This window comes from Tasmannia lanceolata, unplaced genomic scaffold (assembly GCF_043159265.1).
Source record: "Tasmannia lanceolata isolate RefF3 unplaced genomic scaffold, GAP_Taslan_0.1 ptg000037l, whole genome shotgun sequence".
Lineage (NCBI taxonomy): Eukaryota > Viridiplantae > Streptophyta > Magnoliopsida > Canellales > Winteraceae > Tasmannia > Tasmannia lanceolata.
The window spans coordinates 49,302,033-49,374,121 of record NW_027518714.1 but is presented as its reverse complement, the minus strand read 5'-3'; the positions used below and the strand labels follow the sequence as shown (position 1 = coordinate 49,374,121).

Sequence of the window (72,089 nt, the reverse complement as noted above, 5' to 3'; positions counted from 1 at the left end):
TGATCATGGATGAAAAATTCAGTGTTACTTATCGTATCCTTCTCCTATGATTGATTCTGATCTGATTATGTTCCACTCGTTTGACTGAGAGTTTGTCTTGCTGACATTTATTCAAGTGCATATTCTTGTGGAGAGCCTAGCTTTATCTTACCCTTTTCTCCCTGCATAGCTGTTATGCTGCCGAATTTTCTCCAAATACCTTGGGTTTGGTCGGTATCTTTTTAGACTTGTTGACAAACTCCATGTGCTTATCTTACCACATCTCCTTGCATAGATGTTATGTTGCCGGATTTTATCCATGGGAGGATATATTCGTATCATCTTTTGTCTCAGCTTACATATGGGATTTTCATTTGATTACCCTATATATTGAACTTTAGTGTTCGTCCATTCCATGGCAGGAGTCTGACCTTGTTGACTTCACTCATTTTCAGTACCTATCTCTATTCTACCTACACCTGGACCCATGGCGGAGAATGGAAATAATACCTTTGACACCAATGAGGTGATGAAGGCTATTCTGGCACAGTTGGGCACCATCAATGAAGAAATTGCCCGTCTAAAAACTGATAGAAGTTCTACTTCTAGAGAGCATGCACCTCAGCATCCTTCAATCATACCTCCCCCACCTCCTATGATGAACAGACCAGCAATGTTCACTGTTGAGGATGACATCGAGGATGAGCAGTATGCAGAAGATAATTGTCTCCCTCATCTGGAGAGAGCTGATAAGGGAAAAGTGATAACAGATAGGCTGGATAAGCTGGCTCATGTACGGCTATAGACACCCCATTTTGACCGTGCCCTAAACTTTTTAATTTCGAGCAAAACCCCATCAAATGAATGAATTGGAACCCCAAATTCTACCATAAGCTTGCTTAGGGTCCCAGCTAGGTCCCTGGAAAGTTTCATCGACATCCGAGCGCGTTTGCCTAGCGAACGGGCCAAGGTAAGGACCGTAGTGTAAACTAGAAAGGAGGGGTGAATTTATCCGGTTAGGGGGCGAATTTATTCTCGAACGGACGTGCATTGGCCGAATAGGACACGATCTGTCCGCTCGCTTCATCAAAATTTCCGCAATCGCGCGCCTATCATTTTGGAGCGCCAATATCAGCAGCTCGTATTTACCTATATAAAAAAAAGCAAAAAAAGAAAGGAGATCGCAGAGAGGGAGAAGGGGGTTTTGGTAGCTTTCTTCTCCGATCGATCTATGTTTTCCGGCAAGCCTTCGGCCCCCAAGCTTCGGACGGTCTCTAATCTTCTCGGAGTGTTTGTTTTTCCTTTATTAACCATTGGATCTCCTCATTTTCATCCCTAGATCGAGAAGAGATATCGTGTATTTGATCTCAAATTTCCACAAATTTGAAAGAGAAGAAGAGGAATTGCAAGAGGAAAACAGAGGAGGAAGAGAGAAATCTAGGTTTTTCTAAATTAGAGAGAGAGGGAAAAAGAAATGCCAAGTTGAAACCCTAACCCTTCTGCAATTTTTCTTCTCCGGCGAGGAGCAACTTTCCGATCATCTTCCTCGAAATCTCCGGCCAAATTCCGATTCTGCCTGCAGATTTTATGTGAATTCCAGAATAAAGTCAAAATTTTGAAGAAAGGAAAATCATTGAAAAGGTAAGAACTCATTTCTCAACTGATTTTAGTTGTTGACTTGTATGAATTATATGCTTAGCACTGTTTTAGAATTTTGTGAAATTCATGAGATATGGAATGATTTGTGAATATATGCTTGTTAGAAAAATTGTACTTAAAGATTGTGTGAAATTTTATATTTTGTTCTGGATGAAATTTTTCTTTATGAAAAATGATAAAGTAGGAGTTTAATGATCTAAATTTATGGCTGTTTGACTTTTGATTCCTTGATGTGATAAAACTGAAATAAAAGAGGTCATTGTATTATTTAGCTTATTTTTTGTATGTTACGAGAGTTTGAGAATGGAAGATTTCTTGATGTCATGATAAAAAAAAAAGGGAAAAATTGTGTTAAAAGGCAAAAACAGTAAAGGAGCTGAACCTTTAAAAGTGTTGTTTAAAATTTTGCATAAGATTCAATTCATTTTTTTTTATATTACAGGCGCGATATTTTGGTAATGGACTCTAATTTATGTTAATTTTATAACCGGGTTTTAGAAATATTTGTCAATTCTCATAGCAGTCCTTTGTTAACTTACTAGTAGTCCATCATATACTTATGTCATTTTGATTGTCTGTACTTGCATGTTTGGGTAACTACAAAGACTACCCCCTATTCTTGCATCCATTTCCATCTCTTCATAATTCACTCTGTACATTTGATAACCAAAAGGAGGTGATAGAAAGAGTGTATGTTGTCATCATTATAATATAGTAGCACATCGTGCTAATATATAAGGGCCAAATGCTTGCCATTTTATTTTTACATTTAAGAGGTTATGAAAAGTGGGCTGTCACAATGTTCATGCATATTGTCTGAAAATTGTCACTGTGTCTGTACGTGTCCCATATGTGTTTTGACTTTGTGACTATTCTCATAAAAAGCTTAAATAATGTGATTATACTATTAGGGTATGCATGAGGATGGTTTATTCTTTTCCTTAAATAATGCTTATGAAGAATAATTTTACATGATTAATGAATTCGTTACAATTTTCAAAAAGTAATGAATTTTTTTTTACATTAGCATAGGTATTGCATGAATTATGCTCTTAGTTTTGTGTATTGTTAGGTTCTCAATTTTTTTTTTTAGACAACTTAGATTTTTGAATCATATTGTAGTAATCAAATTTGGAATTCTAGTCTTCTCTAGTTCAGTTTCAATATTTTGTAATCACAAATGTTTTATGCATATTAATTGATTTTAATTCTTAAGGCTATGGAATTATAGATTGATTGGGTAATGATTGGTGCTCTGCAAGTTAATTTGAAAATAGTTTCTATTTCTAAAGCAGCGTCAATTTCATGTATTTCGTAGTAATGAATTAATTTAGTTATATTATGTGCTTGCAAAGTTAATGTTAGTCTAAATTCTTGAAGGTTTCTCTGATCTCTATGCTTGTCATTTGCTCTATGTCATCATTTTAGGGTTGTGGACCCCGATCCGAGGACGGTGCCGAGGGACGCGAGATCCCTCCTGCAATCCTCAAAAATCTCCACAATGGATGAGAGCTCTACCAAGGAACTCTCGAAACTGTTGCCACCCTCACAGCATAGCATGAGTGGCGATATATAAAAAGAAAGAGATACATCCTGATCCGGAGCCAGGGCTCGAAACCAAGATATAACTAAAATAACTCAGAGTCGCCATCCATGGATGCGCCATGGAACCAAAACAAATGCTCTGTTTGCAATGGATAACCAGAGATACAAAAGGTCTGTGCCTGATGACGAATGGAGAAGGTCCGAAGAGCGCCCCCAATTCGCCCTAGTGCGAACACTTGGTCTCTTATGCCATTTATTATTAAGCTCGAAGAGTTTTGGGCAAAAATCATGTGAAATGGGAACAATCCTCAGGAGTCGTCTACCTAAGCATGCATTTCCTGAGGATAAAGATAATAACCACCCATAAAATAAAACAAAAGATGTGTTGCCTAAGCATAGCTAGGTTATGAGTGACATGCCTAAAGGGTGTCTAAGTTCTGATGTGCAAACACATGCAAGCTATAGCTAAAGGTATAGGATCAGTACAAGAAAGTAAGAAAACATATCAAAAGAAATACAATAATTACACAACAAATCCTAAGACTCTAAATGATTAGCCCGAGTCCTCGGATGGTCTGATGTTCATCCAAAGAAGCCTACGTATCCCCGCCTCCACGAGAATCAAGGCAACGTAGTTCTTCGCACCTATTCTAAACTATGATGCCTAAGACACCTAGACCTCTATCTTAGACTCGATCTAAAAGACCGGACTAGTTCTTAAAGCTTATTGTACGATTATTTAAATTCCAGTGAATTATGAATTTTAGGACACCCTATATGCCCTAGCTAAATGCAGGTTAGCCCTAAGCTAATGCAGGTGGTTCCTACAACCTATGTGTAACTAGGCTGTATTTCCTAAGGAAAACAATGGGATCACTAGCATATCCAAGACCTAGTCATCAGTCGGCGATGTGGATCGCCAACTGACCGGACGGAGGCGCTCCTATAACTCTAGGACAAACCCCTAACTCTAAAACAAACACAAACAAGCACACAACAAGTCAAAGACAAACTCCTAACTCTAAAAGAAACTCTCTATCTATGAGAAACTCCTAACTCTAAAGGAAGAGCTTTTTGAAAACACGGTTTTAAAGAAAAATGGTTAAAGTAGATTTATTTACAAAGTTTGGCTGGACCTGAGATAAGAATCTCAAGCTGCACTACGTACCCCGTGGAAGAGGATCAAGCCAACGTAGTTCGAAAGCAAACTTTCTTAACTACGCACAAAATATTTTAAATTTTCAAATGTTGTTAATGCTTTCAGATTTTAAAATGAGTTAACACCCTTTCAGCTAGAGGGGATCCGATAGAAGAGCCTCTATACTCACCATATCGCGGTAGAGTATTACAGAGGGAAACGGATCCCTAAAGCCTAAGGGGGGAAGAAATCAAAACGGGGGAACTAAAGTCCCAAGGAAAAGAACAATCTCAAAGAGACGAAAACAAAACTAAAGAACCCTAATCAATCTCCAAAGGAGACGATATCTGACCCGCGAGGGAAAACCCTAAACAAACGAGAGATGAAAAAGCTCCTAACCTAAGGGTAAACTTCTAAACAAAAGGGACAGACAAAAACCCTATAAGAAGAATTACTAAACAATCAGTCATTGAGGAATGGTTCTAACTAGCTAAACACTCTAAGAGGAGAGAATCCCTTAACCTGCGAAAACTCTAAGGCAGGAAGGGAAGAGGCTGGCTCAAGAAACATTCCATCGTCGCCAGAACCCAAGAGGAGAATTCGTAAAAATTGATGGAAATGCCAAAAACTTGCGAAAACTTAAGCTCTAATGGAAAATCAAGATGACAAGGGTTTGCTCAAGAAATCCCAAATAAACCCGAATATCGATACCAAAACCCACAGGGGTAAAGATAAAAAGAAAAAGGAGGGGCTCCGAGTAGCCTCATCATAGCCCAATACAAGCATTAGAATCAATATAGGCTCAAAACAATCTAAAAAAAAAACATTTGGAATTAGTTCAAAGCCTTGAGAAATTCATGCAAGTCCCCATGAACAAGCTAAATCATACAGTAACTTATAGAGAAACCCCTCTTCAAACAAAGACGCTGGGACCTTTAAAACTTTATGACGATTTTTGAGGTAAACAGAAATCATCCTATTATACCATGCTCACACAGTCAACAAAATCTCTAAATATGTAAAAGAAGTTAATCTCTGAGTACTCTAAACCATTTAATGAAAACAACTTTTTGTCCTTGAGAAATCAAATTGGGTCAAGTGATCAATTCTTTATAAAAAGGCTTCTCAAATAATATTCCACAATGGAAAGAAAAGAGGGATGAATTGAAGAGCACTTACAAGGAAAGTAAATGAGAGCGATCGGCGTGCTTATTCCACAAATACTCTTCCCAGAACAGACCTTTGATTTTGCGATGGATCCCTGCAAGCGAATCCCTGGATTTTGACAATGGTTGCCGGAATGAATGAAATCTTACCGGAATAGGCATAATTATTAGAGTTGTAGAAACCCTGCGAAATTGTCGGATTCCGTGGAATCTCGTCGGAGATAGCAAAGATCGTCGGATTTAATGGCAGATGGCTAAAATAGGTGATGGCTAGGGTGGTGATGTGGTGGCAATTGGAGGTGAGGGTGAAGATGGAGGTCGAAAATGAATGGGATTAGTGGTGACTGATGTGGGTTTGAAAAATGATAAAATGGATGAGGGTGGAGATATAAGGGTGGAGGCTCGAGCAGAGAAGAGGGTTTGAAGAGGGGGTGGTAAAGAGGGTTCTCGGTCGGATTGGGTTTGAAAGATGGGAGTAGTGGCTGTTGGAGGAGATGTAGTGGTGGCTAACAGTTTGGAAGTAGAGGGTGGTTGAAATGGGTTTCAACAGGGGTTAGAGAAGACAAGGGTAGTGGCGGTGGTGGCCGGAGATGGTGGTGGTAGCTAGAGGTGGAGGTGGTGCGGCTGAGATGGAGCCGGATTCCGGTGATGAACCTACCGGAGAAGATCGGTTTAATGGGGTACGGTGGTAAAAATAGAAGAAGAAGAAGAGGTGGAGATTAAGGTGGTGGATGGTGGCTGCGAATCCCCTCCTTCTACTCTCTCTTGCCGCTGGAAAATGAGGTCCCCCTCTGTGAAAACCCTAACTCGATTTTATCAACGACATGGGTTTGGGTTTTGCAGGTGAAGTGGGTTTCAATGGTAAAGAAGATGAAGATGAAGGTAGTGATAGAAGGAGGTGGGGATGGTGTCGGCGGGAGATGGTGGTGGGGATTACAATGTTCATCATTATTAGATACATGTTCAAGAATCGTGCATGAATGTCTATATACAATGTTCATCATTATTAGATACATGTTCAAGATTTAATAGAAGATTTGTAAAGACCACTTTTTGACACTTTCTCTCAATTCCTTAAATTTTGAATTTTAGACCGTTAGATCGTATATCGAGGATCGAGATCATCGATCCACTTTAGACCAACCCTTGATCCCAAAACGGGCCAGATTTAACACTGCTTTTGTGTGTTATTGTTGGTCCCAAAATGGACCAAATTAAGCGTTGTTTTGTATGTTATTCCCGGTCCCAAAATGGGACAGCAACTTAATGTCTTCGCGTATGTATTTTCCGTCCCAAAACGAGACAGCAACTTAATATTTTCGCGTATATATTTCCCGTCCCAAAACGGGACAGCAACTTAATGTTTTCTCGTATGTGTTTTTCGTCCCAAAACGGGACAGCAACTTAATGTTTTCTCGTATGTGTTTTTCGTCCCAAAACGGGACAGCAACTTAATGTTTTCGAGTATGTATTTTCCGTCCCAAAACGGGACAGCAACTTAATGTTTTTGCGTATGTATTCTCCGTCCCAAAACGGCACAGCAACTTAATATTTTCGCGTATGTATTTTCCGTCCCAAAATGGGACAGCAACTTAATGTTTTCGCGTATGTATTTTCCGTCCCAAAACGGGACAGCAACTTAATGTTTTCGCATATGTATTTTCCGTCCCAAAACGGGACAGCAACTTAATGTTTTCTCGTATGTGTTTTCCGTCCCAAAACGGGACAGCAACTTAATGTTTTCGCGTATGTATTTTCCGTCCTAAAACGGGACAGGAACTTAATATTTTCGCGTATGTATTTTCCGTCCCAAAACGGGACATGAACTTAATGTTTTCACATATGTACTTTCCGTCCCAAAACGGGACAGCAGTATAGTGTTTCAGTATGGGTGTTTTTACGCCCAAAACTGGGCAGCAATATGATGTTTTGATGTACGAGTTTTATGCCTTTAAACAAGGCAGCTATTAGTGTTTTTTAGTGTGACGGTTTGCTCGAACAAGGCAACAATATGATGTAATTAAGAGTATGCGTGAGTCCCACTACGGGAGAGGATCAAGATTAATTAGTGTACAAATTTTTAGCAACTTGAACCTAGTCTAAACTGTCATTCTCTGCACTCAACTATGTGACTTCAGGATCGTTGCACTCTACTCTCTAATAGGAGCCATCTCATCCTACTACGTTTGTAAGATTAAGGCAGGTGATAGCTAACTTTGCTCGTATGGTTTTCAATTCATGCAACAAGAATGGTGAAGTATCTAAATTTTTATGGTTTTCTAAACTATGCTATGATAAATGAAATTTTGTCTCTTGTATTACATGTTGGAATTGGAATCTGGTTTCCAATAAGAAATTATCAGTTTAATTGTTTTTATCATATGAAATAACTTGGAAGTCGGATGGAAACATAAGAAATATCCAAAGAGGAAATGGAAAAAGGGTGATGGAAAACCATTGAGTTATCCCTGTAAATAAAAGTTATACAACTTGGGAGAACCGTGCAACTCCCAGTTGATGTTGGAATCCTACGGAGACCAAGAGTCCATTGGCGGTATGATCTACCGTAATAAGTCCACGCGGAGTCGACCGTGTCGGCAAGGGCAACAAGCTAGTGGGAGCTGGAGTGCCCTGGGTTTAAATGAAATTGTTATGATAAGAATGTGGTAGATTTATAATTGTTCCTAATGTTATTGAATTATGCTCTTTCAGTTATTAGTATATTTGATCATCTTAAATGATTTTTCTATTCAGTTGCAGAAGATTTTGGTAAACCATTATGTTGAAAAATTTCAATTGTCTTATCTATAATATGGATCTTGATGTGTTGTTTTAAATTGAATTCTTATACTGGTTCAGTTTCTATCATTCTGCTGATCTTATTTTCTCCCCAGGATTAGAGAATTCTAATGAGGGTGCATTTGCGCACGAGGACGTCTAGGAGCGTAGGATGATGGGAGCAAATAATTAAGGAAGACGATACCCTTCGTCAACCCCTTTGAATTTATTTTAAATTGGCTAGTTCAAGACTTTACTTAATTGAGTAAATTAGTTTTAAGTTAAAGTTATTGTAAGGAGACATTTTGGAAATGGAATAAGAGCGATGACTATTTAATTTTCATGGTTTGTTAAACAAACAAAAATTATGGGTATTTTGGCAGGTTTCGCTTGTAGCGATCCGGTCATGGAAATCGGGTCGTTACAAGATTTGAAACTCATTTATTGGAACAAAATCCAACAAAACCTTGGCGTGTGTGCATCAACATGGGGAACACTAAACCTAAGGGTGCCACTGCAAAAACCATTTGCAAAGACACCCCACCCCATTGGATTCCGTCATCAAAGTGCATTAACTATTCTATTACTTTTACATTTTTCAGTGCTAATCTTCTGGTTTGCTTTAATTCTACAATTCTGTTTCTTTTGGAGGGGATCAGATTAAACTTTGCCCGACCAATTTCTCAACAAGAGGAATGCTAAATTGAAGGCCGCCCTTGCCAAAACCAGCCGCAAGGCAACCCATTGGATCCACGTCATCAAAGTGCATGCATTTATAATAGAACTAGAAAATGTAAAAAATAATAGAATAATTAATGTACTTTGATGATGTGGATCGGACCTTTGGGGTTGATTTTTGCAAGGGCGCCCTTCATTTTAGCTTTCCTCTTAATATGGACCGTTCCTGTTCAATATTAGGCAACTTAAGGTGTTGGAGAAGGCGTTATTTAATCTTCTATACTTTTAACACTCCCCGTCACGTGTGGCCCCTCTTTCTTTGGGTTGGCCTACACATTGCACATGTGGCCCCACTTTTGGATTTTTGACATCAAGGAGATTTGAACTCAGGACATTTGCTCTGATACCATGTTAAACTACTAGTTACTCCAAAAGTTTAAGCAGTCGGAGAAGGCGTTATTTAATATTCTATACTTTAACACATGCCTTGTAAAATTGGGAAGATTGATTTCAAATGTGTGGAAACGACAATATTAGAATAGAAAAGAGTTTCTAGACACTAGTGTAGATAAGTTATCTACGCACTAGCTTAAAATACAGTGGGGGCCACATTGCTTGGGTGATCCAAAGATTCATTTCATTGGCCCTCACATAGATAGGGTGTGCCCAAAAAATCAGCTCCATATATGATCATCCCAACCCCACAATTTGTGGAGGTAAAATGGACGTGTATAAACCATCACAAATCTGTCCATTTTTTCCTCCACGGTTCGAAGGGTTAGGATGATCCTACGAAGCTGATTTTTTGGGCACACCCTATCTATGTGAGGGCCCATCATATGAATGTTTTGGATCACCCAAGCAATGTGGCCCCCACTGTATTTTAAACTAGTGCGTAGATAACTTATCTACACTAGTGTCTAGAAACTCTTTTCTCATATTAGAAAGTCACCTCATGCAATATTGGAAAGCTATCTCATGTGCAATATGCATTTACAATTTTAGTTCACATGGTATGAGAGCTCCTTCCTCATGGCTGAGTCCTAGGTTCAAAACCCAACATCTCCTTGATATTAAAAATCCACTCCAAAAGAAGGGTCACATGTGCGACCTATATGGCCAACCCTAAAAAAAATAAAAAAGATGGTAACACATGATAGGAGTGTTGGAAGTATAAATGATTAAATAACACCACTCTAACAATTTTAGCTTTTGCGTCCCAATTGGATGTTTTCACAATAATACCCCATATAGACGGTGTATGTAATTATGCATGTATTCTTGTATGTATTATGCATGTAAATCATGGAAAGCAAATCTAACGAAAGAAAATAAAGAAAAAAAGTCGTCCCTCCGAAGTAGGGGTGGCAATGTTTTGGTTTCAGTTCAGTTCGACCGAAACAAACCGAAATTTGAATCGGTTTGGTTTTACCAAACCGAAACCGAACCAAAACCGAATTTTCGGTTCGGTTCCGCCAATTTTGCCACCCCTTACTCATAATCATTGGAAATATTCGGTTTCGGTTCGGTTTGATCCCCAAATCGAACCACACCAAAATTTAAATCGGTTTGGTTTAACCAAACCGAAACTGAATTTTTGGTTCGGTTTCGGCTCGGTTCCGGTTCGGCCAATTTTGCCACCTCAACTCCGAAGGGGTGCGAGAGAAGTCCACCTGAGATTAGTCATCAAACTCTCTCTCTCTCTCTCTCTCTCTCTCTCTCTCCAACCACATAAACAAGTGAGCCTGATCACATCTCTCTCTCTCTCTCTCCATCCACATAAAGTTCTTTGGTTTCAATAATGGAAAAGAAGTTGTTCCTTTATGGAACTATAAGAAGAATCATCCTTATCCTAAACCACCAGCAGCATGCAACAAGTTAATGTATACAGAAGTGGTAATTAGAAACTGAAAACAATTGCTTTTCCATTTAAAACGCCCAAATTCATTGGTGGCTTATGTTGTTTATACTCAAAGAGCTTTGCTATAGTCTATAGAAACCATCCGCTACTAATTAAAGAAGACCTTGTCCACCCTTCAAATACTATCTTCGGTACGAACAACAAAAGTAAAAAAAATAGCAAAATATTTGTTTAGAATGAGAATGAGTACTTAAAACTGTTTTAAGGTTAGAAAATAAAAGTTTTTCTTTTGATTTTATTGATGGAAATTATTGAGAAAAAGATGTTTTGGGGAAATAAATGACTAAAAAAAGCTTTCTATTGCATTTTCATTAATCTAAGCTTATATAAACATCTCAGATGAATTGTATAAATTTTTCAAGGCTTAAAATGAAAAAAGTATAGATAATGAATGTGACAATCTAGGCAATTTTTTTCACTTGTCATGATCACTTCTTTTGAAGAAAGAGGTTATCATACTGCTTTTCTCAAGTCAAATGGAAAGAAATGATTTGAGAAAGATACTCTTCATTAATGGGCCACATGCATTCATTAAGTTGTTTGGTTTTTCGTTAAATCCAATGAAAATCTTCTGTAAATGACAACCCAATCACTTCATGTTGCTCACCGAGTTAAGATCAGTATATAATTTTGTATCAGTTTTTTTACCACTCAAAAGGGAACAAATTAAAACCCTTAAATATGAACTGGTTTTTCCTAGAACTCGCCTAGTTAACCCGGATTCTAATTGATAGAAATTGCACCCATAATCCAATTAGATTGTTTATGCAAATTAGCAATTTGAAGCGTGTGGTACTAGTCGTGTCAATAACAACACATGATCAAACCTGACCCGCCTTCAAATCCATTGAATGAGGAAGGAATTTATGCAATGATAAATAGTACTAGTGTATGTCCCCAAGAGAATTAAGAGTAGAGTAGAGTAGAGTGCAAGTGAAAGGTCTGGTTTTTGTTATACAAATGGGTCCATATCCATTTATCTAAACCGTACTTCAACAAGCTGAGAGAGAGAGAGAGAGAGAGAGAGAGAGAGAGAGCGCTATAGAGCATCACTGTTTTAAGATTTCCAAATGATCACCCTTGGGCCCATGTGTACCATGTGCAACTGATCGGGTCTGTTGATCTAAACTTCTAAGACTAGTCCAACCGAATGCCAATAAGGGGCTGAGCCAGGAATTTACACTTGGGGGCCGTGTTAGATGGGTTGTATAACCCCTGGGCAAAATTGCTATGCGTAGTGGAATAAAATCGCATAGTATAGCAATTATACTTCAATTTTGCCCTTAGCGCAGGATTTTTAGGAACTAGATTATATTTTGATGATAAAATAAATAGATAAAATCATACATTTGAAGAAGTTACCACGAAGAAGATCGTCTGCTTGATCTACTCCTCGATTCGCCATGAACGAACTTTTCGCCGCGGACACCGCAAGTTGATCCGATGGGATCATTTCGATCTTCATAGAAAGAATAGAATAATATTTATTCTATATCAAGAACTAATCTAAATCAGCCCTTCTTTTGAATTGAGAATCTAAGATATTGATGGAGCTCTTGATCTCAAGTTATATCTTTCAATGGAAATAGTTTTTAAACTTGAGAAGTAATAGGAGAGAGAGAGAGAGAGAGAGAGAGAGAGAGAGAGAGAGAGAGAGATATGGACGTTTCTCTATTGCCAAGAAAGATAGAGAGAGTATTTTTAAAACATCCCCTTATTCTTGTATATATAGAAAAGCTTTCTTTTTTACAAAAGGCTTCTAATTTATCTCTCTTGATTGGCTTGGAAAAATTAGAATATTATTTTGATAATGGAAACCAACTTAAACTATGAGAACCTTGGACTTTCCCAAAAAAAATTGACGTGCTCCCAATCTTAGAAAACGAGAGTTCCTTTTTGGGTCAAAAGCAATTCCTATTTTGTCTCCAAAAATATCTCTAATAATCTCTTCTTTGTTCTCTTATCCTTTATTCTTTTAATTACCTCCCTATTTTTTTTTCAAAAAAAATATTTCAAATTAGATATTATGATTAAAATAATATCTCCCCAAATCTGAGTTGGATAAAAATTACATCAATTTTGGGCACTAACACTAACAATCTCCCACTTGCCCGCAACATGAAATTTTGTCCAATACGGTAAAATCCATATGTAAATCTTTTAAATAATTCCCATCCAATGGGAGTGAAGCTTCATCCTATAATATCCTTTTCGGTTAACAGTTAACAAATTTGGTATTCCAAATATGTCACATAGTATGCATACACTATGATATCTTTTTCCTTTTGTATTAAAACAAGTTTATCTGTGCAATCAAATAAATGCGGGACCATATCTAATAGATACGTGGTCACTTGAGTTGTGAGTTGGATCGTTGCAGGGATTCAACGGTCGATCCTGCAGAACCCAATAAAAGGGTCCCACTGCGATCCTTTTCCGTAGTTCAAAAATCACAACCGCATTAAGTCAGTGGCTTCCATCGAGACGTAACCCTGAAGATGACCGTCAAATCATCTTACCCCTAATCACATCCAATATGTGCAAGTCCTTTCTCCGCTCTCCATCTACTGAGTTGAGTCCTACGGGGGGTGGACATACACTATCCCCTGGGCCCACTCTGGGTATACCTTTCAGTCAAGCAGCTTAGGCCCGCAAATGCATTTGCTAAAACCATTCAAAATATTTTCGTAAAACATTTGATAAAACATTTATCAAATCCACCTAGCCAGGTATTTTATAGGCCTATTACTCTGACCAAAACTGTAAATGGTACCCTCAAGTATATGAGGCGAAGAATTCCTTGTCGGGTATCACTATTAGTCTCATAGGTTTGTCAACGATTCCAGTTCCACCCTCAAATGATTCCTAAGAGAACCATTGTTAGATGGACCAAGATAACGGGACGGGCCGACAGACCAATAAGATCTCTAAGGTCAAAGGACATGTAAAGGGTCCTGTATGGTGGAATAGCCTTATTATCTCATGTCCACAGGCCACTCCAATGAGATCCAGTTTAGAGAGCGATCTCTATCGTCGCTCCCAATCTTCTTGATTAGGGTCCACTACCCAAGTGACTGAGATTCGGCCATTTGCTGAAGGAATTTGAGGGGAAAATGGGTTCTTAGAGATTTTGGGGAAAAAATACAAATGGAAAGAAGAGCTCGTTTTAGGGCTCAATGGCATGCATTTGTAAATATGGAGGTATTCAAGGGTATTCTCATACTTAAATGAGGCAGATGTTGTAAATATGAAGGAAATAAGAGCATTCTTTATTTGACTTGTCAGATGAGTTCAAACGTTAAAAAAAAAAAAGGGCATGCTTACACTCATTTTCTCTTTTGAAAATAAAAAACGTTAAAAAATCCAAAAACCCGCGGGTGCCTGTGGGTTGACCCGACTCGACCGATGTTTTTGCTAGTTGGGTCACCCGCGGATCGGTTTTGACGGGTCACTAAAAACCCTACCCGTACCCCCAAATTTGCGGGTTGGTTGGGTCGACCCGTGGGCATAGGTCGCATTTGCCAGGTCTACCAAATGTCAACGCAAAAAGGGCTGCAAATGTGAGAATTCCAAATCAAAATCTTCTCAGCATCCAAACGGACCTCCAAGGAATTTCACCCAAAAATCTCAATTTTGTTCATTATTTAATATTTTCCAAAAACTTCGGCCCAAACGCATTCTGAAACCGAAATTTGAAACCATGACTAAGACATGTTGGTGGGATCTTCTGCCACCGTTTGAAATTTCCTTTGTCAAAACATTCAAGTTTGACGAAGTCTTGAGTCATTTAACGAACCGAAAACAATACCATTGAAGCAAGAAAATTTTGTCTTAAGATTGTTGGTGGGAATTTCTAAAAGATAGAAATTTGTAGAGTTTGTAAATGTGTCCGGTTAGTCAAATATAATCGCTAGTTCAAAGATACGTCTACTATATAATTCTCACTAACTTTGTTGTGTTTTCACTAAGTGAATGTTAGAGAATTTTCAAAATGATATTAGAAAATTAAAGTGTTTTTACAAATTATATTTTAATTAGAAATTCCCACCAACAAGACATAGGTGGATGGATGCGTTAACACCCCTACTTTTGGCAAGAGACCACTTGTGTCCCCTCATGATGTCTACCAAATCAATGGCCTGGAATGTAGAGGCTCATGTCCATGTGTGGGACCCGTTGTTGATTGTTAGGATTCAAATCTAGGTGATGATCGGTCGTGTATTCCGGCTCTTTGCACGTGTGTTAACCATGTCAAGTGTGGGGATGGCTTGTACAAAATGGTGAAGGCAATGATGATATGGTTTCAGACGTATAATAATAATAGTGGTATTTCATGGCACGCATGTCTCCAAGATAAAACATGCACCATCATCACCTAACGTGATACATGGCAAGTGAAGATATCTCGCCTAACTTTGTCCTTAGCACTTTCTCTCATCCTGTGCTTTCCTGATTAATCATTTCCTTCTCGAAGCAAGCTTTAAAAAAAAAAAATCCTCTTTACTTAATAATAGAACATTATTCCCACTAATGATATGCAGTCATGTGCAAGGTTTTACCTATAATCATATTAAATCTCTCTCTCTCTCTCTCTCTCTCTCTCTCTCTCTCTCTCTCTCTCTCTCTCATCAATGGTGGGTCCCAGAACATGTAGGTGAACGTAATCTGGAGTGTTGATATGGGTGGTGCCAATATCAATGACGCAGACTTGTGACACCTGTCAGATCAATAGAACTGATCATGCCACATGGCAATCGACCCAAAAATGATGATGAATAGAAAGTTGTGTCTGAGAGACTTAGGTTAAAGTCAAGGTGCATCAATGATGCTATGTTTTGGAGGACGGATTATATCATTTATTTAAAGTTCAAAGGTCAATCCAAATATATTATCCAAGCAATGCAAAAGTCTTAAATCAAATGGATTATATTAGGGCTCCACAACAAAACCACTCAAACCAATAAACCGAACCGAACCGGTTCGGTTTTTTATATCTACCGGTTTGGTCGCTGTTACGATTTTCACAAAACCGATCCAATCGGTTCGGTTCACGGTTCACGGTTCAGAAAATAGTAATCCATAAAACCGAACCGAACCGCAATTGATATGAAAACCGAACCGAACCTGTTCAGATATCTCTTTTTAGTATTTTTTGCCATTCAACTTCAAACTTCAAACGGTTCGTCCATTATCCCCAAAATCAAATGGTCCAAAGTTGTCCATTATCCCCAAAATCAAACGGTTCGTCCAATAGTAATCCATTATGTCTTTTTCTATTTATGACTGCCCATTACTTATAGGTAAAATACAGATAAACCGTGAACCGAACAAAACCGGTTCGGTTTGGTTCGGTTCAACTGCCAATCGGTTCGGTCACGGTTTGGAAAAAATCCAAACCGATGGGATCGGTTCAGTTTAAGAAATTCCCTTAAACCGAACCGGACCGAACCGTGTGCAGCCCTATATTATATTCAGCAATCCAAAATATGCCATCATGACTTAGAACGGATCACATGAGCACAAGAATCAAAGGATTTGCTCCGATGATTCTTCTAACACCATACATTAACAAACATAGATGCATATAAGTGGGCCGTACAGTGCTTTTTTTAAAAAAAAAATAATGAACTATACGGCCCCACACCATGTAAAATCGATAAATCTATCTATCTATCTAGTGTAAGCCCGTATAGTCCAGTATTTTCCAAAAAGTATTGTACAGCCCACACCAAAGGATGATCCAAACCGTCCATTTGATTGGCCACAACGTAATATGTAGTGCCTTAAATATCATTTTCATAGGACGATCCTAACCTACCAATTTATGGAGGTTTCCATAATATGCAATTACTCTATAGATAGGCATCTTGGCTGAACCACATAAAATCTGGTGTTCATCTTGTGGCTTGTGTTTATTTTTACTTTTCCGTTTACTTGTGCACGATCTGATGGGATTTGGCCCACGAATTTCCTCAACACAAATATTATTGTCTCAGCTCGCTCAACTTACAATCCCCAATGTGCTCTAGAATGTTGGTAAAATGGACATTAGAAAGCAAATAGTTTGCCTTTCTCCTCTTGTGGGACACGATCCCGCGAGAGGGGTGGGGCGCGAGCCGCCATGCACTCTCTTGGTCTCTAATACCCACGCGATTGGCGTGTGCTTCTTAGTGTTGATTTAGATTCGTCTTTTATGTGAACTTGGGATCACTAAGGCAATCCGAATTCCACATAAAAGAGACTGACAGAGTCGCCACCTAGATATGGGATCTAGGACCCGTAATTAACCAGAAATCTAGACTCGCTACCTGGTTACAAGAATGGAAGGTATGGGGATTTATCCACCACATGCACCATTCCTGCCCGATAATCGGTCTTCGATTCCAAAAGCTAGCTCTTTTAAATTTATTTTAAATGGCTCATTCAACTCTATGTTAATATGTTATCTACGGGACATGCATCCTATGATTTAATTTCAATGTGAATCCTAAATGTGTATTTTGATTTCTTGATTTGTCTGGATTCAATCTAAGTGCAAGTTCTCCTAAGATTCTAATCTCATAGAAGATCCTAAGTGATTTAATTAAGAATTTACAATAAAATTAAAATACAAAACACCACAATTTGTTGTGGTGCCGACTCGCGGTTGGTATGCCATCTGACATCCAAGCTGCCTACGTACCCAAGCCTCACTGGGATCAGAGTCGACGTAGTTCGGTGCACCTAAGCTAAGCTACTTATGCCTAACTCAACTAGGACACCGACTTAAACGGATTTGACTGTTTCAACAGTTTTAAAAGTAGTTATTTAATTCAAGTTGAGGATTTTATTATCTTAGGATTTCATCTAAGATGCTGTATGATTCTTATCTAAATGCAAGTTGTTCCTTAGACTAATGCAGGTTTGCCTACATCCTAGTTTACTAGGCTTGTCTTAAGGAAAGATTGGGTGACTAGTGTAACTAGACCTATGGTACGGTTGCTATTCATAGCAAGCGTCCGTGATGAGGCTGGACTCCTAACTCTAGGACTCCCTAAAACCTAGGACACGGCACGACACCAGTGTTCCTAAATTGGGCTCTAATGGTTCTTAGATTGGAAACCATAATCCAATGGTTCCGAAAGACACAAGATAAATCGATTTAAGTTCTCGAGGTTAATGAGTTTCAGATTTCGAAGATTTTCAGTTTCTAGACATTTAAGGATTACCAATGGTTCTAGGGTTCACCAATTTCGGCCTTGAATGGCATCCAAAGGAGGGAATCGTGCGCTCTTTCCTTGTGCAATTTAATACTTAGGTTATAGCATCTTATTGCCTGGCAGAATCTCAGGATTTCCGTGGACAATAACCTCGGAGCCAACAACATGCTATAACTTAAATATTCAAATTGTCAAAGATCAAGTTGCAATTGGGATACGATTATGGATGCACTGGCCATTTTTCCAGGAAAATCTAAAGATCCTAAAATTTCTGTTTTAATGGATTAAGGAGTGAACATGTGACAGAATTTTAAAGTTCTTTAGGAATTTTTATATGATTTTCAATTAATTTCGAATTTTCCATGGATTTTATCAATTTTAAGCATATGAGCGGTTTTACAAGTGAAATTGTTGCAAATAAATTCGAAATGATTTGAAATTTCTACAGCAGCAAGATGAAAATGTATGTAGCTTACAGGATGAGTTTTGCATATTTTTACATTAAATTCACATTTAATCTTGATTAATCCATTAAATGTCCAGATTGCACAATTAACACATAAACTAGTAGAAATACAACTCTAAATTCTATGAAATTTCTACAGAAATACTATATGAATCAAAATAGCATGCAGTGAGATTTTCATGAATTTTAGAAATTATTTACTACCAATTTCGGATTTTACAATTTCCAGACCAGATTATAAATTAACACTACATCCCATATTAAAACAGATCCAAATAACACGAAACTTTTACAGTAACAAGTAATATGCAAGATAAGACTACTGTAAAAAATTTATGAATTTTAATGATGATCTGATGTTAGTAAAAATTCTCCTAAAATCTGATAAGTTTCAAAGAAAATATTAAATAATATACCAAATAAACTCCAAAAATCTTTATAAATTCATGGTAAAATGAATCAGTAACATATTATTTTCCCACGAAATTTCATTAATTTTAGAATCTGTTTGGTATATAATTTAATTTTTCTTCGTCAAAAGATGTTTTTTGAAGAGTTTTCCATTTTTAAAACACAATTTGCGGAAAAAATCAGAAAAATTCGGAAAAATACAGAAATATTTTGAGAACAATGCACCTACCTGTGGTGAAGATCTCCGCCCAATCCAAAAAAATATAAAAAATCCTGCCGCCGCCGATCCGCTCCGCCGTCTTTCGCTTTCTCTGGAGTGTTTAGAGGGAGTGATTGAGGGAGTGAAGAGATAATGGAAGAAGAATATTAGGGAGAGGGATGGAAGAATATATTGAGGAAAGGGATTGGAGGGAGTGATTAGAAGAGATAATGGAAGAGAAAGAGATAATGGAAGATAAATTTCTCCTTTTTTCTTTTTTTTTGGATGGGAAGGAAGATATATATAGGGAGAGAAAGAGAGAGAGAGAGATATGTTGGTGGAGAGCTCATCATGTTGTCCCTCTTAGTGGAGAATCCATCATTATTGTTCTTAGTGGAGGGCCCATCATGTTTCTTAGTGGAGAATCCATCATTATTGTTCTTAGTGGAGGGCCCATCATGTTTCTTAGTGGAGAATCCATCATTATTGTTCTTAATGGAGGGCCCATCATGTTTCTTAGTGGAGAATCCATCATTATTGTTCTTAGTGGAGGGCCCATCATGTTGTCTTAGTGGAGAGCTACCATCATTGCTCTTCATAAGAGGCCTCACAAGAGGCCCCATTGAGGCCCCACAACGCGGGCCCCACAACGCGGGCCCCACAACGTGGGCCCCACACTGTGGGCCCCCGGTTGATTCAATTTTAAACAAATGTTCAATGCGGGCCCACCAAACGGGTACAAATTCTCCCTTGCTCGGATTCTCACGAATAACCCTTCTCCGCACTTTAGCGGAAAAAATCAGAACAATGCAGAAATGACCAGAAAGATTTGAGAAAGCGTAAGGGACGAACACCGGAATAGAAAACATTGAAAAATTAATAGCGAAACCCTAATTTCTTTTTTAATCAAAGCAGAGCAAAATGGGGTGTCTACACCTCTGCACATTTACTTATACGATTGATTGATCATGGTTGTTTGATATTCTCCTGAAATTCATATTACGATCTCTCCTTTGAGGATTTAGATCATCAGGAAGTGGGGTTTTTTCTTTAGCAGATTGAGATCACTTGACCTCGCCTAATAGGATTATAGTTTACGACGTCCCTTTTAAGACAACTAGATCACTTTCATAAGATGCAAAGGTTGCAAGTGCTGTCCTAACTGTATTAAGGTTGTTTCCTTTGAAAACATAACAGAGGATTGAAAATTATGAATAATATTCTAAAAATTAATCCTATGATTACATTAAGACAATAAATATCACGAGGGGGAACTCGAGACAACCCACACAACCTTTGTATGTGGGATATTTGTACAACATAATAATGCATCTCTATTACAGAATTATGACGCATTGTCCACATGTGAGTGTGCGTACTTGTACACATTGATAGAGTCGTATTGAGAAGAAAATTTGCTCTTATCCTAAAATATTATATTAGTAACTAGGTTAGAGAGATTTATGTCTCTTTAAATAATCTTAATTTGAACTTTGCTTCATGTGAAATGTGATTCTAAATAATGAAAAAATCATTGAAATTTTTGTGTACATTATGAGTGGCTTTGATCTAGCGGGAAAAATATTCCATATCAAAATTAATCCAAGATTATATTTAGTTTTTTAGTACAAATAATGGCCATGCATTTCCCGAGGAGACGAAGGATGAACACCTCCACAGTTCCAAGATAAAAACTTCATCGGAGCGAGTGTACATAAGAGAATTACCTTAGGTGTGAGAGACTTTGCTAAGTTTTGGGTCGATCCTAGTGATAAGGCATAAATACGGCGGGACCGTTGGATCTCACCACGTGTCGCCCATGCGTAAGAAGAATCTAATCATGATTAGGAAAGATGGTAGAAAATGGCAAGACCACGTGATTTGGCCACGCGTCATCTCCTCGCCACCAAGAAAAAACTTCTTCATCACGACTACAGGCAAGATTACACAACAAAAGCCACGCGCGCTGTCGAACCAGGGGGGCAACCCAATCCAACAAAAGAAGATTTTCTCTCCGAAATGATGAAAGGATCCACGTGACGCCCCACGAAGAGAATTTGCATGCAAGAAAAAAGTATAAATACACCATTAAGTCCCATGGAAAGGGGGGCCGTGAAAGGAAGCTCTAGACAGTTATTAAGGTTTTCCGACTTTAAGAGAAGGAAGAGGTGATGGACACCCTATCTCTCCCTCTATCCTCTGCCCCCAACTCACCCACCCAGATATCAGAGAAAGAACCCGTACATCGGTCCTGGTAAACGTGATTATACCTCCGTCATTTCTTGTTGTTCATTATATCGTTGGTCTTCTTGTTGTTCATTATATCGTTGGTCCATAATCTGACTTCGGTGTCGAAGTGGTCGTCCGGGACCCACCCCGGACCTCCCAGACCCCTTTGTTTGTGATTTCAGACCCCAGCGGAGGCTCTCTACCCACCGCGCCATCACGAACCCGGATTCTCACGCCATCTGTGGGACCCATCTGAGCCTGAACACTTTGTGACGATGAGAAACCACACCCAACAGCAAGAAATATGAGTAATGACCAGGAGCCAAGCCCAACATGCACAAACTCATGTCTCTAATTCTCGGGAGCAGAACTCGCAGGCCTCGGGCCAGCATCGGCCCGCCTCCAGCACACCACAGATGGTCCCTACTATGGAAATGTTCAACGAGCTTCGCCAGGAGCTCTTCCTACGGTTGCCTCCACAACCAAAGCTTCCAGTTCTGGAAATGCCCCCTGCAACGTATGGTCGGACTGAAGCCTACGAAGAAGACAACTGGGAGTCACCCGGGGAATGTCACCATCGGCGAAGGCGCGAACCGGCCCGAGCCGCCTCCCTTTCGACGAATAGCCCTTTACCTCCCCCAGCCGGGGAATGTCAACCAGATGTCGAGAAACAAGCTACTCAAAGACACGCCCTCCCTACCCGGACAACTCGATTCCAAGAGTTAACTCCGGTACGGGCGGAGGAGGTGGCTACCTCGGCGCAATTGTTAGGGCTAGACCAACTGGCTGACCTGCGGAGACAAATCCAAGAAGTTAAGCGAGAAATAAAAAAAACCATATACCCATGACATCCTAGACGAATGGAAAGAGAGACGGCGACCCCATTCACCGCGGAGGTCCTAAAAACCCCCGTGGAAACAGGGATAGATCTCTCCCGATTCGGTTGTTACGATGGGACCACAGACCCCTTAGAGTTTCTCCAAACTTTCAGGAGGGTAATGGCGTTCTGAGGCACGTCGGACGGATTCATATGCAGAGCCTTTGCCTCCTTTTTTAGAAAAACCGCTAACGATTGGTACCTACGTTTGGAGCAGGACTCCATTGGATCATTTCACGAGTTCGGAAGGAAGTTTACCGCGAGGTTTGCTAACAATCCCCTCTGCCACGATCTGGCGGATGCTCTTAGCCCTCCGACAAGGAAGGAACGAGACCCTGAGAGACCTCATGCTGAAATTCAACGCCGAATTGGCTCAACTTTCCAACATCAATGTCCAGATAGCGGTTGCAGCCTTGAAGCACACTACCACCAAACAAAATCTCAAACTACACCTCACCCTCAAGCCACCGCGGGACCTACAGGAACTCGAATCCAAAACTAACAAGTTCATACGATCGGAAGAAGCATGTGTACGGGAACGAAGCCGGACCGGCCCAGAGGAAAAGAAGAAAGAAGAGGGTAGGGGGCCGGAAAGCTACGGGCAGAAGACAGACCGGCAAACCGGAACCCCATTCCCGCCTTTGAAAGGTTAGGAAATGCTCCCCTGAAGGTCCCCCTCTCCCATGTCCTACTAAACCCCCCCCCCCCCCCCAAGAAAATGAACACTGACCTGAAGAAGCGCTCATTTGGAAAGTTTTGTTATTTTCACAGGGACCACGGTCACGAAACCGACTATTGCTTCCATCTCGGACTTCAGTTAGAAAAACTAGCCGAGGAAGGCCATTTAGATCGGTACCTTAAGAGCCCTGCGCGAATAGAGCGCTCCCACCACTAGAACGAAGCGCACCACTCTTCCCCTGCTGATAGGTCGAGAGGCCGGCACCGGTCCCGCAGCGTACATCGCTCCCGAGGCCGTCGCCACCACTCCCATCACCACCGGTCCCCCAAAAGAGAATAACCTCATCGCCAGGCACTGGCCCCTGACCAGCCACCCACTATTGTTGGAAAAATCAACATCATCGCGGAAGGGCCTGCGGCAGGAGGGCCAACAACATCCGGTCGACGAGCATACGCAGAGCAAGTATTCTCCATGGAAATACCTTCTAAAAAGGCCCGGACGGATCCACCCCAAGAAGACCCGGTCATCTCTTTCTCCACCAAGGACTACAACGGACTACAAGTCCCGCACGACGATGTGTTAGTTATCAGATTGATCATCGCCAACTTTGATGTAGGGAAGATCTTGGTAGACACGGGGAGCTCCGTCAACGTGTGGCACCTCGAAACCTTGGAAGAAATGAAATTGGGCGAGGGAGGGCTGGGACCAGCAGAGTACTCCATATACGGGTTTTCTGGGGTATCCGTACAAGTCAGCGGCAAAATCGACTTACCAATCACCTTCAGGACATATCCCCTCGAAAAAACCATTATGGCCACCTTTTCGGTCGTAGATATACCTTTCACTTACAACGCCATCATAGGACGACCAGCCCTGTGGGACGTGGAAGCAGTAGTTTCCACCCCTCACCTCAAAATGAAGTTCCCCACCCTAACCAGGACAGGAGAAGTATGCGGACAACAAATGATAGCACGCCAGTGCTACGTATCAAGCTTGAAAGGGAGCAACGCCCCAGCTGAAAATTTCACGATCGGAAGCGAAGACCCTCGAGAGCGAGCCCGCACTGTTAGAGGGGAGCCCATTTAGAAGCTAGACTCTGTCCCTATATCCGAGGACCATCCAGAGAGAGAGGTCCGGATTGCCTCCCTACTAAGGGGCACCTTACGAGACCAAATGATTAGCTTCCTTAGAGCCAACAAAGATGTATTCGCGTGGTCTACTTCGGACATGCCCGGCATACCCGCAGAGATTGTGGTTCACTGGTTGAATGTAAATCCGACCCTCACGCCCATCCGACAAAAGAAGAGAAACTTCGCGGCAGAACGACAAACTCACATCAAAGCTGAAGTGGAAAAACTGCTACATGTCGGATTTGTCAGAGAAATCCAGTATCCTGAGTGGCTGTCCAACTTAGTCATGGTCAAGAAAGCCAATGGAGGTTGGCAGGCCTATATAGACTTTACTGATTTGAACTGTGTCTACCCGAAAGACCCCTACCCCTTGCCACGCATAGACCAGCTCATCGATGCCACTTCTGGGCACGAGCTCCTCACCTTGCTAGACGCTTTCTCCAGTTACAACCAAATAAAGATGTACGGGCCAGATATTCCAAAGACAACGTTCATCACTGACCAGGGCGTCTACTGCCCTTCGGGTTGAAAAATGCGGGAGCCACGTACCAACGGCTCGTGAATAAGCTGTTCCAAAAGCAGATAGGAAGAAACGTGGAAGTATATGTGGATGACATGTTGATAAAAAGCCTGGAAGCCCGTAAGCACATCTCTGACCTTAAAGAAACTTTCGACACTCTGTGGTGAGCCCGGATGAAACTCAACCCGGCAAAATGCGCCTTTGGGGTGACCTCCGGGAAATTCTCAGGATTCAAGGTTAGTCTAAGAGGCATCGAGGCCAACCCTGAAAAATTCAAGCCATCCTAAACATGGAACCCCCAGCAACGGCGGTAGAAGTGCGGCGGCTCGCGGGACGGGTCACTGCCCTCGGCCGCTTCATGTCCATATCGGCCGAAAAATGCCAGCCATTCTTCAAGCAACTAAAGAACGTACGAGATTTCAAATGGACCTCGGCGTGCGTAGAAGCTTTTGACGCCTTAAAGCAGTACCTTCAGACACCGCCAGTGTTGACCAAGCCCGAGCCCGGGGAAGAGCTCTGCTTATATTTGGTTGTCAGTCCTACAACAGTAAGCGTGGTACTGGTTCAGGAAAGAGACAAGCATGAGCATCCGGTGTACTATGTGAGCAGGATCCTCCAAGGTGCGGAGGTCCGGTACCTGGATATAGAGAAGTTCGCCTTCGCCGTCGTCACCGCTGCCCGGAAACTCCGCCCCTACTTCCAGGCCCACCCCATAATACTCTTGACGGACCAACCATTGAGAAAAATCCTACAAAAGCCGAAGACCTCGGGAAGAATGGTAAGCTGGGCCGTCGAGTTGGGAGAATTTGACATACAAGTCCGACCAAGGCCGGCCATCAAATCGCAGGTCCTTGCTGATTTTATAGTAGAGTTCACCGCCCCCGCCACGGAACCGACCCTGGCGGATGAAACCGGGGCCCCCGCCGAGCAATCAGCCCATGGAGACAAGCGCGATGGGCCCAGACCACCCGAAGAAGACAATGAGATCCTTTGGATTCTGCACGTAGACAGCTCGGCGAGCAAAGGAGGGTACGGAGCATGAGTGGTCCTCCAGGGGCCGGATAAGTTCGTAATAGAATACGCCCTACGACTAGACTTCAAAGCCTCCAATAACGAGGCTGAATATGAGGCCTTATTGGCAGGGTTGAGCTTAGCCACGGAACTGGGTGCAAAGAAATTAAAAGTCTACAGTGATTCACAATTGGTGGTCGAGCAAGTGAATGGAACCTACGAAGTCAAAGAGCTCAGGATGAAAAGATACCTCCAGAAGATAAGAGAAAAGCTGAAAGGAATGGGGGAAGTCGAGGTTCTCCAGGTGCCACGGGGCATGAACGATCGCGCAGACGCCCTCTCAAGAATGGCCTCTGAAGAAACCTATGACTTCGGCTCTGTGTACACAGAGATACTGCTTCACCCCAGCATCGATAAAAAGCAAGTCTTGGAAGTCCCGGCCGGGCCAAACTGGATGGATCCCATAGTACGTTACCTGAAAGACGGGATACTGCCTGAAGACAAATTGGAAGCCCGGAGACTAATCGCAAAGGCCGCCCACTATGTGCTCCACGGATCCAAGTTATACAAACGGTCATACACTTGGCCATACCTCCGATGCCTAGTACCCTTTGAGTCAGAGTACGCACTACGGGAGGTGCACGAAGGGATCTGCGGAGACCACGGAGGCGGAAGGACTCTAGCCCATAAAATCATAAGACACGGCTATTTTTGGCCGACGATACTCAGTAACAGACCCGCTGCCCTTCCCCATGTGGGGTATGGACTTGGTCGGCCCATTCCAATTGGATGACCCACCAGCACCACATAATTAAACTATGATTCCTCGGGAAGGAACCGCCGAACGAAACAGCACGTCCCCTCGCATTCCGTGGCTCCCATAAATGCCCTCGCCATGTTATTCTTTGACCGGGTAAATGAACTTACTCCCTTGGTCCATTGAGTATGGGGTATTATGATAAGGCATAAAACGGCGGGACCGTTGGATCTCACCATGTGTCGCCCATGCGTAAGAAGAATCTAATCATGATTAGGAAAGATGGTAGAAAACGGCAAGACCACGTGATTTCGCCACGCGTCATTTCCTCGCCACCAAGAAAAAACTTTATCATCACGATTATAGGCAAGATTACACAACAAAGCCACCCGCGCCGTCGAACCAGGGAGGCAGCCCAATCCAACAAAAGAAGATTTTCTCTCCGAAATGATGAAAATCATCCATGCGACGCTTCACGAAGAGAATTTGCATGCAAGAAAAAAGTATAAATACACCATTAAGTCCCATGGAAAGGGGGGCCATGAAAGGAAGCTCTAGAATGTGATTAAGGTTTTCCGACTTTAAGCAAGAGAAGGAAGAGGTGTTGGACGCCCTATCCCTCCCTCTATCCTCTGCCCCCAACTCACCCACCCAGATATCAGAGAAAGAACCCGTACACTGGTCCTGGTAAACCTGATTATACCTCTGTCATTTCTTGTTGTTCATTATATCGTTGGTCCAGAATCTGACTTGGGTGTCGAAGTGGTCGTTCGGGACCCACCCCGAACCTCCCTGACCCCTTTGTTTGTGATTGCAGACCCCAGCGGAGGCTCTCTACCCACCGAACGATCGCGAACCCGGATTCTGGCGCCATCACCTAGTGAACTAAATTTTAGTGTCACCATGATCTAGGACCGAATCCCTCTTGGTAAGTGAAGTGGAACTCGAAAAAACTCATTTCCTAATTCAAGAATTCAAACAACAGACACGTTTAGTTGGTCAAGGTAGTGAAAATGAAAACCTTTTCCAAGCTTTCACCAATTGCCTTAGTTTGGTTGTGCATGGAAAGGCTTTCCAGTATGAAAAGCATATATCCTACAATTTTACAACTTATAACTGTGGATGTAGCTTTCCTTTTCATAAGAAAAGTAATGTTGAACATCATCTAGGCATGTGGGGTCTATTGGTTTTTTCGTAGGAAAGTGAAATATTCGACCTTTACTTCTTTTTTTACCATTATGCCCTTCATTCTCAGCCCCACTAGTTTATCATTCTATACACGTGGGGTCTATTATTTTTTGACATTATGCCGTCTTTGTAGGCCCCACTATGATATAACTCATTACTATATACAGGATTTATTGGTTTTGGTTTTTCACATTGGGCCCTCCATTTCCTATGTATGTGTATATAGTTCATTGCTACATATGAACTCCAATGTTTTTTTTTCTTATTAGGCCCTCTATTAATAGATTAGTAATTAATTTGCATGTGAGTTCCATCACTTCTATCGTCATTTGGCCCATTCATTTATAGCTCATCACTAAGCATGAGAGACGCATTACTTTTTGGCCCTTAGGCCTCCATCTCAACCACAGCAGTAGATCGTGGATTAGCATACATGTAGGCTCTACTGTCTTTTTGCCATTAGACCCTCTACGACTCATTATTTATACGTGGGCCTTACTGTTTTTTTGGACGTTGTCACTACATCAAACAGCCTCAGAATATAAGATAAATTAGTATACATATGGACCCTCCACTAATATACGACTCATTATTTATATGTGGGCCTTATTGCTTTTTGGACGTTGTCACTACATCTCACAGCCTCAGAATATATGATAAATTAGTATACATATGGACCCTACTACTGCTGCTGCTCCTACTACTATGGCTGCTAGCTAGCTCCGGATTGACACTTGATTTACTATGGCTGCTAGCTAGCTCCGGATTGACACTTGATTTGCTTGGGATCTTCGAGATAAAGCTTCTCCTTGTGTCGGTGACTTCATGCTTCCATTTTGAGCTTGCTCCCACAAGGCTTTGGCTCATTCTTTCAAAGTCCAAGTTGATCTTCAGATTTTTGGCGACTTTCGAGAAATCTGAGCAGCAACATATGCTCAGATTTTGGTTTATTCATTTAATTCATCATAGGTGGTTGTTGTCTCATGCAACAACCATTCCGAGAAATGCCTTCTGCGATGGTCCCTAGCAAATCCCTTATTATTATTATTATTATTATTATTATTATTATTATTATTATTGTAAAGGGTTTCTGTGCTCGAGTGCAGATGTGCAGATAAGCTTATCTGCACTCGAGTGCAAAAACAGGGGTGGGCCCACATTGTTGGGGGGATCCAAAGCATTCATTTGGAAGGTCCTTTCATGGATAGGGTGTCCACCAAAAATCAACTCTATTGGATCATCTTAGGGTGTCCATTTGTGGGGTGAAAAAATGGGCAGATTAGTGGACAAATAGTATCTGTCAATTTTCACCCCCACAAATGGACACCCTATGATAATCCAATGAAGCTGATTTTTTGTACACACCCCATCTATAATGAGGCCTTTCAAATGAATGCTTAGGATCACCCCAACAATGTAGCCCCACCCTTATTTCCTGCACTCCAGCACAGATAAGCTATCTGCACTCAAGCGCAGGAACCCTTTATTATTATTATTATTATTATTATTATTATTATTATTGTTAAGGATTAACAACGTAGCAGAATAACGATATGCAAAAGATAAACGAAAATTCACACACACATTACACATAGATTTACGGGGTTCACCCAACCAGTATGGTATGGGCTACGTCCACAGCAGAGCAACAAGCCATCGATTCCACTATTATTATTACTATTATTATTATTATTATTATTATTAGCATCCATCTCAAAAGGCATTTCGCGGCTGGTCTATCGCACGTCAGACCAGCCACCTCGTGAATGGTGACAAAAGTTGTTGTCTTCATTCACGAGGTGGCTGGCCTGGCATGCGATAGACCAGCCGCGAAATGCCTTTTGCGATGGACGCTAGCAAATCCCTTATTATTATTGTTATTATTATTCATTTGTATCTATGTAAGCCCCCAATGGTTGTACTTTTTTTCTGGTAGGTAAGATGGGATTTGGCGGGGACCCCTCCCGGTTTATTAGATAACGAGAAAGCCTCCAAGCAGGAAAAATACTTTTACAAGAAAAAGAATTCATTTCGTATTGGGATTTGCTAAGGTCCATCGCAAAAGGCTTTTCGCGGCTGGTCTGTCACACATCAACCAGCCACCTCGTGGATGGAGACAAAAGCTGTTGTCTTTATTAACGAGGTGGCTGGTCTGATGTGAGACAGACCAGCCGCGAAAACCCGTTTGCCATGGACGCTAGCAATTCCCTTTCGTATTTGTTGAACAAAACATTTTAAAGAGTGTCTAACAAAGTACCGAAAAGGAAAAGGCTTTCCTTACGTGGAAAAGCCTTTTCTGGTAACCAAACATGCCTATGTTTCCACATCTGCTAACCTTTGCAAATGATTCAACCCCATATTTTTAAACCATTTTTCCCATATGCTCTAAATACTAAAATTATATACATATATATATATATATATATATATATATATATATATATATATATGAGGAAAGTGAAGCTACACCACCGGTGTAGCTAACTTAGCTACACCACCCGCTTAAAATACAATGTGCCCACATTGTTTTGGTGATCCAAACCATTCATTTGATTGGCCCTCACATAGATAGGGTGTCCACCAAAAATCAGCTCCATAGAATCATCCTAAGTTAGCTACACCGGTGGTGTAGCTTCACTTTCCTCTATATATATATATATATATATATATATATATATATATATATATATATAGGCTACTGATGTTCGCACTAGCATGTTTTGATAATTGCAGTAAGTGATCATTTCTTTTATTTTTTAAACAGCTGTCAAAGGTTATTTATTGTTCCCAAAAAGCTTTTAGAGCTAATTAAAATAGGAAGACAAGCTGAGTTTGTGCAATTATTAAAAGATGTTGTAGCAATATCAGTAACCATTTTTTTTATTGAATAAAAATACACTTGCAAAAAGCAGGTGCAAGGAATTCCCCCATTGGATCCATATCAACAAAGTGCCTTTAATCTTTCTATACTCTTACAATTTTCAGTGCTAATTATAAATGCACTTGGGTTACATGGATCCAATGGGGCACCGTTTGTGTTGGTTTTTTGCAAGGGCAAGGGAAAGCCATTTAGAAATGCCCACCTTGTTCGAAAATCCAGACCGTTTATTTGTTAGCGTTAGCCTTCCGTCGTTAATAGAGAGGGTTAGCATCATCCTATGGAGATGATTTTATGGGCAAGGCCTACTTAGTGAACAAATGAATGGTTTGGGCCTTCTAATAAGGTGAGCCCAAGTTATTTTATTTTGTTGTTTTTTTAAATGCATGTTACAATGTCATCTTATGTAGGTACACGTATTATTTTTAAATACAGTGGGGCCTACCTAAAACATTTGAAAGCGATACAAAAGTTGTGAGGGGGTGAATTTATCCTAGAAGGGGTGAATTTATCACCACCCATTGTCACGAGTTTTAACAAGAGTGAGCTGTTTAGTGTTTGTCTGGTAGACATCATTTTTGTCGTATTCCAAATGGTGTGGTCTGATCACATGATTTTATAACTATAAGATGTAAACAGACAAAACTTGGGACCCACCCACGTCTGACCTCCATATTCAAAGAGGCCTCTCAAGCTATAGAAGCTAGAGTGAAATTCACTCTTTAGAATCATGGATGAGCAGCAAAACAGGGGAAGTGGAATCCTCATTCCTACTTTCCATGTGCAACTAAACAGCAGATGAACAGGGAATTCAGGAACTGGTTTCGTTCCTGGAATATTATTCGAATTCAAAACTCGTTATACAAAACAGCCCCAATATGTGTATATGTGCTAGGGCTGCAACTCGGGTCGGGCGGGTCAGGTTTTGGAGAGCCCAACCCTACACGAGAAATATCTCGGGTCGGGTCGGGTTTTTTTTCGGAAAACCCACGATTCCCAAACCCGGCCCTACCCATGATAAATCTCGGGTCGGGTCGGGTCGGGTCGGGTTTTTTCACGTTGACGCAATTTTTTAAGGAAAACTCTTGTTTGGCAAGGCAACTCAACTCATAGAAGCAGAAATTACACTCACATTACACTTGAATCAAACAATGATGTAATTACACTCACATTACACTTGAATCAAACAATGCCGTAATCAAACAATGTTGTAATTACAATCAAACAATGCCGAATCAAACACTTGAATCAACTCAACTCATAGAAGCAGAAATTACACTCACATACTATAACAGTGTGTGCGTGGGTTTTCACTTTTAACTTTTAACTAATAATAGAAAAAAAATTACATACTATAACTTATGTAACTCGGGTCGGGTCGGGCCGGGCCCCTTCAAACCCGGCTCGACCCGAGATTCATGCGGGCTTTTGGATGCTCAACCCGGCTCGACACGAAACCCATGAAACCTGAACCCAACCCAGGTTATTTTTGGGTCGGGTCGATGCGGGTCGGGTTTTACTCGGCTCGAGTTGCAGCCCTAATATGTGCGTACAAAAATTAGGGCTGCATTGAAGAAAAAAATTCCTTCTGGCAGCTTTTCGTTATAGATTTTCAGAAACATGCTGAACAGGTCATTTTTTAACACTTTTCATTATCCTCCCAAATAAAAAGCACAGAAGGGCGACCGAGAAAGGTTTTAAAGAACATACCTTAGGTAGCCAAAGAAACATAATAAAACTTGCATAATACCTATGGGGACTTGCTAGGCAATTTCTCACCAAGCCATTTAGCGGGAAAAAAAAGTGATCCGGGAAATGGCTTTATGCAAAATTGCCTATCAAATCCAATTCCTTTTATATGAATTGCCTCAAATCTTTGATCTTGTCAAGAAAAAGATATCAACTTCTGATATCTTTTTGGGGAACTGAACTTGGAAAGCAGAACAGATCCTTCGATTCTTGTCCTCAAGTGATTTCTTCCAAGTCAAGATGGCATATTTTGGACCATTCAAAAAAGAAAAATATCAGCTTTTATATGAGTTTATTCAGGCTCCGTTTGTATCTGGGAGAAAGTTAAAAGAAACATGCACTGGTGTCACGGGCATGGCAATTCCGTTAGCTAAAACCGTGCGGGACTTGCAGTTCGCACCCCAATGCTTAACACAAGCCAGCCTTCTATCCAACTAGTGCAACACTTGGTCAAAAGTAACACCTTGAGAGTTCAGAAAGAAAGCTTTTATTACCTAAAGAATGCTTACAACTTTCTGAGGTTATACATAAATGAGGGGCTCTCCCTCTTTTATAGGCATCAGGGAAACTTTCTAGATCTCTTTCTACACATTTCTTATTTTTTTATTTTTTTTAAAATGTTATACACATTTCTTTTTCTCGAATATTCTAAGGATATTCCATCTACATTCTTTAGAAAATATCTAAATTTCTTTTAGAATATTTACATGCCTCTTCTTCTAGAGTCTTTTACTCTTCTACAAGGCTCTAGAAAGTTCTAGTGTTCTCTACATTAATCTAGAGATATCTAGAAAGTTCTAGAATAACCTACATAATTCTAGAAAGTCTAGAGGATTCTAGAATTCTCTACATAATTCTAGAGATATCTAGAAGAATCTAGAATTCTCTACACAAGTCTAGGGATGACTAGAAAAATCTCTAGTAGAGAGAGTAGGTGAGGGAATTGGGCAAATTTTTCTTAGTTCGTGACAACCTCCCCACCTAAATTGGTGACGTCCTCGTCGCGTCTTCATTGCAATACCTCTGAATTTGCTCCTCAAATTGCCTCGATGTCACGTCCACTCCCAATTGGCTTCGCTCTCTGGCATGTTCTGCCACTTCACAAAGTATTCAGTGTAAGAGGGCACGCCGCGTCGTTCAATTGTTCGGTCCGCTATGATGTGCTCTGCTTCTTCATTGAAGGAGTCTACTACCGCAGTGGGCGCTCGGTGTGACACTCCTCGACTTGGATCCTCTGCGTCTTCATGATTAGGTTTTAAGCAGCTAGCATGGAAGACTGGTGAATCTTGAGTTTGGGTGGCACCTCCAACTTGTACGAGACTTTTCCACCCCTTGTTAGGACTTTGAAGGGGCCTTCATATTTCCATAGCAACCCCTTGTGCACCTTTCTGAATGTTTTGAAATGTTAGGGTAGGAGCTTCACGAGTTCTGGGTCCCCCACTTCGTATTCCGCTGGTCTTCTCTTTTTGTCCGCCCACTTCTGCATGCACCTGGCAGCCTTATTCAAATAGCTTTGAGCTAAGTTGGTTTTCTCTTGCCATTCTTAGCAAAGTTGTAGGCACCGGGACTTTTGCCAGTGTACCTTGCCAAGACAGTTTGAGGGGAGAGTGGTTCTCCCTGTAGCAAGCTCCAAAAAATGGAGCTTGCTACAGCTCTTGTACGAGACATTTGTCGGCTTTGGCTCTGTTTGGATGCCAATTGCAACGAAGCCTTGAGGAATCCCCAAGCAAAAAAATACACTTTTTGGTGTTTGTTTGCCAATTTAGCATCACACTCCATGGAGACTACTGGACGAGAATGATAACTAATTATTGATGTGGCACCCATGAGCTCTCTTTATACCCTCCATGCCTCATTTCTCCGGTAAAATTCTTCAAGTAGAATTATGCTCTCCTCTCTCTCTCTCTCTCTCTCTCTCTCTCTCTCTCTCTCTCTTCTCTTTCTATATATTGGTAATGACACCCCGTCACATAGGGGTGCAACTTGGGTCGAGCTCAACCCAAACCCAACGGGTTTAACCCGATTTTGGCTAGGGTTGGGTTGGCATTTTCTCATGCTGGGTTGGGTTAGGGTTGGGAAAAGCCAACCCGATTTAATTTCAGGTTTGGTTAGGGTTGAGGCCTTGGCAACCGACCCGACCTCCGTCCTCTAATTTTTTCTTGATTTTCTTACGATTATGTTTTTTCCTTATACTTTTATGTTTGGCCCTAGATGAACCCGAACCCAACCATCCTCAACCCAAACCCGACCCGACCCGATTTGGGGCGGGTTGGGTTAGGGTTGACCATCCTCAACCCGAGGCTCGGGTTGGGTCAGGTTAGGGTTGAGGGAATGCTATCTCGGGTTGGGTTAGGGTTGGCCTCAACCCGACCCGAGTTGCACCCCTACGCTCCCATTCCTTACAAGATTGGCAACCAAACACTACTTATCACTATTCTACTTATCACTATTCTACTAGGTAAATCCTTGGTTGATCAAACATTACAATTGGCACACACAAAGTGCCTCAAGTAGAGCTCAAAGAGCGCATTGACATGCTCTGTCTGTCCATCAGTTTGTGGGTGGAAGCTTGTGGAGAAGCAGAGGTCTAAGCCTAGCAACTTGAACAATTCCATCCAAAACCTGGCCGTGAAGCAGGGATCCCGATCACTCACTATATTTCTAGGCACACCCCAATAATTCATTATGTTCTTTAGGAATAGCCGAGCAGCCTCCTCTGTAGTGTAATCTTGTGAAGCAACCATGAAAGTAGCATACTTGGAGAATCGTTCCACCACTACCATGATAGATCCAAATCCCTCAGATTTTGGAAGGCATGTGATGAAGTCCATGGATAAACTCTCCCATGGGCCTTTTGGGATTAGGAGTGGCTCCAAGAGCCCTATAGGATGTTGCTACTCCACCTTGTCTTGTTGGCAAACAAGACACGTCCGCACATAGGCTTCCACATCATCTCGCATTTGTGGCCAAAAGTAGGCTCCCTCCAATAGAGCCCTCGTGCACTTTTTGCCCTGGGTGCCCTGCCTATTGTGAGTCACGACATTCCTTGATCAAATTCTTCCTCAAGTTCTCCCAGTTGGGAACATACAATTGTCTTCCCTAGTGTAGAATAGGCCATTTTCTAACCAGAATCGCATTGTCTCTTGCTGTTGGGCCTACTCCATTAGACTCGTTGCAATAGGATCCTTTTCAAGTCCTTCCTTGTTCGAGTCTTGTATGGTGCCTTTCAAGAAGCACTCAGCCCTTTCTTGTAAGCCTACAGCTAGCCCCACTTTCCTGCTTAGGACATCTGCCACCTGATTGGTCCTTCCCGGCTTGTACTCAAGCACCGTATCGAATTCTGCCAAGAAGTCCTATCGAATTCTGCCAAGAAGTCCTACCATCGAGCATGCTTAGGGCTCAACTTCTTTTGGGATTGAAAAAAGCTGGTGGCTACTTTGTCTGTTAGCACTACAAACTTGGCTCCAAGTAGGTAATGCCTTGCAATATACCACAGCTGTCATCTCACTGTATATCGTCTTTCTGCATCCCCGCCCCCACCACCACCCCCCAAAATGGCAAAGTCGGAAGCATCGGTGTGCACTTCATATGGTTTACGTGGGTCTGCGAGCATCAAATTGGTTTCTCCATTACGACTTGCTTTAGATAGTCAAAGGCCTGTTGTGTTCCTCCACCCATTTCCAACTCATGTTCTTCCGTAGCAGGTTGGTAAGAGGTGCAGCTCAACCCAAATAGTCCTTGATGGAACACCTATAATAGTTCACTAATCCAAGAAAGGATCTTAACTCGTTCACCTTTGTAGGGGGTTCCCACTACTTGATGGCACGAACCTTGGTCTCATCCATTTGAAGAGTCCCTCCACTACTCTATTTTTTTATTTTTATTTTAAAGTTGACAATTTTATTGATGCTATGAAAATTACAAAGGGGACCAGAGGTCCCAACTTGCTTTACATAGTACCAAGTAAGGAAAGTCAGGGGCATACCCCTTGGCCACGAGAAAGAAACAAAATCTACTGACGTGAAACCGCTATAGAAAGATAAATACTTTCATGCACTCCCACTTGGCTATTTCGTTGTGTCCCTTCCTCTTTGAGATCATCTTCAACCATGTTCAGAGAGAAACCATCACCATACATTAACCTTTCCTATGCATTACCCACTCAGAGTCTGGAAAATTCAAAAGCTATATACTTCTTGTACGATCCCCTGCACATTAAACATCACTGAACATTCTGAATCTACATCCTACCTATACGCTAACTTAAAAAGACTTCATTGCAATCTTTTTACCTTCTCCATCCATCAAAAACTAATTCCAACCTCCCAAAAGACCGTCTACCAAAAAGAAACTTCAAGAAACCATACACCAAAACGTCAATTAACTTTGGTTCGGAACTTTACGCACACTTCCTCAACTCCCTCATTAGGATCCCAATCTGTAATTCTAGTTCCATCTCTTTGGAAAAGAAGACTGAAGCATACTACGGGAAAGGAACCTCTTCCACTGGATTCAAACGGATAGCTATCAGTTCCTTTATCTTCTCAATGCAAATAATTTGCTTGGCCTCCCATTCTAGCCGTCGCAATTTGTTTTCATTCTCCAGACGACCTTTGAAATAAGAGAGCTTGTAAATCGGAGTACAAATATCCTTGACGTTATAAGTACCTGTTATAGGATAAAGTTCTTCCACGTTGTTCCTGTAGTCCTCCTGGAATAGCTTCCACTGTCTTTTGATGATTCGTTATACCAATTCTGCTAAGGTTGGAGCTTCCACCGAGGCTTTCGCTTCACTATATTTCAGGTTTCTAGCCCAACGACGATGCTGAAACCATTGCGAACAGTCAGATACCTCCCTTCGTTTCCGCTTATATGTTCGAACTTCCGAGGAAGAAGGAGAAGAAGCCATTTTCCTAAATACAAACAAATGTTTTTTACTCGCCTTTTCCTGAGAATGACCAACAGACTTTTTAATCTTGTCTTCATTACCCCCCTATTTTATCTATATTAGTGTGACCGCCCAAAACTCCTATACTTGGGCCCCACAACCTGGATACCTCGAATGAAGCAGATATTAAAAGCTAAAATTTCTTTCCCAACAACACTAATCATGATAGCCTCAGAGAGACGGGTGCTGTCACCACCCTTTCCTTGCACTAGAAAAGACACTTGTAGCACAATCGCCAAGGAAACTAGATAATGCTTTTCTTTCCTTTAGATCTTCTTGGATCTAAAATCTATCATTATCAAAGGCATGGGCCCATCCTTCCCAGCTTGGCAAAGGATTTAAGGGTCTTGCCTCTTTTTCTTCCAGTATTTCGAAAGCTGTAATTCTTTCCACAGTTCCTTCCTCTCTCTCGCCCTGAATGGGCCATATACCGCCGTGAAAATCCACCTCTCATCCCATTCAGATGAAGTAAACTGAACTGTGAGCAAATATCTTCCAAATCTTGTTCCTCCATTAGCAAACCTTCCTTCCTTTCATATAATAATTATTCCTCCAGCCGTTCCAACTGACGGCAAAGCAACCCACTCCCGGTGATTCCTCCCCCACAGTTTGTTAATAAGTTGCTCAGTGGTTCCCATTATTTTTTATTCAGTGATGATCACCAGATATAATTCCCTCTAAGAAGCGAAAGCTTTGATTAATCGTACCTTATTGTCATCTCCCAATCCTCTTATGACCCAAAACCCTATCCTCATTAGGAGCAAGGATTAGACTCCCAACGAGTAGGAATTTTGATTTAAGAGGAAACCTCTGCCCTTGGGAAAGATTTATGAGAGTTAACCTCTTCCAAGGACCGGGGCGAGAATTTACCAGCTAAAGATAGGGGGTGAGAAATCCTTACCCCTAGGTGCTCAGTATCTTGTTTTCCATCACTATTACTTGGATATTCGGAGTTAAAAACCTTACATTTCCATCTCCATTTGCGTGTGATATTATTGGTATTTCTTAAGATCCTTTTATTGAAAGTAGGTCCACGCACTGCTCTTGAGAATACCCAGGGCCCGCTTGACTTTAGCTTGTAATCCAAGAGGGATCATAGGTACCTCGATGTTATGTCTTTTCCGCCAATGGTTCTTTTCTCCAGCTGTCATTTGATCTGTTCGCTTTGCTATATCAGGATTTTGAACTTTGAATTTGAATTTTGAAAATCCCACGTCATGAGAAAGCCCCATAGTCCTGAGATCATGTCGCTTTCTACTCTCGGGCATTCCAATGCCAAAATCCTCACTGACAGCTATAGGGGAGAAAAGGTCTGTTGGATCTGCCGTCGGCCTCGCCCGAGTATCTCCTTGGCAATCAACCGTCGTCGGGAAGGACCCTGATTCCGGTCGGAAATTTTCCGGTGGCAATGGAGGCAAATTCTGGCACTCCAGTCCCACCAGATAGTCAGAATTTTGAACCCGAAGCCGTAAGAAGGGAACTGAAAGCTTCCATTTTGGGGTGAGAATTCTGGCCAGAGCATAGCCCATGCTTTGTCCATTATTCTGTTCCATTTTTATTTCCAGCACCATTCCGAGACACCTTCCCAGGGCTTCAACGGTGGAAGTTGCCCAAACATGGAGTGGAATACCATAAAACTTAACCCAGATTTCCTCCTCTCCTTGTTGATAATCCTAGTCCCACTTTTTTAAGGAAGAGAAGGTGATCACCATACGCACCAGCTCCCATTCTTAGAACCTTCAAAGCTATATCATCCTCATCAAACACAGGAATTCATTTTTTGCTAGGATACTAGGAGTGGTTAGAGACCGAATGCCCCAATGATTCCGAGCCCAGTTCCTAAGTTCCTCAGCACTCCACACATTGTCCACTGATTTTCCTATCAGACAAGCTTTTAGGAGGTGTCGCCTGCTGTCTACTTCCTTCCCTAAGATTTGAAGAAGAGGTAGTCCATTTTCCAAAATAGTTGAGATTTCACCTGATTCCGGCCACCCATCGTTTTCAAATAACCGAGCGTCATTACTTGTTGTGAGCGTCAAGGAAAACATCTTATGCTGATGGGGATTCGCACACCATCGGCACTGTCCCCTCCAACTAAAGTTGAGATATTAACAATATTTACACTTCCAATCCTTCCAGCCGTTCCACCCCTAAATCCGATTCCTGCCATTTGATGCTCGAACTCCAATCTTTTCGCTTTTCCTAACCCCATTCCACTGCGGTCCGTCTCCAAGAGTCACTAGATTCGCTCCAGTTGTGATCGTCTCCCCCTCCCCCCCAACAACAACTAGTTCCGCTCCATTTGCTCCAGCTTGCTGACACCTTCTACATCGATTCCTCCATCCAAGATATCGCCAACCTCCAACCTCCATCCTCTCTCTCTCTCTCTCTCTCTCTCTCTCTCTCTCTCTCTCTCTCTCTCTCTCTCTCTCTCTCTCTCTCTCTCTTCTTCATCTTCTGTTTTTGTTCCCTCCACTACTCTTATGCCCCAGAAAGAAAACTTCTTGCTGGGCAAATGAACATTTCTCCTTTGCATACAACTCATTGTCTCTTAGCACTTGGAAGACCTTCAAGTGCTCCAAATGCTCCTCCATAGTCTTGCTGTAGGCTACAATATCGTCAAGATACACCCCTACAAATTGGTCCAGATACGGGTGGAACAATTTGTTCATAAGTGTGCAAAATATTGCAGGAGCATTCGTGAGGCCAAAAGGCATTACCAGAAATTCGAATGCCCCATAGCGAGTGACACAGGTAGTATTCTCCTCACCACCTTCGGCAATACGCACTTGATGGTAGCCTGACCGCAAGTCCAACTTTTCGAGAGATAGCAAGCTTCTCCAAGCTGATAAAAAAGATCAGCAATCAAGGGATCAGATACTTTTTCTTGATTGTGGCCCTATTCAATGCCCAATAGTCAATGCACAAGCGAAGTGTGCCATCGTGCTTCTAGCAACACTGGCGCTCCATAAGGGGCCTTGGAAGGCTGGATGGATCCCGCATCCGCATCCAACAGCTGCTTTAGTTGCCCCCTCAATTACTCTAACTCGGATGGCGCCATCCAATATAGTGCCATTGCTGGGGGGTTTGCACCAGGTAATAACTCAATCTTGTGATCTATCTCCCTCGTTGGTGGAAGCTTTCTAGGCAACTCTGGAGGCATTACATATCTGAATTCTTTAAGGATAGCTTCCACCTCTTGTGGCTCCTCCATCTTGGTTCTTTGCTCTTCCTCAGTACCCACCATAGCAGCAAGATAAGTGACTTAACCTTTCTTGAATCCTTTCCCAAGCTGCATGGCTGAGAGCATAGCCCTGTTCACCTTTGCCCCTGGTGATATAGGGACCATGCAGGGATACTTTTCCTCCATTATGCATCCTGAATATATGTGTGGCATGGAACCGCCTTCACTTGCCTTAAAAATCAATCCCGAACACCAATTGGAAGTCATCCATAGGAGCAACTGTCAAGTCAACTTTTCCCTTCCAAACTTCCATGTGTAGCTCAACCCCATGAACCACACCCTGGACTGGTTTGGCTTCAGAATTGAGGGCTTAAGCCATGCGGACACCCTCTTAGGCTTCAAGTCCAATCACTTCGCTTCCTCCATTGAGACAAAGTTGTAAGTGGCACCCGTGTCTACCATAGTGCAGGTGCTCTTGCCATTGATATCAACTTGGACATGCATGAGTCCTTTTGTTAGACCCTTTGGTTCTCCGATGGACTTGGCTATGGCACTTAATAATTGCAGTGATCCTACTTGAGTTTCTTCAACAACATCCTATTCCACGGACTTAGCTATGAGACCACATAGAACTTTCTTCTTTGGGCATTCCTTGGCATAGTGTGATCCCATGCAAATGAAGCAACTAATCTCACGAAGCTTAAACTTGCTTACATCCTCCTTACGGTTGTCTTTATTAAATTAGTATAGGAATGTTTGTCCGTTCTCTCCACTCTTATCCTTTTCTCCCTTACCTTTGCCTTGGCCACTCTTAGAGGACTTGGACCCAGAAGAATCTATCTTCTTGAATTCTACCAACTTTTCGGTTACAGCCATGGCTGAGGCAAAGGTCTTGTACACCCCTTCTTTCTAATTCCTGCCCAGCCCAATGTTGCAACCCATCCATGAAATTGAAAAACAATTCCTTCTCTGGCATATCAGGCACTTCGATCATAAGAGTGGAGAATTCCCTCACATAATCCCAGATAGAGCATGTATGCTCGAGTCTCTTCAAGTTCTTCCTAGCCAAGAACTCTATATTTTCAGGATAGAATTGCCTCTTGATTTCCTTCTTAAAGTCTTCCCCAGTATCAATGATGCAGGAGCCCTTCTCGATGTCAGCATGTCACCTGCGCAACTACAGCGCAGCAGTGACGTTAAGGTACATAGTGGGAGTACGGATCTAGGCATCCTCCTTCGTGATCTTGGTAGCTTCGAAGTAGTGTTCCATTTTCCATAGCCAATTATCTATCTCTCTAGCATCCCTAGTGCCCTTATAAGGTTCAGGAGTTCTTACCACGGGACATGATTCGCAATGAGGCCTTCACTTGCCATGATGTGCTTCCACACGACATGATCCCCACGCATTTCCTCCACTTGGGCTTGGAGGGTAGCAAGCTTCTCTTCCAAGGCTTCGTTCTCCTCAGCTTGGTCATCGCCCCATTGATTTAGCATGCTAAGGACCTCACCCTTGAGCTCCTCAAATACCTCCCTTTGCTCGTTGATGTGAGTCTCCATACACGTAAGTCAATCCTTTATGGCAGCCACAAAGTCCATAGACTTCCCCACTTTTGCCTGGGACTCATCGCGCCTCGCATCTCCTCGAGCCACGTCCGAGCCACTAGAAACCATAGTGTCCTTGTGTTGCAGAGGTGACACCCTTGTAACCTTGGCTTTGATACCACTTGTCACGAGCCTGGCAATTCAGTTAGCCAAAACCGTGCGATAATTGCACTTCACAACTCAATGCTTAGCATAAGTCAGCCTTCTATCCAACTAGTGCAACACTCGGATAAAGAGAGTTCAGAAAGAGGGCTTCTATTACTGGAAGAATGCTTACAACCTTTTGAGGTTATACACAAATGAGGGGCTCTCCCACTTTTATAGGCATCAGGGGAACTTTCTAGACCCCTTTTGACACATTTCTTTTTCTATAGTATTCTAAGGATATTCCATATACATTCTTTACAAAATATCTGAAACTCTTCTAGAATATTTACATACCTCAACTTCTAGAGTTTTATAATCTTCCACAAGGCTCTAGAAGGTTCTAGGGTTCTTTACATTAATCTAGAGATATCTAGAATGTTCTAGAATAATCTACATAATTCTAAAAAGTCTAATAGATTCTAAAATTCCTATGATTTGTAGACACGGACACGAGTGTCGGACACAGCAAACACCGAAACTTTAGAAACGGGGACACGGCTAAAATAGAAAGTATACGCAATCATGATTTGTGGATATGGATTCGTGTGCCCAGTTTCAACAGGGATACGAGTTGTCTAAATGAGGTAAACACAATATTCAATAAAAAAACAGAATGTCACACTTGACACGGTACAAAAACATGTCCACACACCCACATTAAGTCTAACAATTGCAGCAATACAAGTAGAAGTGTCCAGAGGAGTGTCGACACGTGTTGACATGCGTGTCGTGTCGGATGCAGCAGGACACGTGAGTCTGCAATAAATTCGAAGTGTCGGCCAAATCATAGTAAAATTCTCTACCCAATTCTAGAGATATCTAGAAGAAACTAGAATTCTCTACACAAGTCTAGAGATGTCAAGAAAAATCTCTAGTAGAGAGAGTTGGTGAAGGAATTGGGCAAAATTTTCTTAGTTCGTGACATTAGGCTCTATTTAAAAGAGGTGTGAGTTTCACGCCCATTTTTAAGCAGAAAATAGGCATAAAATTTGCTTTACACTCAGTTTATGTCGAAAGAAACAGAGCCTTAGTGCAACATGACAGCATGACTCCTTCATTTTGCTGAAACTGCAAAGATGGCATCAATTAAACGTCATAAAAGAGCTTAAAACTTGTTCTCTAAGGACGGACCACAGGGGCAACGTTTCTGTTATAACTTAATACAACAACCACCGGAAAATCAAAATAACGCAGTTTACTTGGCTGTGAAAGGCAACAAGCGAAAGGTTTTCTCAGCTAACAAAATATGCAGCCATATGAATGTACTTCTGGTGATTCTGAAGCACAATTTTTGGAGAACAAAAACATAACTGAGAGCAATCAATAATCAGAAGGGCTGATTACATCGTCAATTTTCAGTATCATTTTGACAACCTGTGTTGCTAGCAAGATCTGCTGCTGTTTCCCAATGAGTGTCTCAAAGACGTTTTGCTTGCACATGTCGTTCGTACCAACGTCATTACAGTCAATCCCAAAATGCGGATTGTTCTCCTGCATGCATCAACACATGCTTAAAAATGTGGGACTTATAAAATGCAATGCTTGAATATTGATATCTATAGGTGAATGAAAGACGATTTTTGGTCATTTTCTACAAGATAGGAGTATTTTGGTAATGTTATAGGAAATAGGGATTTTTTGGTCATTTTTTTCAAGATATGGGCATTTTGATCATTTTCTATGATAAAAGGGTTTTTGGTTATTTTTGAAATGGTATGAATATTTTAGTCATTTGTTATGAGATAAAAGTACTTTGGTCATTTTCTATGGGTATTGATATCATTTCTTACGAAATAGGTGTTCTATGATATTTTTATTTTCCTCAATTTTTTTATTTTTTCCATCTTTTCTCAAACTTACTGATATAGAAACTTTGTGTAAGGGTATTTTGGTCATTTACATGACGTAGGGGTTTTTGGCTCAATTTTCCATGAGATATTGATTCGATAATTGCACTCCACTATTCACACATTTCTAATTAGCTTTTAAAGCCTGTTCTGATTCCAAAAGATGATCTCAACAGCCAACCAGAAAAGAGGTTAAATTTGTAGCATCATTATCAAAACAAGTGCAGATATCATTTTCCGTATGAAATGTATAGCAAACGTGGAATAAAAGCCCAACTAGCCTAGAGCGAAAACATACCTTGATTTGCTGAGACTTGACTGCAGTCAGCGTGTCAATAGGCTGAAGGCCACTGTTCTCTGCCAGCGCCATGGGAATGGAATCCAAAGCATCTGCAAAGGCCCTGATAGCATACTGCGACCAGAGAAGGCAAGAAATTTATTTAACAATGTGTTACTTGGTGATTTGCGGAACAAAAAATATACCAGTAACATTTGTACCTGCTCAACTCCTGGATATCTATCAGCAGCTGCCTCAACAGCAATAGAGCAAGAGATTTCAGCCGACCCGCCACCATACACAATAGAATTGTTACGGATCAGATTTCTGGCCACACAAAGGGCATCGTGTATGCTGCGCTTTGTTTCCTCTATCATCATTTTGTTACCTAAAACATTCAAAGGCCATAACATTGCATCAACCACATGTGACTCCTGCTCACAGAACTTGCTTGCTTAGCAGGATACACCGATCCTAGTCATTAACAGTAATCCAGAAATAGCTGCACAAGCTCATATATAAACGTTCAGTACCATGCACTATGTACAAGCAGGCTCAAATACAAAGATCTATTCCAAGATAGAAAGGAGATGTGTTTCTGGATCTACTTCAGGTATTGCCCGGAGATTGGCTGTGCAATATGTCAGGATATTACAACTTCAAACGACAGACGGTGTGTATACAGAAGCTGAGATTGGCAAAGGATGCAAGAAGACCAGTAAGAAACCAAAAGCTGGACCTTAAACAGGGATGGCCAGAAGATGGAGAGGTTACGGTGTCAGAGGAAGGAAACTACCATGCCGTAATCGTGTCGGGGAAAGTAGCGGTGAGAACAGAGATTTTGAAATCATGTCTTATCGGAAGGATCGAGGAATGGAGCTCAGAGGAAATGCACAAAAGGGAAAAATGGTTCTAGAACCTACCAAACATCCCAAAAGCATAGAAACTGAACCAGAACGAGACAATTTTCCGGTTTGAATCTGAGGCTCATGCTATGGCAATCAATAGATTGGGAGGCCACGGACTCGAAGCACAATTGTTGCGTCTGGAACCTTGGAATTCGGCTTATCACACGAGCAAAAACCATTTGGATGCGCTTCTTTGGAATTCCCCTCCACATGTGGGTTAAATCAATAGTGAAGGCTCTGGGTAGCTTGTTCTGAGGATGAGGAGGGTTTAGAATACGCCATAGCCCAAACTTTTACGACAAAAATGGGCATTCTTACGCTTGTCAAAGCATCGATTGGTGGTACTCGATAGGAGTGGAGAATTTGGCGAAGATTTAAAAATGGCAGTAGATAATCCACGGAGAGATAGACACTGTGATCCGTTTGTGGTGAACCGAGGAAGGAAAGAAGAATGGAAGAAAGGGAGTTCAATGGATCATCCAACAGAGATGAGGCAGTTTCATTGGAGCTTGATGTCGGACAGTGTAGACGCTCCCATTTTGCTACGCTTTAACTAACAATATTCCATAAAGATCGGTGGAATTTCTCTAATTATTCCAAAAGTGGTAACGGAATTTACCCGGTAAGCTAGTTTGACCCAAAAAATTGGTAAAAAACCATACTAAATGCACTACCTCATGTGAGAGGCTCATTACCATGAACTTGTGTACTCTAGGTCATCTAAACAATGATCCAACCGTACAAATCATTAATCGGATCAAAATTAGCTAGGGTCGCTACACAGTCCGAACCCTAATTCCATTCTGAGACCCGATTTTTATCAAATCATCAAATTGAGGGATGTGATTAATTTAGGTGTTTTTATCACTAATTCATGATCATTTGATCAAAATTAAATCAATTAGGGTCAATCCCAATCCCGGTTAAACATTGGATCACTTAATTGGAGAAAAACTCTTCAAACACCCACGGATCAATGCGGATAAATAGGGGTGGCCAGAAACCGAACCAGACCCGAAGAACCGAACCGGAACCGAACTGTTTAAAAATACTTTGGGTCCGGTTCGGTTCCACGTTCCGGGTCTAATTTTCTTGGTTCGGTTCTAGAACCGAAGAACCGAACTTTGAATATATATATATATATAATATTTTTATATTTCAATTATACATATACTTATTAATATAAATTACTTATAATATTAATAAGTAATAGTTAATACTATTCTTATAATAAGAAAGTAACTTATATTATAACTTTAATTAAAAGTTTTTATAAATTATAATTAATAATTAGCAATTAGCCATTAGAACCGGAGAACCGGACCGGACCGAACCGATTATTTTCGGTCCGGTTCGGTTCGGTCCTACTATGTACTACGGTTCGGTTCGGTTCGGTTCTACGGTTCATGGAACCGGGAACCGAGAACCGAAAAAAAAAAGTAACCAAAAACCGAGAACCGAACCGGTTGGCCACCCCTACGGATAAATGTGAGCCGTCGAAATTATTAAATTTAATAATTAATAAAATGACATTAAATACATTAATTGGTATCAAAAAAATAATTTAATGTTTGAGATCATCGATCCAAAATTAACTAAGTTGACCAGTTTAATCAGATCGTCAATTTGATCAATTTTTAGAAAAATGATCCGCCGTTAATAATCGACAGCTCTCGTTAATCCAAATAATTAAATTTGATATTTCTATGGAAATATTGGGTTTTTAAAAGATCAAGGAAAAATCAGGAATTAATAATTGGAAAAAATTGTTCTAAACTAGCAACAAAAATCTCCTAAAATTGCCACTTTTTCCATTTTTGGAGGTTACTTTCTCTCTCCTCCTCCCACACGTTATCCTAACATGGGAAACGTACCACAGTTATTCTCTCCCTATTTTTAGGGATTTGGAGGTATTTCAGGTGATTTTTAAGCTATTTTCATTAATTTAGAGCAAAAAAGACAAAACTAGTCAAAAATTACCAAATTGGGAAAAGTGATTTTATTTCGAATCAAAGACAAGACTTTCTATTTTTCAACAATCCTTCCCACTTTGGACATTTTCTGTTGTCCCTAAAAAGTTTCCAAGTATAATAAAAGAACATTCTAGCCTTTTCTCATCTCACCATTACAATATTTCCAATTTTTGACCTTTTGATCACAACCGCTGCTTTTCTCATGCCCAAACTTAGCAACCAAGGCAACCCAAACTTTATAAATACTCCCATATCCCTCCCAATAGCCAAAGCCACGAGATTCCTCCCTCCCCTTCTCTAAAAATTCGTCCAACACTCCCTCTCACTATTTCCTCTCTCTCTCTCTCTCTCTCTCTCTCTCTCTCTCTCTCTCTCTCTCTCTCTCTCTCTCTCTTCTCTCTCTCTCTCTCTCTCAAATTTGGCCTCCACTTTGGTCAAATTCCCATAACCCATCTCAAATCTCTTAGGTCCGCCACTAGCATAGCGTAATTCTCTCTCTCTCTCTCTCTCTCTCTCTCTCTCTCTCTCTCTCTCTCTCTCTCTCTCTCCAACATCACTATGTTCACCGTCCTTACTTTGGTCAATTTCATCCAAGCACTTGGATTGGGAATCAACAAAAACAAAGATCTTCATCAAAGGACATCATCTATCAAAGCTTTGAGGAATCACCTCTAAGGAATCATTACCAAGGATTTACATCAAAGGAATTCTAAAGGGAGAATCTTCATGAAACTTTGGAGAGGTGGGCCAAAAGTTCTAATTTTTGAGAATTTCTCTAAAAGACGCTAAAATCATGCAAATTTATCCTAGAATTTTTCAATTTGGGAAATTTCCATGTATGAATTTTCAACCTTGGAAAGTTCCTAAATTAGAATTTTCATGATTAGAAAGTTCATGAATCAACAATGGAAAGTTCTCAATTTGAAGGATTTCCTAAATTATAACGTAGCTCAACTTTGGAAACATAAATTTCAAAAATAAAAAATTTCTAAACTTAAAAGTTCAAGCGAGGAAACTTCTTCAAAAATAGAAAGTTTCCAAACTTGAAAGTTCAAGGTTGGAAACCTGTTTTTCAAAATAGAAAGTTTCCAAACTTGAAAGTTCGAGGTTGGAAACCTGTTTTTCAAAATAGAAAGTTTCCAAACTTGAAAGTTCAAGGTTGGAAACTTGTTTTTCAAAAATAGAAATTCTCCAAACTTGAAAGTTTGGAAACTTGTTTAGAAAGTTTCCAAAGTTAGAAACTAGATTTTCCAAAATAAAAAGTTTCCTAACGTTCAAAGCTTTCAAAATTAGATAAAGTTTGTCAAAGTTAGCATGTTTTAAAGTTGGAATGCCAAAGTTGGAAACAAGGTTTTCCAATTTAGCAAGTTTCCAAAGTTGGAATTCCACAGTTGGAAACAAGGTTTTCAAATTTAGCAAGTTTCCAAAGTTGGAAACAAGGTTATCAAATTTAGTAAGTGTCCAATAACGGATTCCCAAAATTGGAAAGTGAATTTTCAGCTTTGGTAAGTTTCCAAAACATTTTAGATGTCAAGTTTAATTTTGGAAACTTTCCAAAAATTGGTTAAAGGGTTCTAATTATAAGAAGTTTGCATCCTTAAACAATTTGATAGGTTGATGTTCATTTTTACATCTTCTCTTCCTTGTTCTCTTTTCCTTTTATTTTCAATCCAAGAATCCTATGCCCAAATATCCAAACCCACCCTAACCGAGTTGCACCCCTTTACACCCCAATCGAGTTGCATCCATATTCCTAACCGAATTGCACTCCTACTTTTAACCCAGTTGCACTCCTACCTTCAACCAAGTTGCACCCCTTATCCTCAAACCTCTTTTGGTTCCCAAATCTAATCCTTTGATGTATGATTCCTTGTTCAATCCTTTGAAGTTTATTCCTAACTCAAATCCAAAATTCCAATCCAAATACCAATCCCAATTTTCAATTCCATCCTTCAATGTCCAAATCCTTTAACAAAAGGCTTAATCCCTATTGGATAGGGTATGTAGGCAACTTGGCAAAATCAAATTTAGTTACACCCTTCTTCATCTTTCCCATTCCCCCAAACCCTTCTTCATCCTTCCCATTCCCCCAAACCCTTTTCCACGCCTCTCCTCTTTCCTAAACCATTTATTGCATACATTGCTTAATTACATGTTTCACATGATTAGTTGCTACATTGCATGTTTAGTTTCTTCCTTTGCATGTTAGCTACTCTATTTCTAAGTTTTCTTCATATATTGCATGATTAGTTGTTTGATTTGCATGTTACAAATTGATTGCATGATTAGGTCGTTTGTTTGCATGTTTGATTGCCTTCTTTGCGTGTTTAGTTATATTTGTTTAATTTAGAACTCTAAGAACTCGAAAACTTTAAAGAACCAAAGAACTTCACCAAATCATTAAAGTTGGAAAATCACAAATCAAATCATAATTTCCAAATCGTAAACCATTAGGTTCCAAACTTAGAGATCGCAATCTAGGTTTCCTAAACAGAATTCTTAGACACCAAATTTACAAACACACTAAAATGCAACTTAGGGTCATTACATTAGTTCTAGGTTCATATAGCATAGGTCACTTCACCTCAAATCAATTAATCAAATTCAACTCAAACCAAGCATCATCAATCTCATAAAATGTCAAAAACATTCGCATAGGTACTTAGGCATCACAACTCATGGCCCACATGAGTCTAAACTGTGATGGCCAAATCCTTAGAAACCCTTAGGTTAGTTCATATGAAAATCACATTTATCCATTTTAGTAAGAATTTAAACAACAAAAGCTTTTAAAAGGTAAAGATCGGCCTTGCCGGGCAACATTGGTGCCTAACACCTTCTAACCTTGTAATCAGGTAACTTACCCAACTTTGATTCGTAGACCAAACCTACAGAGTTAATCATGGGTCATGGGCCCTAACCTAAGTGGCGACTCTGGTCTTTTGTTCCTTTTGTGAAGTTCGGACTTTTGTCCAAAATACACAGAAGAAGCAAATCACATTCAAACTCAATTATCAAAGATAAGAGCAAACGCTACAAAACACAAAACCCTAGTGGGTGCGGAAGGGATGACCTCCCGACGGGATCCACAGACGGTTTTAGTTAGTTTATGTTTGTTTTCAGTATCTTAGTCCTCTAATTAGAAGTTAGTTACTTGGATTAAAAGTTAGGAGAGCTATAGTTGTAATAGGGGTTGTAGTGTTGTAAAAGTAGGAGATTATTCTCCTAGTCTAAGTAGGAATAGGAAGGGGAGTCTAAGTTGGTTTACATGTCACGGGTAAAGGGAAAGAAACTCTATAAGTAGTGTTGGTTTGTGTATGGCATCTCTCTTTTTATTGAAAACACAAATTGGGTTTTTTATCTCTTATTTCCTTGTGGATTTGAGGGTTTTCATCGAAGGGAGACAGTGAACTTCGCATCCTTTCCGCACGCTTTCGCTGCGTCAATTGGCATCAGAACGAGGATTAACCTGGGCTAATAGAAACTGGAAGCAGAGAGAACAAGTCCAATGATGTTGATCTTGGAGACGTCCTTACGAGGGTTGAATTTCATGAGTTCCAATGTGAAAATCAACGAGTGTTGTAACATTTAGAGGTAGCAACGAGTGTTCCAAGATATGTAGTTACTTGGGTCATCTTCTGAAGTCCTAGCATTGCCAGATTTTGAGGAAGTGTTCCAAGTTGATTGTGATGCTTGGGTACCTGTAAGAGTTCACCCTCACAATTAAGCACAAGGCTAACACTAACAATAGAGTGGCCGATGCATTGAGTCTTCGAGTGGCTTTACTTTGCACGATGTGAGTCGAGGTGCATGGATTTGATGCTTTTCCCTATCTCTATGCTGATGATCCAAACTTTGGAGCTATCCAAGTGGTGACACTAGCGGTGCAACGAGATGATTATCACAGCCAAGATGGATTCCTTTTCAAGGGAATTCGATTATGTGTTGCTGATTGCTTTTTGCGAGAAAAGATTATCATCAAGCGACATGGTAAGGGGCATTTTGGATGCGATAAGATCTATAATATGATTGCCTCACATTTCTTTTAGCCAAAACTGCTTTGTGAAGTCACTAGATATGTTGAAAGGTGTTATTTGCCAGAAGTCTAAATATGGAACCACCAATGCAGGCTTGTATACTCCTCTTCCAGTGCCTACTGCTTTATGGCTAGACGTGAGCATGAACTTTGTTCTTGGACTTCCTCGCACACAGAAGGGAGTTGATCCCATCATGGTCGTGGTCGATGGATTCTCAAAGCTAGCACATTTCATTGCAAGCCGCAAGGCCATGGATGCATCTACTGTGGTGAATTTATATTTCAAAGCGGTGGTTTGTCTCCATGAAGTACCCAAATCAATCACTTCAGATTGAGATCCCAAGTTTCTTAGCCATTTTTGGAGGACCCTTTGGAAACTAATGCAGACCAAGTTGTGTTTCAATACTGCATATAAACTTCAAACAGACGGTCAAACTGAGGTAGGCAATCAAAGTCTAGGTCACTTGCTACGTTGCTTAGTGCGTGACAAGCTGAAGCATTGGGATTCAGAGCTTTCTCTGGCCGAGTTTGCATATAATAGCTCGCCAAATCGCACAACCCACCATAGCCCATTTAAGGTAGTGCATGGCATCAATCTAAGTAGTGTGTTTGATCTTTGCTCCTATCCCTAATCAGTGGAAGACACATGCGATGGCGAAGGACATGGCTGACCATATCAAATCAATACATGAGCAAGTACGGCTTCATATCAAGAAGAGTAATGCAAAATATAAAAGTGCAGCCAATTTACATTGACGAAAGGTGGTATTTGATGTCGGCGATTACGCATGAGAAATTCTTTCAAAATAGCGCTATCTGACAGAACATAGCAAGCTTAATCAAAGAAAGACAGGTCATTGTGAGATCATTGAAAAAATTAATGACAACACAACACCTGAAATTGCCAAGCCATTCGAATGTCTGATGTCTTCAATGTCTAAGGATCATACTCCATACAAAGGCGATTCATCAGACGAAAAGAACACAAACTCGAGGTCGAGTTTCCTTCCAGAGGGGACGACTAATCTAAATAGCGCACGATCACCTCATCCATACCCACATGGCATGGATGGACTACACCAAGGGGGCTCACAAGCAATGCCAAATTTAGAGTGCCATGCATGCCTTGTAAGCATGTGAGAATGTTTCTTTTTTTTCATAGATAATAATAGCTATTTTTTTTATTTTTTTTTTGAGAGGGTCAGAAGATTCATTCAAAAAAGGAAGACCGAGATGGACCACCAAGAGTACAAAAGAAATAAGAGCTTTACAACAAGAAGTACAAATTTAAGGTGGCAAAAAATCAAACCACACCAAATCAACTCTCTAATGCAGATATTAGGATTTATTTTCGTATTATTTAGTTTTTAGTATTTTTATTTTCATGTTATTAGTTTCTAGGATTTTATTTTCCATGTTATTTAGAATTAAGAAGTTTAGTCTTTTAGGGAATTCTTTTTTTAGAAGGTTTCTATTTCTTAGGTTGCTTATTTGCCTATATATAAACCTCTTTAGAGCTTATTTTGTAACTTTGATTGATATTGAATAAAGATTCTTCTCCCTTTAATTCTAGTTTTCTTCTAATTTCTTCTCTTCTGATTTCTTCTCTTCTGATTTCTTCTCTTCTCTCCCTAAATTCATCTATTCTTCTCTTCTTCTTCTACTTCTCCCTAAATTCGTCTCTTCTTCAGGTTATTTTCGTCTCTTCTTCCCCTATTCTTCAAATTCTATCCCCTTTCGTCTATTTCTCTCCCCTTTCCTCAATTTCTCTTCACGGTCCTGCATCAATTTGGTATCAGAGCCAAAAGATTCAAGACTAGGAACCTCTTACTTTCAGCCACCCGCAGATCCCCTTAAAACCCAGCCAATCTACCCATCAGATTTCCTCACCCGAAGCTCACCTACAACCAGAACTTGTTCTCAGGCCATCCGTAACCGCACAAACACCCTGAATATTAAACAAACAAAACCCACTTCAATAACTTCAACCCCATTTTGCTGCCCTTCCATCTAAACCTTGCTAAAACCCTCAATTTCAGCCACTCTTAACAGCCAACAAAAACCAGTCTTTGCATCCCCTTCGAAACCTCACCCAAGGCCTTCCATTGCTCATCGAAACCTCCACTCAAACCCAAATATTCTGGGTTGCTGCTGCCCTAAACCAGCCCCTCTATCTGCAACCTAAATCCATCACCAAACAGCCAACTTTGAGATTCAAAACCCATATCTGCGGGAACTCTATCAGATCATCTCCTGGACTAAAACTCGAGGGCGAGTTCTTTTTCAAGCAAGGGAGAATGATGCAGATATTAGGATTTATTTTCGTATTATTTAGTTTCTAGTATTTTTATTTCCATGTTATTAGTTTCTAGGATTTTATTTTCCATGTTATTTAGAATTAAGAAGTTTAGTCTTTTAGGAAATTCTTATTTTAGAAGGTTTCTATTTCTTAGGTTGCTTATTTGCCTATATATAGGCCTCTTTAGAGCTTATTTTATAACTTTGATTGATATTGAATAAAGATTCTTCTCCCTTTAATTCTAGTTTTCTTCTTCCCTCTTCTGATTTCTTCTCTTCTCTCCCTAAATTCGTCTATTCTTCTCTTCTTCTATTTCTCCCTAAATTCGTCTCTTCTTCAGGTTATTTTCGTCTCTTCTACACCCCTATTCTTCAAATTCTATCCCCTTTCGTCTATTTCTCTCCCCTTTCCTCAATTTCTCTTCACGGTCCTGCATCACTCTCCCTACCCCAGCCCCAGCTAATGAATCTGCTTCACTATTGGCGGACCTCCTAAAAAGTCTAAATGTTATAGACGATCGAGAAACCAGATCGGCAATCTCATCAAAAAACGATGCAAATCTACATGGTGGGACTACCGAGCCACTCAACCATCTCACCAGTCACCCTCCACAATAACTGTGTCAAGAATATCTCCCTACAGCCGTTTGATACCTTGATAGACCGCCCTCACTTCTGCCTCATTAGCATCACCGACTCCAATTGGACCAAATAAGCCCAAATGACAAAGCTGTTAGAGTCACGGCAAAGTCCCCCAATACCGGCTGGACCCGGATTACCCAAACTAGAACCATCAAAGTTAAGCTTGAGCACACCGTCAGGTTGAGCCCCCCAACTTTGGACAGTCGTAGGCCGGATCTCCCTAGTGAAGCAAACCTCCTGCAAACCCTCCCATAGATCAAAAGCCGATACAAATCGGCAAACATCTCGCCCAAGTAGTAGTCAATGCTATCACTTTGATATAAAAAATACGGCGTTCTGGAAGACCCCTCAAATATTCTAGAATCTCTCTCCTTCCAAATAACCCACCAGGTAGCAAGAAGGCATAATCTCCAAAGCGGCTTACCCTTCCTACCCCATGGTACCACCTCCCAGCAAAGCACCGACTCAGGGATTGTGAGGGAAAAACCCAACAAATGACGAACCTAGATAGAATATAACTCCATATTTCTCTAACAACTCTGAAATGAATGAATAGATGCTCTACAGATTCCCCATTCTCCACACACGACGTGCAATGATCATCCAGCCACATTCCCCTTTTTCGAAGGAAGTTTATCGTTTGAATCCACCCACGAGTCCACGACATGCCGCCCACCCAAAGATACATACTCTTGGAGGAGCATGGGATTCCCGGACATACTCTAGGAGGAGCTATAGTTATATTATTAGAAACGTTCTTGAAAGCTACCTAGAATGTTTACTTCTTCGACCATTAGTAAATGCACTTATTTAAGTAGTTGTTGTGGCAAAGGAAACTACACAAAAACCATATGATTTTGGGCTCTAGCTTTAGGGGTTAGCTTTTATATTTGGTTTGACTTTTTCTAATTGTAAGGATTCTTTCTTGCTTACATTTTTGGCTAAGAAGTTACGTGATACATTGTAAATGGGGGGAATGGACGAATACAATTTATTTTTATTTTATTTTTTAATGGTGATGAATACAATTATTTAGTTTATGAACACTGAATAAAAGTTTGCTTCGTGCGTAGAAGTGTTCTTTCACGTGAGATCTTGGAGGATCTCTCCAAAACGTGGATTGGCTCTCAAGCCCCACAATTAATTTTCATAATCTATTGACTAGATCGTCTAGCTAAGAAGAGATGCACACATCATATTTTACCGGAAGTCTCTAGCAAGGTCACATCTCAATTTACAGGAAGCATGCTCCCATGTCATGTGAAATGTACTACAATTTTGGCGGGGACCTGTCCCATGTCATGTGATATGTACTTCAATTTTGGTGCGGCCCTCCCTCCACAACGAAGAATATTACATAAGGGAAGATCTACACAATCCTTTTCTAGTGATTTATAAGAGCTTTTTCGTAAAGGAACAAATCTATAAATAGGATGCCGAATTCATTTCAATACACATGATTGTAAAAGTATTGAAATCGTCAATTTTACTTTATGGGGCAAAATAACTCATACTAGAATTCACTGATCCTTTGTACTAAACAGTGAGACAATAGATACAGGCAAAAAATTGAAGTCGTCAAGTAAATAACTCATACTAGAATTCACTGATCCTTTGTACTAAACAGTGAGACAATAGATACAGGCAAAACATTGAAGTCGTCAAGTATCCAGCAATACAAAGAATTCATACCAACATTTGGAAAGAATGCATATACAATAATGGCAGCAACAATCAATAAACACCACTCCTACGGAAAATTAGGGAGAAGCAGAAACACCATAACGTACCACCGCGAATGAATATGGTCACAGCTCTTGAATTCGCACATTGCTCAATATATAGCATCCGATCTTTTGTGGTCCCAAATGATTTTTCTCTGACTAACCCAGCCTAAATAGATAAATAAGAAAAATTAGTATCCTACAGAAAATAGCTCAAAACAACAACAACAAAAAAGATACTACGTAAATCATCAGAAGCAAAGTTTAACACAGGAGTAGTACCGTTAAGAGAACTTCCATTTCAAATTTCAGATAAATGGTGTCTATCAATAAAGGAGCAAAAATATGAAGCCAGAACTTGCCCAATAGTATGGTAAACAGAATTTGACTACCAACTTTATCATATAAGAAGTGATCGAGTTGCACAACATTGCAGAACTACTACGATACACATGAAGTGGTATTAAAAAGCACTTTCCCTAGGTAGAACAATAAAAAGACTTTGCATGCAAGTGTTTTTATTAATAAGCATGTGCTCTTAGAAGAACACTTTTTTAATGATAATGGAATTTTATTAAAAAGGCTAAATGATAGAAATGGTCAAAGAAGAGAGAAAGGAAGAAGAGAGTACAACAAAAGAAAATACAATCTAAACAACAAGAACAAGAAAAACTAGGAGTCAACAGTCTCTCAAGGAGGGAAGTCGTCAAGTAACATCGTTGACTCTCTAGCTACACCCGAACGAGCAAGTAGGACCGCATCTTAGTTGGCCAACCGCCAAACATAGTAAAACCCAATGAAATGACACTACAAAGGATCCAGAAATTGCTCAAAAGCATCAGCAAATCTCCAAAAGGTAATTTCCACCATCTCTGATCCACATGATCCCATTGATGGAATTACCACCAATAATAATATGAGTCAATTGATCCTACTCCAATAATCTAACCCTCATGAAGCCGCATCCATACCTCTGCTCAAAAGCATCAGCAAATCTCCAAAAGGTAATTTCCACCATCTCTGATCCACATGATCCCATTGATGGAATTACCACCAATAATAATATGAGTCAATTGATCCTACTCCAATAATCTAACCCTCATGAAGCCGCATCGTACCTCTGCCTCGTTTTGTTTTTTTTTCTTGAATGGTAGATACCAATAACAAAGGAAGGAGAACGTACAAAGCCGGCCGAGATGGACGACTAAAACCGGCAAAGAGAAAGAAAAAATAGAGCTAAAAACATAAAACATCATGGGGGAAGAAAATCAAAAAGCTCAGGCTCTTGCTTCCCTGCACCCTTCCTAGCGAGCTAATCTGCCTCCTCATTAGCAGATCGTTTCACATGCTGAAAGGTGATTATAGCCCCTCCAATGCGATCCCTGATCCCATCCATCCAACTTCCAAATCTCCAAGGTGCAGGTTTATTTCCTTTTAACTGATAACATTAAGGGAGTCACCCTCCACAATAAGCTTGTCCAAGTCAAGAGACACCGCTAGCCTTATACCCTGCAGGGCCACCCTAATTTTTGCCTCGCTAGAATCCGCGAAACAGCCCACACTGTTACCCCTTCTTCATTTCTAAGAAGACCACCTACGCCAGAGAGACCAGGATTACCAAAACTAGAACCGTCAAAGTTAAGTTTGAGTAACCCAGGGGCGAAGGGGTCCCACTTACGGCCACCCAACTTCACATGATCACCACTAGAACACACCTCTCTCCAACTACCAAAGATCATGAGCGGAAACAAACTTAAAGTTAGGAAGAGCCCTGGCCCAAGAGATAGTCAAGGCAATCGCCATAGTGGAAGTATAGTGAGGGCTTCTCTTCACCCCCTCAAACCCTCGAGCATTTCTTTCCTTCCATAAAGACTAAATCATAGCCAAAAGCGATAACTTCCAAAGCATCTTGCCTTTTTTCCTCCAGAGGGAAAACCCTAACAATCAACAACATCAGACAAGTGAGCAGGAGAGACCCATTCAATCCCAAATCTTTGAAACATCCTACTCCAAACCAACCGAGCGAAATTGCAATGAAGAAGGAGATGATCCACCGTCTCCCCGCCTCTATGCAAAGGGCACGGTGGTCCATGATCATCATATTCCGACTCCTAAGATGATTGACGGTGAGAATTTAATCCAAGACTGCCGTCCAACCATAAACGCATACCCTAGGAGGGGCAGGAATGGTCCAAGCTTTGGCTGCCTGCAAAGATCCCGTGCAAGAAGTGAGTTGTTGGTAGAATGACTTGATGTTGAATTCCCCGTAAGTGCACCAAATCCAAACCCTCTTGTCCGCCCCGGAGCTACTAATGTACTGTGCATCAAGCGATTCCAGAATCTGAGAAATCCTCTCAAGTTCCCAGTCAAAAAAATTCTTCTAAAGTTGAAGTTCCAGGGTATCCCATTCTTCCCATGAACCACGTAGTCTGAAATCCACACACCTCCTTATTGGCAGCGATAAGGAAAATATTCGGGAAGCGAAGCAAAAAGGAGGAATCCCCACACCACTTGTCCAACCAAAACCTGATCCTATCCCCCGAGTAAATCCTGAAGAGAACCCCTGATTAAATCTAAAAATTTGATGCAAAATATCTCTCCATACTGAGACCCTTTTTTACTAAACTTATCATCAGAGGATCAATTGCCAGGCAAAACACCATACTTATCTCCAATCAGTCTTGCGCACAAAAGCTGTGACTCCTCCCCGAATCTCCAAAGCCATTTTCCCAACAAAGCCAAATTCACCTCCCTCAATCTTCTGATGCCCAAACCCCCTGCCTTTATTGGGTTACAAACTTCCTGCCATTTCACTAGATGCAACCTTTTCTTCTCATCCGAGCCTTCCCAAAGAAATCTTCTCGGAATAAATTCAATCCTTTTAATAATAGAGATTGGGCATTTGAAAACAGACAGCTGATAGATAGGAATATTGGCAAGAACCACCTTGATGAGGGTTATTTTAACCCCAAAGAGACCAAATCCCGCTTCCAGGTGTCTAACCTTTTCTCCACCCTTTCAACTATGGGGTCCCATTGATTCTTTTTAGGCCGCCCCCTCTCCTAGCGGGAGACCCAAGTAGGTAGTAGGGAAACGATCAATGCTATAGTCAAGAAAACTCGCCATCCCTTCCAAGTTCCAACTCCTCTGTGTTCATAATAATCCTAAGGATCTTAAGACTTGGAAAATTTAGATCTCTGCCCTGAAATGACCACATAACATCTTAAAATTGCTTTAAGCTTGGAAACCTTTCCCACCCAATGCACACTAAAAATGAGAGTATCGTCAACAAACTGAAGGTGAGAGATCTAAGGCCCGATATCGCTCATCCTAAAGCCTTCAATTAACCCCTTATCTCTACCTTTGTCCAATAATTTGCTAAGCAGCTCGGCGACGATCACAAAAAGAAAAGGAGAGAGAGGATCACCTTGTCTTAGATCACTGGAGGACTTAAAAACCCTTGGGCGGCCCATTCACTAGGATAAAAAACCACCCAGAAGATATGCAACTGAAAATCCATTTTAGCCATTTCCAACCAAAGCCCATTCTAGCCATCAGATCCAGTAGACAATCCCATTCTAAAGGTGCTGCCTCATTAGCATCTGTAACTTGTAAAGGTCCCAAATAGACTCAAATTGTCCTTTTTTGTGCATTTCTTAACAAACCACCAATTCCTACCGAACATGTGTTACCAAGACATGAGCCATTGAAGTTCAATTTCATTTTCCCAGGAGTAGGAGGTTCACATGATCACATCTAGGTTGTGGACGCTCATAACAATTGCTTAACCACATCTCGTCATAAGCTCTGTAGAAAGAACCATTTGAGATTCCTCTAAAGGCGGAAAGGATCGGTGCAGAGTGGACAACCGTCGGAAAACTTGCTTCCTCAAGAGGCGCACACCTCTAGATACAACATTGAATACCCTTCAGTTCCTTTCCTTCCAAACAAGCCAAAGATTAGTAGCAAAGAAAAGGTTCCAAAGAATGTAACATATGGAAGGCCAAGGAGCAAAAGTGGCTCAAAATGGTCTTGTGATCTTACCCGGGAGAACACAACTCACTCCAAAGAGCCCAAAAACAAAGTCCCACAAATCACGTATGAAACAGGAATAGAACAGCAGGTGAATAACATACACAACGTCAGCTACGCTCAATGACACTATAATCTCTCGCCTATTTCAGATGCGATCGAAAGCAAGAATTTTATCAAGGCAAGCTATCCAAAAGAAAGCATTCACTCGTAGAGGGGAATTAACTCTACAAACTCTTCGAGCAGGCGGGAGGCACGAACAATGGGTAAAATTATTGAAGAAAGAATGGACGGAGAAGGTGCCAACCAAGGACCATCTTTAAACCCCTTGTCCTCTCATGGTCTTCTAAAATACACTGAATTAATTTTAGACAGGAATGAGGAAACTACAAAGATCTCTTAATCAGAAAATTTTCTATGAAAATCAAAGTTCCAATCTGCCTTCCCATCAGAACTATAAAAGCATTCGGCCATACAACACACTTTGTGGGAAGACACATTGAACAATCATGGGAATTCCCCTTTTAATGATGTATTCCCACACCAATTGTCCAACCAAAATCTTATCTTCTCTCCATCTCCCACTTTGTAATGGATCCCATTTTGGAACAAGGGCGTCAATTTCGAAATGTCTCTCCATACTGCGATCTTATTGATTCTATAAACATCCAGTGAGTCCCAGCCTCAAAAGTTAGATCCATATTTAGCATTAATAAGAACTCTCCAACGGTGATCCCGATCTACTCCAAAAATAACCACAACAATTTCCCCATCAAGGCTTTATTCACGAACTTTAAGCTACGAATGCCAAAAAAATCCCTCTTTTATTGGTTTGGAAACATCAACCCAATTGACTACATACCTTTTAATAGTTTCTAGGTCATTCTATATGATATTTCTTTGAAGCTGCTCAATTCTATAGATGACAAATACCGAACATAGGAACATAAGGTGAAGTAAAGATGAAGACAACCTTAATAAGAGTGATGCTTGCTGCCTAGGGAAAGCAAACTCTTTTTATAAGGAAAGTCTCTATTCCACCATTTCAATGATTGAATGTCATTGCCTCTTAGAGGGTTTACCGACACAAAGAGGAAGGCATAAGTATGAATTTAAGGATGGAACCTATCTTACAACCTAGGATGCAGGCAGATTCTTCTAAATCCTGATCTTCCAAATTAATACCCATGATTAAAACTCTCCTGAGTTTGGGGGATTTTGAAGGCCTCCTTCAGGAGTCAGACAGAGCTACCAGATGGGGCCTATTCCGGTCTTTTAACCCATAAGGATGCAATTAATGCAGAAGTTCAAACCCTTTTTGTTGGTATGTGATTAATCGAAACATATGACTTAGACCGTCTTATAGTTGAAGGAGATTCACTTAATGTGATTCGATGGTTGAGTAAGAAGGTCGCTTACCCTTGTGATGATGCAATCGAAGAAGTGTTCGATATGATTGAACGTTACTAGGTCAATTTCCAGTATGTGTGCAGATCTACGAATAGCAAGGCAGATCAGGCAGTTCCAAAATAGGATTGGAGCTTTAGACTTTCTTCCTCTGATTTTGGTTGCTTGTATCATTCCTTTTAATCTTGTATCTTTGTTTTTTTTTTATTAGCTGGTTTGTGACCATCTCAATCCCCCTTTGGTCTTGCCCCTCATTTAATAAAATGTTGACATTAAGAGGGGACGGGGAGCGAAGTCCGGACCAAATTCCAAAGTTTGATTCCTATCATACAGTCACATAAACTAAAAAATCCACATATCCACGTAATATTAATGCTCATTCCATTAATAAGATGAGTAAGTTGAAAGTAAATGACATGATCATCAGTTTTTAAAACATGTGAAATATTTATGTTTAGAGAATGTCACTAGGTGGTTGGTCCTATACTCCTATTAAACCATTATGGATGGTTGTCATAGTTACTAAGTGTGTATTTGTGCATATTCTAGCATTTCTCGAAGTTTAATCTTAAATTTCTATTGTTATCATAAACTTCCACGAAGTACTTTCACTTTTGTAGGTACCAAAGTCTGAACCAAAACCAATGTGAATCCTTATTTCAGTCCATATTATCCAATAGAAAGATTCTAGGTCTAGCAAACAATAGCATTTTTTTTGGTTTCTATTTAAGTTCTATGAAACAACTGTATGTTCATTCATTGTGCCTAAATTATATCTTATCTTAGCTTTACATTTTTCTATTGGATAGTTGCTGTTTAGATTTAACCCTGAGCCTGCCCAAAGTCCCAATTTATCATTAACACAGATACAATTAAGAATAGCAAAAAAAAAAATTATGCAAAACTATGCATTTTTACTAAGGAGAATATGAGAAAAAGATCACACCATGCTTAATACAACGTACCTTCCCCAGCTTATCTGGTGTCAACTCTTGGAACCTTGGCACGATCCGCCCACCTACAAAGAGCACCAAACCATAAGTAAATGCTTAGTAGGCTTGCATGTGCAAGCTTTAGGATCCTTTTTTTGTTTTCTATTATGGGGCATGCAAAGTTCGATAAAAAACCTGTAGCTATTGCAATAAGCTCCAATTCTACACCACCAACCCATCGAACAGCAGGTAAATTCCGATGCATTAATAGATGATTTGCTTCATCATCAAACCCCCATTGACAGATAACCAGGGTTGCTCCAACATCCTACAAGTGATCACGACATAGATAAGTACTAGTTTACTTCCCCAACCAATCCAGGAACAAACGAGTAGTGAAGAAATCCTTCCTAAGAGACGATACTCGCGAGGCATTTGAGTATTTATAATGGCAAAGCAATTATAGATTTATAGTAACTAGGCTACAGTTCAAACATAATAACCTAATACCAACCTAGTGATAAAGAGGACTGTAAGCACCTAATAAGATGAAAGCATGTAATTTAATAGCAAAAAAAAAAACTGTAGTGAGAATGGCATTGTCGTTCAGGGTAGCTTAACCATCCATAGAACTTTTTTAGTCAAAATAAGTATAAAATGATTCTCCACTAACCTTGCACTTTTGAACCATATCATCGAAGTATTTCTGCTCTTGTTGACGTAAAGTCTGGAATTTTTCCACTGTGTCAATGTCAACCTTATGCTTTGTCTTTGGTTTTGGGGGCTCAAATGGACAAGTCAATATAGCAATTTTTGCATTTTCTATTTGTTTTGGCATCTGTGGATGGCTCATATCCTTATCAACAATAATTCCATATATTAGCTCAGTATCTTCCAATTTCCCCCCTACCTTTCCTTCTACTTTAATCAAGTCCAAATTCACATCCTTCCTCTCTAAATCAGCAACAGCCAAAACTGCTTTAACAGCGATGTCAGCTAAAGTGCGCTTGCATCGATTGACACTGCAAAACAACCAAAATAATGAAATTTTTTTTTAAAATAATGATTACTTTCACATAAAATTTATAGAAAAACAAGCAAGTACATCAGTCAGATCAATTAGAAAAACAATTACATAATCAGCATCTTTTACAGCGACAAAACAAAAGAACTTGAACAAAAGCAATGCAAGTAAATCGATTAGTTCTTGGTAATTAAATACATTATTAACTTATTGTTGCTTATTGTTCTCTCCATGTTTCAATTTATGCTAGTTATCACAAAATAAAAGGACAGGTTCACCACAAATATGTAAATTGCACAGCCTATGGCTTCAAAATAGTTCCTACCAAACAGTTCTCTCTGTTCCCTTCAAATTTTCTATTGTTCATGTTGGTTGTCACTAAATATTATAACGGATCTCTACCACAAAAGTAGAACCTCACTTGGACGGCCGATGATCCTCCCTCACATTCATTACAACCTGCTCAAAGATTAGCATTTTTACAGCAATCTATCATACACAGCAACAGTTTAAGAAATTGTGAACTGCGGAAAATTCGACTTGGGAAGGTTAATGCAGTAAACCACTGATCCATTTCTGAGTAGCTAAATCAAAAGAAGAAATAAAAAGGTTATACAAAGTACAAGACAAAAATATAATGCATTAATGAAAATTAATTTCACCAAAAAAGGAACTTTAAGTTACAATATCATAACATGGAAAAATGTGAGTCCTAATAAGAGTGTAAAAGTTTTGAACAAAAAATAACCAATAATTGCAAATTGCTTCGAATTGGGAAGGTTAATCAGTAAACCATTGATCCATTTCCGAGTAGCTAAATCAAAAGAAGAAATAAAAAGGTTATACAAAGTACAAGACGAAAATATAATGCATTAATGAAAATTAATTTCACCAAAAAAGGAACTTTTAAGTTACAATATCATAACATGGGAAAATGTGAGTCCTAATAAGAGTGTAAAAGTTTTGAACAAAAAATAATCAATAATTGCGAATTGCTTTGAATTACCCACCAAAACAATCAGATTGCTAATTGATACACAATCATTTAAATATGTTAGCAAAAACATTGTCTTCAGAACATTATGACTATGCACACTGGTCGATTTCGAGAAGCCACCGATACTTTGAAAAATAATGAATCACAAATGATAACGCCATTCAATGTTTTCAATAATTGCTTCCCTTTTATAAATTGAACAGTTTTAATAACATATCTCTAATTCTTGTTCCAAACCATAACTAATAAAATAATATACCATACAGTTTCAAATGATAACTACTACCAGCGAAAACACAGTAATGCATCTCTTTTTTAAGATAATAGGCATAGTAATGCATCAATTCAGGAAAGCAAAGAAGAAGCTCGTCAAAGGGATCAGATGTAATACAAACAAAGTGTATTAATCAATAACAAAATCAGGATAATAAATTCCAAATACAAGATAATATGGTAAATTCGCATGGCCATAGTTCAATTTTGCTTTTTTTTAAAAAATGTAAATTGGCATGGCGCTAGGATTTTTGTCATTGTCCTAATCAATTTTCTCCCCACACAAAATCTGAGTAAATAGACAGATTCCTCAGCTCCCAGATATAGTGATGAATGACTATAAAATTAGCTACTCATTCCAAGTGGTTCAGACTGTGATTGGGTTCCAAAACATAAGGAGCAACACATTGTAATATATAGACATATATGGATGATGATTTTTTTTTTGTTTACTTGTTTTGATATTATCACACTTTTCTTTATTCTAAAGGGACAATTTGAGTGGAAGTTCGACAGCTTTTTTTAGAATGAGTCTGTTTTTATGTGATTCCGCACTATAAATTCCTTTTTGGGATCATGTTCCCTCTAGGGGTAATGAGAATAATTATAGAATGGATTTTTAACCGTGCCTAGGTCTCGGATAGATGCAAATTTTATTGATAAGACATCATGAAATGTAGCCAATATCTTATTACAAATAATTCCGACAACCTCACGAGAAAAGGAGGTATTTACCTATTACAGAGATGGTGCGATTTGATTTTTTTACTATTATTGATTTATTTATAATTTACTATTTACCGCCCTTAGTCTTACGAGAAAGAGACATGATTCTGAAAATGGATTAATAAAAAAATCCTGGAAACAAAATCTTGCCACTTCAACTTATAGGAAAATTGAAATTGAATATTAGTTTTTTATTCTACTGCACCACACATCCAATGGAATAACCAATGATAGTACTCCAACTAATTTAGGTAGAGCTGATAGGCAAAACTATAAAATGACCAACCAAAGAAAGTTCATGATGCTCCTAAGTGCTACAAAAGAGGGAAAGCAAGCATTTGGCCTATGAGCGGCCACAAAGGATTGACTGCAAATGAATAAAATGTTTGCCAAAGACATAGTAGCATCTTCCATACTTGGCAAGTATGTGGAAGAAAAGTTTGTTAATTGGTGATTGATAAAGGAAGCACAAAAAATGCAGTCTCGTCGGAACTTTTTTTCTGGAAGATGTGATATTATTAAAAGCACAAAAAAGCAATGAGTAACCATCACATGGTAAAATACTCACGAGCGAAGAAACAAGAAAGGCCAAATACAGCGAGAAAAGAACACAGAGCTTATTACAATTCACGGATTCCGCCTCATCAGAACTTGTAAACAAGTTTCAACTAAAGAGTAAGTAACCTCTTCACCTATAGAGGATTGCATGGTTTTCTAGTAGTTATGGATACAGGAAGCACAAAAAATGGTGATTGATAAAGGAAGCACAAAAAATGCAGTCTCATCTGAACATTTTTTCGGAAGATGTGATTTATTAAAAGCACAAAAAAGCAATGAGTAACCATCACATGAGAAAATACTCACGAGCAAAGAAACAAGAAAGGCCAAATAAAGACAGAAAAGAACACAGAGCTTATTACAAGTCACGGATTCCGCCTCATCAGAACTTGTAAACAAGTTTCAACTAAAGAGTGAGTACCCTCTTCACCTATAGAGGATTGCATGGTTTTCTGGTAGTTATGGAGGGTAGACACCTGTTGCCTCACCCAATTTTGAATTGAAAACAAACACAAAGATGAAATGTGGTATGAGATACCGATATTTTGAAACTTGGATACAACACATGATTGCAACATATATCGCAAATGGTAATTCATGGCAAGCATAGCACTTTGATAAAGTACAAAAAGGAAGTACACTTTACAGAGTACAAATTAGGTCAAGCAACATTGTATTTAAAGGAAATACATTGTAAATGGCACTAAAGAACTCACATCTTTGAAGATAAAGTAGTCATGCAAGTCTGCACTAAAGATTCTATGTTTGTCAAACTAACATCAAACTTCTGAGAAATATGCTCCAAATGTTCCACAGCTATTCTGGAAGCCATCTCATAACCCTCTGCAACCCGAACAGGATGAATACCATGTTCTAGGAGCCGCTCAGCCTGCTCAAGAAGTGCACCAGCCATTACAACAACTCCAGTGGTTCCATCACCAATTTCATAGTCCTGACTACGGGATAGTTCAACCATCAGCTTTGCTATTTGATTATCAACATCCATCTGCTCCAATATTGTTGCCCCATCATTTGCTGTCAATAATACAAAAGTGGTGATCTAAGTGCAGCAATGAAAAGATATTAATGTGTTCCAGCAAAAAGAAATGGCAATACCATTCCAAAAAAAAAAAAGCAAAAAAAAATGGTAATAAGTGCAAACAAACAGATATGAAACAGATATATGTCGCAATTATAGTTCTCAGGAGGGAAAATCTCGGGATTTTTTTTTTTTTTGAAATGGAAGTTGGGTGATAATGAAGAAGACTAAAGAGCGGATTTAGCACTACATGTTTTTCTTTTGAATGCAACTCATGTTAGATTAGCAAAATAGTACACAACAAAAATTCCTATTGGACAAGAAATAAAGAAATAGACTATACTAGATTACATGCAGAACACAATCCAGTGGCATACAGGCTTTAGTAGATTAGGGTAATAGCCAGTTTTGTGCAAATGAAACAAAAAAAAATGCAATATAGTTTTAAGGGTTAACATTCACGTTCGTACGCATTCAGTTACAGATATGAAAGATGCCAACGAGACAATTGGATGGCACAAAAACAATTTCCAATGAATTTCTAAGTCACTCTTACTGGTTGCATGTCATTTCATAAATTTCCAAACCCCTCCTGGAGTAAGTAATGAGCAACTCATAATTTTATGTCATTCATTTATAGGAGAAGCAACTAAATATGACAGAACATGAGTGATTGTTCAAATCAAAGTGCACACGAAAAAATAAAGAAAAAGACCATCTAATCTCAATCCTGAGTTAATGTAGAAATTATCATAACAGCTCAGGAAGAAGAAAGTAGGCTTTCGGCATCTCTATTATTTCCCTTTCAAGAAGGCTATTAAAAAAAGTTGTATGAGGTGACATGATTCCTAAGGCTTTGCTCCCTCTAATGTTCGGGAGGACTGGGGTTTCTTCTGCAAGTAGAACTCTTGATTTACAAAACAAAGCAACCATAGTTTTAACCCCCCAACCCACGCCCCACGTCATCGTGAACTCCCCCGAGCCAGCTCTGTTTTCCCTTGGCCGCATTCCACGTTTTGCCCTGCAGAGTCAATAAAACTCCTTTGACTCTCCTGGGCTGTGACCGCGTCAACCAAGTACTCAACTTCATCACGCCGAGTCGGCTAGGATTTTCTTCAACCATGTTTTGACCCGCATCTGCGTTTTGAAACATCGGGTCGAGTTCGAACAGAGGCATTATCCCTACTGCAGGCATCAAACCAGAAAATTAAAGCACACGCGCATCTGCGTTTTGAAACATCGGGTCGAGTTCGAACAGAGGCATTATCCGTATACAGCAGGCATCAAACCATAAAATTAAAGCAGATTGAATACAGTCAATCAAGTTTACTTGCTTTAGCATTCCAATATTTTCAACTAAGCGAGAATTTATTGACTTGTGAAATGAGTCAGTATAATGGATTTACTCATCCACATATGAACTGAACCATCACAGATTAAGAAACAGAAATAGTTCCTTTTTCAGATTTTGGCATTCTATTGGTTGCATTTTGGCCCACCAATTCCCCAGTCCCTCTGTAATGACATTCCTAATCTTGACAAGACATGACCAATCCAAAGTCTGCCACCCTCCTAAAAGTTGCCTCCATCACTCTACCAAGCAACTGCTACTCCACACTGGAATTGATTTTCGTTATGATATAAATCCACGTTGTTCTTCCTTGAAGATGACCATTCTTTTTCCCTTTTCCACATAACGCACATAAAATAAAATGTTGGCTTTCCAATTCTTTCAAATTCATATGAAAACATCAAGAAAAGTAATAGATCGGTACATCCAAAAGAACATTAGATGATATCAAAAATCTCTACTTCGCGCATCATCTCCTCATTCATGGCCTCTCAATTCTCTCCCTCTCCCACTATGTCTACTGCTCGCTAAACAAATATAAGCTAATATTCCATGAAAAAAAAAAAGAAGAAGAAATCATAGTTGCCATGGACTAAAAGTGAGAAAATGAAATGTTGGCGATTTTGAGTAAGATTGCTTGAATGTTATGGAAATGCCCTCCTGAATATACACAAATTAATGAAAATATGAAGGGTATTTTCTTATATTGGCATCATCTATTCGGATTTAGGTAACTAAATTTTCAATGCACCAGTGTTGATTTAAGAAACTAACAACTAAAAGAACAACTAAGCATCACAGAGTACTAGATTGCGATCAACAAAAAAAGAGTGAATAATAAGATATAATCAGGGCAAGTAAAGAGTACAACGGACGAATAGAAAAAGACGGTGAGAAATTGATTTTCATTACGATACAAATCCACAATCTTCTTCCTTGAAGATGCCCACTCTTTTTCCCCTTTCCACATAATCCACAGAAGATAAAATTTTGGCCTATCCAATTCTTTCGAATCCGTATGAAAAAACATCAAGAAATGTAATAGATCAGATTTAAAGCACAGACACAGGAACATTATGGATTTTATAATCAGGGATTGTAAAATATTGGATTTTACACGCTAAAATCTGGATTTAATAAGCTAAAACTTAGATATTACAATTCTGAAAATGTACCATCTAAGTTTTATCTTATAAAATCCAGGTTTTAACTCACAAAATCCAGGTTTTAGCTTGTAAAATCCAGGATTTTGCAACTCTAGATTATAAAATCCTAGCATCCAAACGGGATGCAGATGATATAAAAAATCACTACTTCGCAAACTAAAAACATTGCATCCGATCGGACACTAGTCATTGCACCCGATCCTACGCACCACATTGCACCCGATCGAGCCCTAGCCATTGGACACATCTGAGCTCAGTCCTACTGTCCAGATCACAGCCGCTCTCAGGCCGTTTGGATACATGGATTTTATAATCAGTGATTAGAAAATCTTTGATTTTACAAGCAAAAATCTAGATTTAATAAGATAATACCTAGATTTTATAAGGTAAAACTTAGATTTTACAATCCTGAAAGTGTACAATCTAGGTTTTAGCTTTCCAAACGGGATGTAGAAGATATCAAAAATTGCTACTTAGCAAACTAAAAACTATACTGAATTCACTTTCCACTATGCACCAGTGTTGATTTCAGAAGAAATATTACGCATCATAGAGTGCTAGATCGCGATCTAGAAAATAAAGAACGAATAATAAAAATATGATTAGGGCAAGTAAACCTACTTATGGTGACATCGCCATCAGGGCTCTGGAGCATCTTGTCCATGCCTTTGGGTCCGAGTGAGGTCCGGAGGATCCGAGCCACGGCTTTTCCAGCAGAAATGTTGGATTTCTGAGCATCTAAACCCCTCAATCGGCTCTTCTGTTCTTGCTCCTTTATTATTATGTAAGGGCGTCCGAATTCGTCAAAGGCTAATGCCATTTTCTCCTGGAGAGAAAGAGGATGAAAAAGAAAGTATAAAACAAGAGAGACGGAGAGAAAGGAAATGGAAGGGATCTAGGAAAACTGTTTCGGAGCCCTAACTTTACTTCGACTCCCGCTCTAAAATCTATTTTATATACCCTTTTTTAACTGATATTGGCACTACAATGTTTTAATAACTGCACAAACTCAGTAAAAAAGACATTTTGGGAACTGTAATAAACTTTTGGTTAAGGTTGGCCCACGCGTGGCACATGTAGCCCCCTCCTTTTGGGTCAGCTCTCGTGAATCCCTCCCTACCTCAAATAACCAGTCAATGCGTACAAATTGGACACATGCAGCCAAATGCACGATGTCTTAAGAAAGATCAGGCCCGGCCTCCCGGAAGCAAAGTCTGAAAAGGCCACGCAATTGCTCGGATACCATGTGAAATAACCAATCACTCCAAAAGCTTAAGCTGTTTAAAGATGGTGCTGTGTATACCTCAACATAGAGCATGACATATCTTTGATTTCAAGGGTAGTCAATCCCACTAATATTAATCAATGAAAACCTAGTGTGACAATCCTAGCTAAACTAAAAGCCTGAAGTGGTGAATTTTTGTCCTCATCTTCTCCTAAAAATTTCTCTCTATCCCATTCTGATGCCATTAGATTCTCTCCATCTTTTCTTAAAAATAACCTCCACAGTTTGATCTCTATGGTATTTTTGTCTTTCAATCTTACGAACCATCCATGTATAAACATCCAAAAACTTGCCGCAGCCTTGACCAATCCTCATGCCTCTTGAGACGCGTATTGACGAATCTCAGTGGTTCAAACTGAGTGGAACCATGACTCACCTAGAAACATAAGTTCCTTTTTGCTGCAAAATTTCTCTTTCCTTTTTTCATTTCATTGAAATACAACAACCCATTTACCCACTAACATGACATATAATAAAAACTAACACCCAATAACTCTAAAACACATACCCACATACCTAAAATGCATATCCCTACAATAATCACCTTGCAACTACCTCTTGTACACAATAACATAAACGTATCATTAGCATATTGCCCAGAGCTTCTTTCTAGGTGGAAAGGAAAACTACAATGTGAAAATTTAAGATGAACAATGGGCCTTCCCATGCACAACCAAACAAAAGAAAGTGGTAAAAAGTTCTAAAAGTTTTTGTCCTTCCACCACTTTCATGTCAACAAATAGGTCTTTAGTACTGAAGAAATGCCAACTCACACATCCAAATCAGTAAAAATCACTGTAGGAGAAGATTTGTTGATTCACCCATCCAAATCTCCACGTCCTATAACTTCTCCGAACTTCTCTCTAATTTAGATGTTGTGCACGTGTATAACTCCCTAACTTCTCTCTAACTCCTATAACTTCTCCTACCTTCTCTCCATTCTACACGTATTTTGTCACGCGCCCGACCCCACTGTGTAGATATTGTCCGGTTCTGGGTCATCTACCCTCCCCGATTTTGTTTTCCAGCAACACTAACCGTGCTCGACCCACTCCGCGGAGCCAGCCCCTTGGAGATGCTGAAAATGCGTCTACATAGGGAGAGGAGAAATCCACACACACACACACACACACACACACACACACACACACACACATATATATATATATATATATATATATATATAGAGAGAGAGAGAGAGAGAGGAAAGTGAAGCTACACCGCCGACTTAAAATACAATGGGCCCACATTGTTTTGGTGACCCAAACCATTCATTTGATTGGCCCTCACATAGATAGGGTGTCCACCAAAAATCAGCTCCATAGGATCATCCCAACCCTTCAAACTGTGGAGGCAAAAATGGACAAATTTGTGAAGGTTTTTACACGTTCATTTTTGCCTCCACAAAACGTAGGGTTGGGATGATCCTATGAAGCTGATTTTTGGTGGACACCCTATCTATGTGAGGGCCAATCAAATGAATGGTTTGGATCACCAAAACAATGTGGGCCCATTGTATTTTAAGTCGGCGGTGTAGCTAAGTTAGCTACACCGGC

The 72,089-nt window shown here is 40.1% G+C and overlaps 2 protein-coding genes and 1 pseudogene across 2 annotated transcripts; 1 reads left to right on the top strand and 2 right to left on the bottom strand.

The window, feature by feature from the left end:
- Positions 1 to 23,395: 23,395 nt before the first annotated feature.
- Positions 23,396 to 24,010, top strand: LOC143861521 (uncharacterized). The gene has a single exon (XM_077372436.1). It carries the CDS (start codon positions 23,396 to 23,398, stop codon positions 24,008 to 24,010), a length of 615 nt encoding a protein of 204 aa, XP_077228551.1.
- Positions 24,011 to 35,009: 10,999 nt separating this feature from the next.
- On the bottom strand, positions 35,010 to 40,352 carry LOC143861520 (uncharacterized; annotated as a pseudogene).
- A 2,743-nt stretch (positions 40,353 to 43,095) lies between these two features.
- On the bottom strand, positions 43,096 to 70,190 carry LOC143861168 (T-complex protein 1 subunit epsilon). The gene is made up of 9 exons (XM_077372095.1): positions 69,870 to 70,190; positions 66,409 to 66,727; positions 62,788 to 63,136; positions 62,310 to 62,442; positions 62,148 to 62,200; positions 55,810 to 55,912; positions 44,384 to 44,550; positions 44,184 to 44,297; positions 43,096 to 43,529 (listed from the first exon to the last, which is right to left on the bottom strand). Exons 1-9 carry the CDS (start codon positions 70,066 to 70,068, stop codon positions 43,359 to 43,361), a joined length of 1,608 nt encoding a protein of 535 aa, XP_077228210.1. The 5' UTR covers positions 70,069 to 70,190; the 3' UTR covers positions 43,096 to 43,358.
- Between the last annotated feature and the right edge of the window lie 1,899 nt (positions 70,191 to 72,089).

What these genes read in the sequence shown, in the direction of transcription:
- LOC143861521 (XM_077372436.1), top strand. Translation starts at nt 23,396, where the DNA reads ATGGAAATACCTTCTAAAAAGGCCCGGACGGATCCACCCCAAGAAGAC.
- LOC143861168 (XM_077372095.1), bottom strand. Translation starts at nt 70,068, where the DNA reads ATGGCATTAGCCTTTGACGAATTCGGACGCCCTTACATAATAATAAAG. An exon ending in TGATGGCGATGTCACCATAA is followed by an intron (nt 66,728 to 69,869) that starts GTAGGTTTACTT and finishes TATTATTGACAG; the next exon opens with CAAATGATGGGGCAACAATA. An exon ending in GATATCCAGGAGTTGAGCAG is followed by an intron (nt 44,298 to 44,383) that starts GTACAAATGTTA and finishes CTCTGGTCGCAG; the next exon opens with TATGCTATCAGGGCCTTTGC.